At 44.5% G+C, this 72,089-nt stretch overlaps 1 protein-coding gene across 1 annotated transcript; it reads left to right on the top strand.

The window, feature by feature from the left end:
- The first annotated feature begins 31,278 nt into the window (after positions 1-31,278).
- On the top strand, positions 31,279-70,312 carry LOC148474843 (cdc42 effector protein 2-like). Its single transcript, XM_088458106.1, has 2 exons — positions 31,279-31,362; positions 67,950-70,312. Exon 2 carries the CDS (start codon positions 68,119-68,121, stop codon positions 68,821-68,823), a length of 705 nt encoding a protein of 234 aa, XP_088314232.1. The 5' UTR covers positions 31,279-31,362; positions 67,950-68,118; the 3' UTR covers positions 68,824-70,312.
- The last annotated feature ends 1,777 nt before the right edge of the window (positions 70,313-72,089 follow it).

Below are 72,089 nucleotides of genomic sequence, written 5' to 3'. Positions count from 1 at the left end.
ACAAATCAGATGGGTCATTTCGTCCCATTATCAACCTCGGGGTTAAATGCTTATCTTCACATGTAAAAATTCAAGATGGATTCAATAAGGTCAGTAATTTATTCAATGGAAGTAGAGGATTTTCTGGCTTCCATAGATATCAAGAATGCCTAACCCCAGATTCCTATATGGATGGGTCATCAGCATCTTCTGCAGTGGGAAATCTGCATTTTCAGTTCCAGGCTCTGCCATTCGGTTGGCCACCGCTCCCAGAGTATTTACAAAGGTTATGGCACACATGATTTCCCTACTCAGGAGTGGAGGGATAAATGTGTTGGCTAATCTGGACGATTTGTTGCAGAGGCTCTCTCAATAGCCCTATTGCAAAAACATCTTCAGATCATCTTAGACATGCTCCAGAGATTCTGCTGGATCATCTACTTTCCCAAATCAAATTTAATTCCATCTCGGAGGATGGTATTTTTGGGTCTTCTCTTTGACACTGTGTTACAGAGTGTTTCTTCCGCAGGTAAAGATTCAGGATCTGCAATCCAGAATAAGGACCATTTTACAGATATCCCATATCTCGGTTCTAAGGGCTGTGCAGATAATGGGAAAAATGGTAGCTTCATTAGAAGCGGTTCCTTTTGCCAGATTTCATGCCTGACCTCTGCAAAACCAATTGCTTCATAGATGGATAAAACCAGATCCTCGATTAAACAGGAGATGTTCAGATTATCACTGCAGACCTGGCAGTCTCTCCGGTGGTGGCTGCAGGATGGAAATCTGAACAAGGGTTGTCAATTGTCAGTAAAAGACTGGGCCATTGTCACCATAGATGCCAGCCTAATAGGCTGGGGGGTGGTGGTTCTAGACAGACACTTACAGGGTCTTTGGTCTAGCCAGGAAGCCGCTCTTCTCATCAATATACTGGAATTAAGGGCAATTCGATATGCATTGATTCTGGCTTAATGTTATCTAAAGAATTTACCAGTATGACTCCAATCAGACAATGCCACAGCAGTTGCTTACATAAACAAGCAGGATGGCACACATAGCTGGCTAGCAATTAGGGAAGTTTCTTACATCCTTCATTGGGTAAAGAACTGGATTCCAACTATTTCAGCAATTTACATTCTGGGGGGCAGACACAAATGGGGGGCGGACTTCTTAAGTTGCCACAGTGTGTACCCAGGGAAATGGGAGTTACACCAGAAGGTGTTTGCAGAAATAGTTGCCAGATGGGGATCTCCAGACATAGATCTAAAGGCTTCTCGTCTCAACAACAAACTTCAAAGGTACGGATCTCTGTCTTGGGATCCTCAGGCATCTCTGGTGGATGCCATGACAGCACCTTGGGTGTTCCAGCTGGGTTACACCTTTCCTCCTCTGGTAATGTTACCAAGGGTAATTCAGCAGATTCGGTAATTTTGGTGTCTCTAAACTGGCCGCGCCGTCATTGGTACGCAATTCTTCGGACCATGTGGCAGACGTTCCATATTGTCTGCCTCTACATCCAGATCTATTGCTTTAGGGTCCATACTGTCACCCCAATTTGCCTTGCTTAGCTTTGATGGCATGGTTCTTGAATCCAATATTTTGAGGGCCAAAGGGTTTTCAGAATCTGTAGTGAAAGCCATGATACAGGCTCGCAAACCAGTTACTTCTAAGGATACTGCCTTTGAACCTCTATATACCCCTGCCTATACCTTCTAATATCCTTCCTATAAACCTCTAAGGATGACGCTAATTTGCGTATGCAGTCATCCAGTAAATAAAGACTCCAGACCTAGAACATGTGGTTCCAAAGCACAAAGTATTATTCAAGTAAACGTACAGCAGTTACACGCTATGATCCTTATATAATCTTAGCGCAAAGAGATTATACAGACCCAAGTACAATTATACATACGCAGCGCTCTCTGGTCCAGATGTTAGGCATCAGCAAGAAACCCCTCGTCAATCAGCATTCAGCACAAAGACTAGGAACCCAGGGTCAGAGCACACATATTTATACCCCCCAGAAATAAACAACACAATAGAGAAGTTTGTTGCTAATACCATTGGTCCTAAAGGAGAGGTTATAAGGCATTTAACAGGTTGATTCAAATAGACACAACCCAGCCTCTAACAACTGGGGGTCTCTAGTTTCCTGCCTCATGCAACATCCTAACAGTTGTTCATTTAATGTACATTTTGTTGTTTGAAGTCTCTGCGGTCCATAAGTTGAGAATGCATGATGCGATCTCCACACCGATGGTACCGGAATACTGTTGAAATAGTACGCATCAGTACAATACCAATCACGGCTTACTTATCATGTATAAAACTTTAGTTACCAAATAATCTTTATTTCACAGAATGAACAAACTTAAATCTTATACTTTAAAGCTTACTAAACCTTTTATGTGAATATGTAATGTGTAAGTATGCGGGGTGTGATGTAAAGACGCTAGTTAACTTGGGGCAGATGCGTGCGCATGAAGCTAATAAACAGTGTTTTCATACAGAATCTTATGCATTCGCTAATATGCGATTAGTTAACAGCACAATTGTGCGTATTAATGTGTGTATGAGAAATGGTGCACTTAAATCTCACTTAAACTAAGTGAACACCTAGCAGTGTGGAATGCTGAGCCTTATAGTTCCACACGCCCCCCTTTCTCAGCAGCCCCCACCCTTCCCAGGCTCAAAAGTACAGTCCTTTGTTCGCCCAGGTTCTTGTGTAAATGCAAATTAGCACAGCTACAAGATCCCAGATAACACTCTTGGCTTTGAAGGTATTTTATTGTAGGAAGCCTGCTAATGTAAGGTGCTACAAACGACCCTCTTGCTGTATTCGAGCAGGGCCACCTGGAGTGAGAGCAGACGTTCTGTCCATGAAGCTTGTCTACACAGGCTAGTTGTCACGTGGCCATTTGCTCTGTTTAGCTAATGCAAACCAATATTGACATACTGTACAGCCATTTCTGAAATATATCCTTTAGGGGAATTATAATAATATACACTTTATCCAGAGCACCCAAACTACGTAAAGTCATGTAATGGGCTTTTGATGAATCGCTGTAACTTATGGCGATGGTCACAGATGCAATCACATGATGCTAATAGTAATATCGCCACATGTACTAAAGTGTGAGTTTATTTAAAATGGTGCTTAGGCGGCCATTCGCAAAATGGCATCTTGCGATCTCATTTCCAAGATGGCGTCTTGCGGCCAGTCGCAAGATGGTGTTGCTGTGATTCAATTTTAAACTGATCTTGTCTCAGCCAATAATCCAGCTTCGACAGTCCACCCTTTGATAGCGAACAACATGCAATCACAATCTGATTTTAAAATATAATTTAGGCTTACATTTATATACTATATGGTGTTATTATGGGATGGCACAAGGTGGTTCTTAATCCATCAATAATGTGTCTCTGAGTGGGGAAATAAAACTACTATTATATGCACACCGCGGATTTTGGAAGATCATGTGAAAGGTGTGGGGATACACCAGTCCCATAAAGGCAGTCTTGAAGGGGAAATTGAGACTTTACATTATCTGAGGTGTTTTTAAAAATAACATTTCAATAATACATTCTATGCATGTCTAAATATAATACATTAAATGATGGTATTTCCTAGTTCAGGGTTGTAATGCAGTTCTGTATTTACCTCGGTATTCATACTGACCACCATCATAATTTCGTTCTTTCGTTTTACTCTATTTTTAAATTTTCCACACTTCAACACAATAAGAACACACCGGACACATATGCCAATTATTATGATGACAATCAGTATAAGGATTAAGAATTTGCCTATACTGGCGATCATTTCCTGGACCCATTCCCCTAGACCTGAGAACCATTTCACTGGGTTCAGCCATGAAACCCATCCTTCTATCTTCTCCCTTACTTCAGCCACTGAAGAGTTATGGTTCTTACGAAACTCCCATTTAAGCTGCAGAATTTCATCCATCTTCCGGTCTATCACCTCCTTGGGGTCGCTGGTATCATTGGTGACATAGGTGCAACATTTTACTCCAAATTGGGTGGCCAACATTACGCAATACCCTCCAGTAACAGCAGTTAAATAATTTAACACTAGCCTGTGTTGCACCAGTTCTTTCTTGTACGCTTGCAATTCTCTCCCTGTATACCTGAATGTGTCATTGTACATCTCGGTGATGTTATCTATCAATTTAGCAAGTTCCTGAATATATCTAAAGTTTAATGTACCCCGAGCGATCCTGGTGGGATCCAATGCGACTAAAACTTGAAAGCCAGTTGTCTCACTAATTAACTGAGTGGCTTTGTGTACATCACCAGGTATCATATTTCGTTTGCCTCTGTGTTCATATTGTGTGTGAAGATATGGTGACGGTGTGTTTTTATGTGTACCAAGCATTTCAACATGTGTGAGGGTCATAACTTCTGGGACTACTCTTCCCAGGTAACACAAACCTTCGGAACTCGGGGAGAGACACTTATACGCTTTTCTTCCACATATAAAATATACATTATCAGGGAGAACATAAGGAATGGTATGCATCATTATCATTAAGCACATTTCCCTTGCAAATAATCCTATTTTTGGGTCTTCCATCTGGTACATGCAAGTTTCTGGCTGTATTATTTTAGCACAAAAATCATCTGGCACCTTACCAATAATTTCTTTGGTGGAACTCAATGTATACCAATACCTAAAATGTTTCCCACTAGATTTAATTGAGCGTAACAGATCATGGTTTATGGACTCATTATCAGCTCTTTGTGAGAAGGTCATCGTCTGATTATTCCCCGTCACTTCCCAACTCCCGATTTTATTGGAGTTGGTTATGTTTAAATACAAAAGTGATCTATCTACTTGGAATTGATGTAGTTTGAAATGATGTGGTTTGGTTGAGAGAAATTTTCCATCCAATGTTTTCCCTTTTTGTAATTCTAAAATTTCCGTGATATTCAGCGGAAATGGCACCAACCCTACATTATGCTGTCCCTGTGGCACATGTGAACACACCCAGCAATCAGTTTGATTTAACACTTTGCCTACCTTGCTATGATAATCCTCTAAAGGATACCCACCCCAGTATGGGTTATATTTAGGTTGGCACCGTTGGATAGAGTTCTCATCAACTAGGGACCCACAAAGCTCACAAATACAGGAATCTTCAGACGATAAACCTCCACACCGTCCCCGAGTATCCGGAATGACAGCTTAACAATAACAGTACTAAGATTGGTCAGACACTCCCCTGATTGGCATTGCACTCCTCCTGACTCCACTCCATCAGCACTGCCATCAGCTCCCATTTCCTCAATCGGTCTCCCATCACAGAAACTGGATATTCCCAAACCGACCAGGATGGTGAACACTCTAAAAGAGAATATGATAATGAACACAGCATGCCTGTCCATTGTCACAACAAGACCTGAAAATTTCTCTTAGTTCAGGTATCTCACTACGACCTTGTCAATCCTCCCGGAACAAGCACGCGAGCTACAGGTTCACGCTATCAGCCTTGTCTCCGACTTGTTTCTCCACCGGTTGATTGACCTTTTTGCAGTGAGTGGAATGGACCCAGGTATCTCTCTCAGCCACCTTCAAAGATGTAGTACTTGTCAGCATCACCTGCTACGGGCCTTCCCACCGATCAGTCAAACAACCTGAACGCAAGAAATTTCTGATCATAACATATTCTCCTGGTTTAACATCATGACAGTTAGTTTCAGGCATATCATGGGACAACAATTTCAGTTTCTGCTGCTGTTGCTTTAACTGCTTACTCATTGATATAAGATACTTTACAGTTACCTCGTTGTTACCCTTCAAGTCTTCCTGTGGACTTATAATCAAATGAGGTTGTCTACTGAACAGTATTTCAAATGGGGACAGATTTAGAGGGGGTCTAGGAGTGGTCCTTATGCTATGTAGGACCAAAGGTAACTCTTCTGGCCATCCTAGTCCAGTCTCTGCCATGATTTTACTTAACTTATTTTTAATAGTACTGTTCATCCTCTCTACCTTGGCACTGGCTTGCGGTCGGTAGGGGGTGAAGTCAGCTTACACATATTTTGAAAAACATCACCTGTGAAATGAGTACCCCTGTCACTCTCAATGATTTTAGGGATACCGTACCTGCATACAAATTCCTGAACTATTTTCTTGGCAGTAAACGCAGCAGTATTAGTGGCCGCTGGGTAGGCCTCAACCCAATTAGAAAATACATCAGTGCACACTAATACATACTTAAGATTCCTGCAGGGTGGTAATTGGATGAAATCAATTTATCACCTGGAAAGGTCCATCAGTCGGTGGAATGTGGGATGGTTCGGTAGGGATCGCTTTCCCTATGTTCTTCCTCAAGCAGGTCAGACATTGCTATCTTTTCTGCTTGTGAAGAAAAACCTGGTGCGCACCAGTATGCTCTCACCAACTTGCACATACCTTGTTTTCCCAGATGAGTCAGACCATGTACAGCCTCAGCCAGGCTGGGGTAATATGCCTTGGGGGCTACTGGTTTACCTTGTCCGTCCCTCCAGAGGCCGGAGGACTCTTGCCCACATCCCTTGGACTTCCAAATGGACTTTTCCTGAATTTAACACAAATTTTGTATCTCAATTAATTTCAGCATATCAATTGTTTGGAAAGACATAATTTTTTCAGTGGAAGAAAACATTTTTAACCCTGCTGCCCATTTTGCAGCTTCATCGGCTCTGTTGTTGCCCAGTGACACCGGATCATCCTCACATGTATGGGCTTTACATTTAATTACTGCCACCGCTTTGGGCAGTTGGATTGCTTCTAAAAGATGTTTTATGTGTCGGGAATGTGCAACTGGTGTGCCTGCTGCTGTCATAAAATTTCTCAGACGCCATAGAGCCCCAAAATCGTGCACCACCCCGAACGCGTACCTCGAGTCAGTGTAAATGTTAGCAGATTTGCCTGCTGCCAGTTCACACGCTCTAGTTAGTGCTACTAACTCTGCCACCTGGGCTGAGTGAGGAGGACCAAGAGGTTTAGTTTCTATGATGTCTGTGTCATTTACAACAGCATAACCTGTACATAATTCACCTGTGTCTGTTTGTCTATGACAACTCCCATCCATATAAAAAGTCACATCCACATTCTCTAAAGGTGTGTCGTGTATGTCAGGTCTAGCAGTAAAGGTCTGATTCAGATATTCCATACAATCGTGCGTATCATTGTCCGCTGAACTCACCTCCCGCCAACAACTCGCCTCCTTCCACCCTTTGTACATCATGTTGTACATATGGTAAATACGTTGCTGGATTCAGCGTGCTGCAACGTTTAACAGTGATGTTTGCGGGTGCGATTAGAGCTAGTTCCCAGTTGGTAAACCTAGCCGAAGAGACGTGTCTGGTTTGAGCTGAGTTCAACAGAGCAGATACAGCATGGGGAGTGTAGACAATCATATCATGACCCAATACTACGTCCTCACTTTTACTCACCAATAAAGCGGTGCTGCTACACTTCTCAAACAAGTGGGAAGTGATCTTGCCACAGTGTCCAATTGGGCACTGTAGTATGCTACGGGCCTACTGGCATCACCATGTTTTTGTGTAAGGACACCTGCAACACAACCATCGGCTTCCGTACAATACAAATCAAAAGGTTTTTCATAATCAGGTATTCCCAATGCAGGAGCTTTTGTCAGACTATCCTTAAGATTAAGAAATGCCAGCTCTGTTTCCTCTGTGTGTATAACACGATTGGGCTTTGAGGAAGAGACTAATTCCTGTAAAGGCAAGGCCAAAATAGAAAACCCTGGGATCCACATTCTACAGTATCCACACATTCCCAAGAAGGTACGAATTTGCTGTTGATTCTGCGGCAGTGTCATGTTCTGTATGGCCTGGATTCTATCATTTATAAGATGTTGTAACCCCTGGGTTAGGCAGTGTCTCAAATATTTTACTCTGGATTGGCACGGCTGTAGTTTGTCCTTAGCCACCTTGTGTCCTGTATGCGAGAGATGAAGCAACAAAAGTTTAGTATCATTCAAACATGACATAAACGAGTCCAGAACATAGCAATAAATCGTCCACATATTGAATTAGAACAGATCCATTGGCAGGTTGAAAAGATTGTAAACAGTTGTGCAATGCCTGCCCCAGGTTTCATAGACAGCCCCAGAAAATACTGGGGCTGTCTATGAAACCTTGGGGTAACAGTGTCCATGTGTATTGTACACCTCTGTATGTAAATGCGAATAGATAGTGACAGTCAGGGGGAAGAGGCCCAGAGAAGAAAGCAGAACAGAGGTCAATGACAGTGAAATGGGTTGCATTTGGTGGGATCTGCATCAGGATGACAGCTGGATTTGGCCCTACAGGGAATTGGCTCTCTACTACCTTATTAACACCTCTAAGGTCTTGGACCAGCCTATAACCCCTCCCACCACTCTTCTTCACCGGGAAGATGGGACTGTTGGCTACACTAGCTGTACGAACTAAAATTCCCTGTTGCAATAATCGCTCAGTTATTGGAAAACCCCTAATTCTACCTCCTGTTTTAGTGGGTACTGGGGAATTTTTGGAGCTTGCCTACCGCTTTTTAAAATTACCATTACATGGCTTACGTTTGCCATTAATCCAGTGTCCTGTCCATCCTTAGTCCAAAGGGAATCTGGAATTTGGGACAACATTTCATCTACCTGAGATGGATTTTCATTTAAACTTGTAGAGTGATACATTATCCTTTGGGGAGTGTCCAACATATCCCGCACCTCGTGTGCAACTCTCTCTGGGATATCTAAAAATACACCATCAGGGGTGTAATATATAACACATCCCATTTTACATAACAAGTCTCTACCCAGCAGGTTAGTAGGAGTCGCAGCAGCCAGAAGGAAAGAATGCCTGGTATGCAACAGCCCAATAGTAACCTCTGTGGACTTTGTTAAAGGATAATGTTCTACTTTACCTGTTACACCCATTGTTGGTACTGTCTCGTTGGTCACCTGTAAATTAACGGGAGATTTTAACACTGACCTGGTCGCCCCTGTGTCTACAAGAAAAGGATATTCAGTACCAGCTACATCAACCATCATGACCGGTTCTTCCCTAGTACTTCCCGTTAACCTGACTATCTGTAGACTACAGGTATGACCTGACCCCTAGTGTTGGCTACCATTCTCCAATAAAGCATTTACGGCCACAATTGGAGCTGGTGCCTGCTGGACATTTGCTGGTCTCTGTGCATATCCCTGATGGGAATGTCCAGGTCTTCCCTGATTTGGGACTCCTACTCTTTTTACTGTACAGTTTCTACTTAAGTGTCCTGTTTGTTTACAATTAAAACATGTTCGTGGATCGGGCGAAGACACGTGTTGTTGTGAGGTTTGAGCAGATGGTAAAGGTGATGGATATGGGTAAGGATAGGGAGGGTAAGGGTATTGTGGGGGATATGAGGTTTGTGAGTAGTATGGGACCTGTGATTGTATAGGGTTTGTGGAATAGAGCTGTTTTTGTTGTTGCGTGGGGTTAGTGAGGGCATATAACTGTTCATATGTAAGTGTGTGTGCAGATGCGAGTGTGTCTGTTGGCTGTGATGTTACCGTCGTTCCCTCCAGAGCTTGTATACTGACAGCCATTCGTTTTTTGCTCTGGGTCTCTCTCTTCTTTGAGATGTTTTTATCATGTTCTATGGCAGATTCTATGAGGGTATCTCTTGTGACTCCTCTCCAGCCAGGTTGTGAGGTCTGAACCCGAGTCTTTAAATTCTCTTTTAGACCGTCCATGAGTACCGTGACTATCATTCCCCTGTGGTGAGTGCTATCTTTAATATCTTCTAACCCAGTGTACTGGGTGATAGCCTGCAGAGCCCGGTCGCAACAATCTTCTGCAGTTTCACTCTCCTTTTGCTTAATGGTGAAAATTTTGTTCCAGTTAACTACTACCGGAAAATATATACCCAATTGAGTTACAATGCGGGAAATGTTACCTTGGTTTACTTGGTCTGTTAAGGGAACGTCACCATCCAATACACAATCCGTGATAAATTTTGTCACATCGGTATTGCGTGGTAGACAGGCCCTTAACACCACACGCCAATCTTTATTATTTGGCTCATGAGAACTACCCAAATTTCTCAAAAATCTTTGACATTTGGCTAGTTCCTTTTTGTGATCGGGGAAATCATTTATGATGGAATTTAGTTCTGCTCTTCTCCAGGGACAATGCATTACTACTTCCCTCGTGGGCACTACACCGTTCGCATCTGCATTTCCATTCGGAACGGTTATTGTTCGAATGGGATGCAGACCGGCAGCGCTGCTACCTTTGACCTTGTTACCTGGCTGGGGGTTTAATCTGTTGCTGCTACGTATGGTATTAACAACTTCCTCTACGGGTGCAGAGGGTGTTAACACTTCCCTTGCTGTTACCGATGGAGATGGCGGCACCACGCGTGATTGTTGTGATGCAGCATCTATCATCTGTACAGCATGGGAAATGGCAGACATTACAATAGGCTCATCATCCACATCATAAACATTTTCTGTATAGTTGCTTAAGAGAGGGTACAAATTGCTTGTTACATTTTTATGGGTATTTTTGGTAACTGTACTTGCACCTCCATCCACATAAGGTGGGGGTGGTGAGTGTGAACTGCTGGCAATACTCTCCACAACGCTACCTTACCGCACATGCGCGCCATTTTGCGGCTCGCCCGTATTGCAATTCAGCGTCACGGATTGTATTCTCTGGCAATGCGCTCGCAACGCTAGTTTGCGTTGCTTGCGAATTTTTAAGCCACACATCCCCTTCATGCTGCCACAACTTTAAACATTCATAATATTTGACCTTTTTTCTCTCGGGAGCGCATCAGACTGATGTGATCCCGGACATTATTTAGTACATTTTTATCAAAACTACCAATTCTGGGAAACGGTCTAACACTCTTCATCGTCATTTTAAACCATACATCACAATACCTTATCGCATAAGTACCGTACTTAGTATGCATAATACGACGGGCCGATCCAAACGGCGCTTCCATTAGCAGCACATCATTGTCTAACATCTCTATTGTTTGCATGGCCCCCATTCTGAGACAACTCCTATGCTTTTCAATAAAGATTTAAACTGGTGAAAGACAATCAAGATACTTTCACTTACCTGTGGACGATTTAAACGGCAGCACCCACACACCTGGATAAGATTTGAAAAAGGCAACTTCCACACCCGGATAAGATTTAGTAAGGCAACTTCCACACCTACGGTCGGCTACTTCCATGCACCTCTCTACAACAAAGACAACATGTACACCTGCTACTGTGTATAGAACGGTAAGCTGCTTACCGAGCGACTAGCACTTAGCCCTTAAAGGTCATACGGTATCTCTAACTGTAGGAAACAAGTTACCCTTACCAACAAATACTCACTGTTACACACTTTTTCCTGCGCAGAAAAATACACGTTAACCCAGATATTGATAACAATTGAAAAATGTAAATCTCAACGGCTTTATTTAAACACGTGGCAGCACAACCGGAAGTACGTATACGCTATTGTGCGACCAGTCACATACACAATAATGCGACTACCACACAACCGTATGACAAGGTTTTAGCTGCGTACGCAAAAGTGCATCTTTACTGTGCGCAAAACTGTGACTCAGCCGCGTGCTCACTACTGCGGCACCCCTTTAAACGTTAGGTTCTATCAACAAAGGAAAACAAACTTTTTCTCTTGTCCCTGGATTCTAGTCAGCTTCCTTGGCTCACATGAAAATGGATAGCAATCTTTCAGCACAAAGCGGTTGCAGGTAAACCCTGCATGTGGCCACTCCACCCTTTGCTGAGATATCGATAACCGTATGTGCCGTGTGAGTAGGTAAGTGACTTCACTATGATCCCCCAACTAAGGATACTGCCTTTGAACCTCTATATACCCTGCCTATACCTTCTAATATCCTTCCTATAAACCTCTAAGGATGACGCTAATTTACGTATGCAGTCATCCAGTAAATAAAGACTCCAGACTTAGAACATGTGGTTCCAAAGCACAAAGTATTATTCAAGTAAAAGTACAGCAGTTACATGCTATGATCCTCATAGAATCTTAGCGCAAAGAGATTATACAGACTCAAGTACAATTATACATACGCAGCGCTCTCTGGTCCAGATGTTAGGCATCAGCAAGAAACCCCTCGTCAATCAGCATTCAGCACAAAGACTAGGAACCCAGGGTCAGAGCACACATATTTATACCCCCCAGAAATAAACAACACAATAGAGAAGTTTGTTGCTAATACCATTGGTCCTAAAGGAGAGGGCATATGTTACAAGGCATTTAACAGGTTGATTCAAATAGACACAACCCAGCCTCTAACAACTGGGGGTCTCTGGTTTCCTGCCTCATGCAATATCCTAACAGTTGTTCATTTAATGTACATTTTGTTGCTTGAAGTCTCTGCGGTCCATAAGTTGAGAATGCATGATGCGATCTCCACACCGATGGTACCGGAATACTGTTGAAAGAGTGCACATCAGTACAATACCAATCACGGCTTACTTATCATGTATAAGACCTTAGTTACCAAATAATCTTTATTTCACAGAATGAACAAACTTAAATCTTATACTTTAAAGCTTATTAAACCTTTTATGTGAATATGTAATGTGTAAGTATGCGGGGTGTGATGTAAAGATGCTAGTTAACTTAGGGCAGATGCATGCGCATGAAGCTAATAAACAGTGTTTTCATACAGGATCTTATGCATTCGCTAATATGCAATTAGTTAACAGCACAATTGTGCATATTAATGTGTGTATGAGAAATGGTGCACTTAAATCTCACTTAAACTAAGTGAACACCTAGCAGTGTGGAATGCTGAGCCTTATAGTTCCACACGCCCCCCTCTCTCAGCAGCCCCCACCCTTCCCAGGCTCAAAAGTACAGTCCTTTGGTCTCCCAGGTTCTTGTGTAAATGCAAATTACTACAGCTACAAGACCCCAAACCTCAGATAACACTCTTGGCTTTGAAGGTATTTTATTGTAGGAAGCCTGCTAATGTAAGGTGCTACAAACGACCCTCTTGCTGTATTCAAGCAGGGCCACCTGGAGTGAGAGCAGACGTTATGTCCATGAAGCTTGTCTACACAGGCTAGTTGTCACGTGGCCATTTGCTCTGTTTAGCTAATGCAATCCAATTTTGACATACTATACAGCCATTTCTGAAATATATCCTTTAGGGGAATTATAATAATATACACTTTATCCAGAGCACCCAAACTACGTAAAGTCATGAAATGGGCTTTTGATGAATCACCGTAACTTATGGCGATGGTCACAGATGCAATCGCATGATGCTAATAGTAATATCGCCACATGTACTAAAGTGTGAGTTTATCTAAAATGGTGCTTAGGCGGCCATTCGCAAAATGGCGTCTTGCGATCTCATTTCCAAGATGGCGTCTTGCGGGCAGTCGCAAGATGGTGTCGCTGCGATTCAATTTTAAACTGATCTTGTCTCAGCCAATTATCCAGCTTCGACACTTCCCAGATTTATCATCGGATATGGGAGATATATATTTCCTGGTATGAACAACACAAGTTCAAACCTGAAAGGTTCTGAAGGTCTCACCTCTTGTCTTTTCTGCAAGAGGGGTTGGTTTAGGGTCTGAGATTGTCCTCTCTTATGGGACAAATTTCAGCCTCATCGATCCTCTTTCGAAGAAAATTGGACACCATTCCAGAAGTTCAGACCTTCTTCCCTCTTCGCATACAGCCTCCTTATGTCTCACCGTTTCCTCCTTGGAACTTGAATTTAGTTTTGGAGGCACTCCAAAAGGCACCATTTGAGCCTTTGGAATCTGTAGAATTGTGATATCTCACACTGAAGGTTGTTTTCCTTATTACCATTGCCACGGCCAGAAAGGTATCTGAATAAGCAGCTCTTTCTTGTAAAGCTCTGCTTCTTATTTTTCATGAGGATAGGGTAGTGTTGCGCACTAAACCTTCCTTTCTCCCGAAAGTGGTATCTATCGGCTTTCCACATTAACCAAGACACTGTCCTTCTGGCTTTTCGACAGAATTCAGTGACTAGTGAAGCTTCTTCCTTAGCACTGTTGGATGTGGTACGCGTGTTTAGCATTCACCTGGACCGTACTGCATCTTTGAAGCGTACGCATTCCCTGTTGGTGTTGATTAATGCACCAAAAAGAGGCTGGCCTGCCTCAAAAGGGTCCATTGCTAGATGGGTCACTTCTGCTATTAGGCAGGCATATTTGTCCTCGAATGTGACGGTTCTGGACTCATTTCGTGCTCACTAGACTCGTGCTATCGGAGCCTCTTGGGCTGTACAGCATGGTGCCTCGGTTGAACAGCTGTGCAAAGCAGCTCCCTGGTCATCCATACACACTTTCACAAAATGTTACTGCTTCCATACATTTAGAGCAAGGGATGCCAGTGTTGGGTGGAAAATACTTAGAGTGGCCGTTTCTGATGACCCCCCCCCTTAATTGGTTTGCTTTGGTATATCCCAGATGTAAGGCATCCCCCAGATGGATGAAAAAGGAAATATACAATTTTTACTCACTGTAAAATCTCTTCCTTCGAGTCCATCTGGGGGATGCCAAGGACCTTCCCTTGTTTGGTTTTTATACTAGATACCCGTGGTCTCTGGTTTTCTCAGTTCTTTCTGTGGGTCTCTTCCGGCTTTGATAAACATTAGACTGAGCTGACGGTGGAAGGGAAGGGGTTATATAGGGTGGAAGCCAGTTTTCAACTAGTTAGTGTCCGACTCCACCCTTCACTATGCATAACCCAGATGGACTCCAAGGAAGATGGACTCCAAGGCATCCCCCAGATGGACTCCAAGGAAGAGATATTACGGTGATTAAAAATCATATATATATATTTTTTTCTGCTTTGCAAATCGTCACACATCACAAGTGATTTTCAACATCAAACCATAGGACTAAGTGCTGTAAACCACAGGCTTAATTAATCCCATGGTTTCTATATTTGGCATTACATAAAATATGGTTTTATGTGCCGTCTGGCCTTTACAAAATCTGACTCTTTCCAAACTGCATAAAAAATCGCCAGGAAATGCGGAGTTATGCAAAACTACACGTGTATTGGTGGTCATCTGTCAGCGAGTTTATGCAAATGGCTTACAAACTCCTCCTTCCCTGTGTACATCCCTGCGGCCGATTGTGCAAGGACTGAGACACCCACATGTTGCAATACCGATTGGTGTTTGGACCATCGGTCACCATTGAAAATTGCATCAGCTCTATGGCAATTGCAGAGTCTCTGTCTGACCACGACTTCCTACGCCTGCGGCTGTGAATGCAGTCACTTGCATTGACACGCCTGTGACACTCCCATAATACATCCACTAAATGAACCATTTTAGTGTGCACTTCTAGCCCCCAACCATTCACCATCCGCCACACTTCTGACACCGTCTGAATACATAAACAGCACCTTTGTGTGTACGCTCAGTGTAACGCATGGACAATAGGAGATTTCATAATTTGCGCGGTTACAAACGATTGATCGACTACGTATTGGCACAGTGTACAGATTGCGTGCCGCTTTGAATCAGGCCAATGGTGTGTTCAAATTGATGACAGGTTCACTTTAAACAGTGTTATAAAAGGCATACCATAATTTACAGCTATAGGACCTTCTAATCATGATATTTGAGTTCTAGGCGTTCCTTTCTTTTCACACATATTTCTGTATAACGTGATCACATGCATTCCTCTATGTTTATTTCTGTGAATATCATACTCTCGGCAGGCAATAGATTCATAAAAGCCTGTCTTATCTGGAACCAGATACAATAACATCACTGTCTTATCTCTTATTGGGTGTGCTGAGAATTTGTTAGGAGAAAACATCATTTAACTGCAGTTGAGATTTCCAAAAAAGGTTAGAAAGAGCAGGGTTTGGTCGCGGGGGCCTTATAGTAAATGAGAAACAGAGAGAAAGGGATCAGGGGAAGATGATTAAATATGGACATGGATAGAGGGAGGTGATGGAAATTAGGACCACAGACAAAGAGAAAAAAAATCACCTTGTCTTTCTTTTTCACTGAAACATCAGTAATTTCCGCAGAACAAAATGTTCCTCTCATGGAAAAGAGTTTAATTTTGGCTGTCGACCTCTGACTTTTGGGATTATCCGCCTCTGCTTCATGTATTAACTTTTGAAGTTCAAGATTTTATATTTGCAGATTTTAGAGATGGATACAGTTTTAATGTTTATGTTTTACAATTTATGAGGTGATTCACAGGTGGACACAGGGACAGCATCAGGCGCAAGTGGCCTCTGTGCATGGCAGCGCCATAACTTTGAGTTACGGCACTTGGTACCGGCCACGCCAGCCTCAGCGAATGATATCATGCCATGGGGGTGGAGCCACAAGCGACCGGAAAAATCACGCTCCCCGGAGCATCTTCAGGTTGCTCCAGGGGGCTGTTTGACATTTGGAGTGTCCGGAGGAGGCTCCGGACGGCACTGCATTTGCGATTCTGGCTGCAGGTTGCCATTCCAGATACCCTGCTAATTAGATAAAAGGACCATGGGTGTTTGGCGGTGCCACCCACAAAGCGCTGCGCTCTGTGCGGCGGCACCAGTCACCTATAGCTAGTTACAGCCCTGGTGCATGTGTCTGAGACACACTGTGCATACGGCCTGATAGTTACCGCACACAGATGCAGACCGAAATTGAAAGGATATCCATGCAAATTCAATGGGGGCTTCTGGGTGGAAACTTGGAGATTGGCTAACAGACACGGGCGTTTTGCGGGTGTTTCTGTGTCCGCAACTGCGTCTAAACACACAGTTCCACTGACACTGGCAGCTATGGTCAGTTGGACATTCGGTGCCTTCCACAGGCAGGTGCAATGTCCAGTAGTGTGGCCGATGGGGTACGTACATCTGCGGAATCGTGCCACAGCCGGTGGGCGTCTCAATAGGACGCCCATCGGCCACGGCATTACCATAAAGATGCAGTAGCGTCCAAAGATGCAGCCGCTACTGCAACTGTGTCCACCTCTGAATCACCCCCTATCTTTTCATTCTGAATGTCAACATTACCCCCTAATTCCAGACATGGTATATGTGTAACCAGCATAACATACTACCTTCAGACTAACTCCATTAGGAGCATATGTTTCTAGTTTATACTGGCCTATCAGTACAGTCAAAAAGAGCCTGGCTTTCAGCCATATACAACTAATTAGACCTAATTGTCTATATCTGCACCATAAGTCATGTCACAGTCAGCCTTACCTTCTAGTGTATATCTTGTCCTTCAGCCAGGTCACATTTAGCCCGACCTCCTGCTCTGCATTACATTGAGCAAATAGATTGCAGATTACCTGAGCTTTTGGTCTTTATTTGGTGCATCAGCCTATTTATAGTCAGCCTGTCTTTTTGATCTACTCAAGGTCTATGGCCCATCAACTATATTATAGTCAGCCTGATTTTCTGGCTCACAGTGGGTCCATAATCCATATTATAATTAGTCTGTTATGTTGCACTGGTCCATCAACCATGTTATAGTCAGCCTTACCTTCTGGGTCACAATGGGTCCTTCAGCCATGTTATAGTTAGCCAGACTTTGCATGCCCCAATGTTTCCATCAGCCATGTTATAGTTAGCCTGACCTTTTAGGTCCCGGTGTATCCACAAGCCATGCTATAGTTAGCCTAACCTCTTGGGTTACCATGTGCCTATGTTATACTTAGTATAACCTTCTAGATCCTAGTAGGTCGATCAGCCATGTCATAGTCAGCCTGACTTTCAGGGTCACAATGGATCCATAACCTATGTTATAGTTAGCCTGACCTTTAAAGTCCTATTTGGTCCACAAACCATGTCATAGTAAGCCTAGCCTTATGGGTCTATAAGCCATGTTATAGTTAACCTTACCTCCTAGGCCCTAGTGGCTATATAAACCATACTATAGTCAGCCTGACCTACTAGGTAGCAGTGGGTCTATCAACCATGTTAAAATAAGTCTGACCTTCTGAATTAAAATTAAAATAAAAACAGGTTACAATTACTTTAGCCATATGTATCATGGATGCTGAAAGAGAAGTGCACTACTACACAGACTCCAGTCTTCCTGTTCTCCAGGGAGATTTCATGCCCTATCCCAAGATGACCATTCAAAACCACTACTGAGCATGTGCAGAGGCCATTTTGTATTTACTGTGTAGAGTGACATAGTGGGAGAGAGAAGTCTTCTAAGCTCCTATGAGAGACCTGATTAATACCTGCATATAAAGCTGTTCCAACATCCTGCACTGCTACCAATTTGCAGCATACACTCAACAGCTGGTGAGCGCACAGAACCCCGCTCCGCTCCATTACACATGTACATGTAAGAGTGAGTATGGCTGTACCTGATCTATCAATAAACCAACACCACTGGTTAAGTAACTGGGTTGTTCATAATTTAAATCATCTGCTGGTGTGTACCTACAGTCAGAGAAGTAGCGTGGGACCATGGTGCCTGGAGAAAGTGCATGTCATAGCGCCCCTCCCTGTACTGAACTGTGCCAGTGGGGCATTACCAGCCTGCAGGGGAATACTGAACTGAAGAGAAAACAGCAAACAATATCATGCTGGGCATTGAAGGAATAGAATGCTTCGGTGATGCACTATCTGACATTAAGGGGTAGCTCCATTGGCACTGCTTGATTTATGTATAGCACCTAGGATCTGACTTTTATCTCCTTTGAATCATTGTTATTAGTCAATTGAGGAGATTGTATTATATATTCTGATCATTTAACTTAAATTGACAGAGTACATGTGCTAGAGTGAAATTCCACAGGGTGCACAGCTTATTACTGCAGTTACTGCCCCAAGCAGCTGTCACTGGAGGGGGCACACTTATGGGAAGCTCCCTTCTCAGCTATGCTCTTACTTCGCAAATATACATTGCACCTATATTAATGTGAGTATACTAATCATGTTCTGTCGACCACCATTATTATTATTATTTCAGATCTCCTAATATTTTTTTAAAGACCTTTCAAATAACACTTTGTGGTCATGCCTGGGAACACCACCATTACTTTAAATAGCAAAGCAGTGACTTTATTCCTAAAGTTTAGGATTTTTCTTCAGATGTGTCACCTTTAAGTCCATTGAAGCACAGAATGAGGAGAGAAATAGGGAGGGGATCAAAGAGGAGAGGGGAGAGAAAAGTGCCAATTAGAGAGGGGAGGTGACAGAGGCCAATAAGAAAAGGATAGGAGATGGGTATTGACACAAGAAAGGAGAGGGGAGGGGCAAAGAGTTGATCAGAGAGGGGTGGTGACAGATGCCAATACGAAAGGAGTGAACAAGGGCAAAGAGCCGATCACATGGTAGATAGGGGAGGAAATTAAAGAGGTGAGAAATTGATGTAATCAATCTGACAGGAAAAGGGAGGTGACAGAAGATGATCACAGAGGAAGGAGGACTGGAGGGGAGGCAATCTGGACAGCTTGAGGGAGCATGAAATGTAGAAACAGATCTCAGATCCATAACGTATTTAGAATATAGAGCAAACAAACCGATATAAAACTAACAGTCGGCTGTCACACTATGTAGTACTCCATGAATTCCGGAACCCTGGATACCGCCCTCTGTTCATTTTGGCGGCCGGAGCTCATGCTCCACTGGAACCACCCTCGCTACTGCCCTGCCTACAGTCAGAGGAGTAGCGTGGAACCATGGCGCCCAGAGAAAGTGCATGTCATATTGCCCCCCCCCTGTACTGAACTGTGCCAGTGGGGTTTGGGCAGCCTTCGGGGGAATACACAAGTGAAGAGAGAAGCAGCAAACAGTGGCAGTATCACGCTGGGGCATGGAGGTACCATTGGGGGTACAAAATGCTTCAGTGATGCACTGTCTGACATTAAAGGGTAGCTGCTTTGGCACTTCTTTATTTATGTATAGCACCTAGGATCTGACTTTTATCTCCTTCGAATCATTGTTATTAGTCAATAGACGAGATTGTATTATATATTCTGATCATTTAACTTAAATTGACGGACTACATGTGTACCAGTGAGATTTTACAGGGTGCACAGCATATTACTGCAATTACTGTCCCGAGCAGCTAATCACTAGAGTGGGAACACCTATGGGAAGCTCCCTTCTCAGCTATGCTCCTACTTAGCAAATATACATTGCACCTAAAATATATTAATGTGAGTACTGCTAACCATGTCATGTTCTGTCTGCCACCATTATTATTATTTCAGGTCTCCTAATATTTATTAAAAGACCTTTCAAATAACATCTGTGGTCATGCCTGGGTACAACCTCATAGCAAAGCATTTAACTTTTTTAATCTCATACCTTATAGTTGAAGTTTAGGACTTTACCTCAGATGTGTCACTATTAAGTCCATTGAAGCACAATGAATGAATGAGGAGAGAAGGATGGAGAGGATCAAAGAGGGCAGGGGAGAGGAAAGTGCCGATCAGAGCAGGAAGGTGACAGAAGCCAATAAGAAAGGAGAAGGGAGGGGCAATGCCAATCAGAGTGGGGCAGAGACAGAAGCCAATAGGAGAGGGGAGGGGGAAAGAGCCAATTGGAGAGCGGTGGTGACAGAAGCCAATAAGAAAAGGAGAGGAGAGAGGTAGTGACAGAAGCCAATAAGAAAGGTTAGAGGAGGGGCAAAGAGCCGATCAGAGAGGGGTGGTGACAGGAGCCAATAAGAAAAGGAAAGGAGAAAGGCAGTGCAGAAGCCAATAAGAAAGGAGAGAGGAGGGGCAAAGAGCCGATCAGAGAGGGGTGGTGATAGAAGCTAATAAAAAAGGAGAGGAGAGAGGTAGTCACAGAAGCCACTAAGAAAGGAGAGAGGAGGGTCAAAGAGTCGATCAGAGAGGGGTGGTGACAGAAGCCAATAAGAAAGGAGTGGACAGGGGCAAGGAGCCGATCACAGGGTAGAGGTGAGAAGTGAATGTAATCAATCTGACAGGAAAGGGGAGGTGACAGAAGATGATCACAGAGGAGGGAGGGCCGGAGGGGAAGCAATCTGGGCAGCTTGAGGGAGCATGAAATGTAGAAACGGATCTCAGATTCATAACTTATTTATGATATAGAGCAAACAAACCAAGATAAACTAACAGGTGGCCGTCATACTTTGCAGCGCCCCATGAATTCCGGAACTCTGGATGGCACCCTCTGTCCATTTTGGCACCCTTGCTACACCCCTGCATACAGTATATAACTCTGCAGTATCAACACCTGCACACACATCATTTCCAGCAATGGATATATAGATTTTATTAGAATATCCCTTCCTATCCTGTCAGAATTTAGGATAAATACTGGATAACAGACATTTCTCACATTTAAAAGAAAACAACTGTGCCTTTAAGAAATGCCTGGGAAATGGTTTGATTAGTGTGATTGCATGGCTGGAAAATAATCCCACACAAGTCACTTATCCTCTTAGTCTTTAAATAGGAGTGTAAATCACAGGATTACTATGACAGAGAACTCACGCTCTTTTCTCACTGATGGGAACAAAACATTGTCACTACCTGCGACCATTGTCACTATATGTTATACGCTCACATGAACGGGAAACGTGAATTTGTATGTAGAGAAATAAGACAGACTTGCAGAAACCGGTTCTATAAAAGAGCTTTCCTTATACACTTTTACCATCCAGAGTATGACACAGTGGTTCTGCTCTTGCTGAGTATGTTGTACCATAATACCAGATGTAGCTCAAAACCTATTTCAACTTGACCCTTTTCCTATTAACTTAGGGACATCCAGGCCTACATTGCTGCTGTGACTCCCATAAGCATCTTCCAGTCAGTAATATGTGCCAGCCAAGTCTTACCATCATTATCTAAAAGCTCTAGGCAGATGCAAGAGAGAGAGGTAGGTACTATGTTGTACCTTATGAATACCTAATAATCTTTATACCCAAATGTCGCTGTTTAGCATTGCAAGTCGCACAATAAATAATTGCTTTCCAGACTTTGAGTGTGGTTCCAAAGCACAAAAAGTTATTATTCACATAAAAGAATATAGTTACACGCCTTGATCTAAAATACAATTAGCACAAAAGATTATACATTCACAAGGTACAGTCGATACATATACGCAAGCGCTCTGGATCCAGATTTCCCGACATCAAAGGTGAAGCCTCCGTCAAAAGAAAGAATATAATGACTGACTACTGGACATAGAGCGTTTGAATATATACCGTACAGAGAGTGGGCAATACAATAGAAACGAGTTGGCATAATCCCATTGATTCTTCCTCTTGGTTCTTCAGTAAAGATGCGGTTCATAGGTCAGTTTGTACAGTAGGGGTTCAGCCCTCCAACGGCTCTTTGTGTGTGGTTTTCCCGCCGAAGAACAAGTCTAAACTGGCTAATAAACATTACATTACAGTGTACATTTCAATACCTAACTCTCTCTGATTCATAACTTGCAGACGCATGTTGTGATCTCCTTGCCGATGGAACCGGAGATCTGCAATTAGACAGTGGTTTAGAATGGCACCAAACACGGTCTGCTTATTATGTACTAAACCTTAGATCTCAAATACATTAATTTCACAACATGATTGATAGCGAATAAAACCTTGGATATTAACCTTAAAGCTGGGGAACCTTTCAGTGTAAGTGTGCAACGTGTAAGTGTGGGGATATTTAAGTAAAGACGCTAGTATGCATTTTGCGTCTACATGTTTTTGGAGTACACCATGGTACGTGCTTTGTGGGGTTGTTCATATTATATGTATTAATAAATGTACATATTGTATTGTGAGGACTTTTAATGTAGGGCAGTGGCAGATGCACGACGCTAATAATCATAACATAGCGCCGTACACGAAGGTATCGTGTAGGCGCCGCAAGATGGCGTGCTGCGGACAACGCAAAATGGCGTAGTGCAGATATTAATTTTACAAGTTAGGTCTCAGCCAACCATCCGGCTTTGACAACCTGTATGTACCGGCAGCCATACATGCGCTTAAGCATTTGAACACTCAGGCTGTGCAGATCCCCCATTGCCGGGTGTAGGTAATGCTATCACAAGATGATGTTACCAAGCATCAAAAAGAGATGCTCTCCGTTTCTAGATCAATTATACAGACTATAGGGAAGCTGCAAACAGCGAAAATACAGGGACCGCATGAGAAATCAGTGCTTTCTCTGCTCCATCTCTTTTACTAGGAGGAAGCAGGGTTAATCCCTTTCTCACTACTTCATAAATAGACCCCTGAAGCAGTATTAGACAACCTGTCATGTATCAAGGGCTGAAGAATATGATAAACCTGCCCCAAAATGATCTCACACCCTCACATCACTTGTCCCAAATCTCCCCGAAAGTTTCAAATTCCATTGTGAGCCTCACAGACCTCCCACTAATGCTGGGTACAGACTATACGATCCGTTGTACCATATATTACTCTGTTGCGATTGGAACGATATAATATACACATTGTATAGTGTGTACACCCGATGGTCTGACAATCCCGACGGTCGTTTATTGCATCACCAGCTTGGTAAATATGCCAGCATCACATCCCCCATACCCATGAGACTGCGGCTACTGTGGGAAATGGAGTGACCACAGCAGATATAGTACATTTAGGGGATACTAAATATTTGAAGGAACCCCTTGGGTGTTTGGGGGGGGATATGTTGCAAATATTTAAATAAATAAATAGGCCCCTATCTCCTTTTTTCCTGTATTGTTTTATTTTGAATCCAGTTCTACCTCTAATTTTATTTCTTTATTTATTATTTGTTTTTGGTTTCTTTTGTATTTATTTTTTTACTTTAACTGTGTTCTCAAGTTCAATGAAGAAAAAAGTTATTGAAAAAAATGAGAGTTTATATTTTGAGCAGTCGATAATTTTTATATACATGTTGGCATTATGACTGGTTGACATATTATTCCACGCCGATGGGGATATGGTAACTCCTGCATCAGTCTATTAGGCGTACAAAGTGACCGGTTCTAGAGGAAGGTAGCAGGAGGGAGTGAAGTTGTCGGAATGGGGTGTTATAGATCATTTTGTATAAGCACGACCTGCGCACAGATGTAATTGAGGTTATTTTAGTGGAGATTGTTTAAATTAAAATTCAACTTTCTGCTTCATATCAGAGATGTATCTTCTCACAGAGCCTGTTCCTGTGTCACTGCCGGATTACCAAATAGGCAGAGTTGGCACCGGCCTATGGCCCCTGTGCCTTTTAGGGGCCCATCGACAACGTATCAAAATAATATTGATTTCATCTTGAAATAAATTTACAATCGGGCTTTCTTAAAATGTTTCCAAAAGATACAACAAAATTAATCAACTCAAAGAAATGAGAACTTTACATTAAAGACTCTATAGAGAAAATACTGTAATAATGTAATGTACGGTAGTACATAATCCATAGACATTCACATTACAGTTTGCCTCTTAAAAGCTCATCTTCTATCAGCTGTCAGTTTGTAAAAAAATTCTGGTGCAACCTACGTACGGTTTATTAAACTTTTTGGTTGGTAAAATGAAAAACATATTAGAAGATAATTTGCAAGGGGGGTCCCGAGATTTTGACTGTCTAGGGGCCTCCACAGGGTTTAATCCAGCACTGGTCTGTGTATCTTATCACCAAACTACAGGTGATCTGCTAATCACAACTTTTTATGACTACAGCCATGACCAAAAGTTTTTTGAGAATGACACAAGTATTGGTTTTCACAAAGTTTGCTGCTTCATTGTATGTAGACCTTTTTGTCAGATATTACTATGATATACTGAAGTAAAATTACAAGCATTTCATAAGTGTTAAAGGCTTTTATTGACAATTATATAAAGTTTATTCAAATAGTCAATATTTGCAGTGTTGACCCTTCTTTTTCAAGACCTCTGCAATTCGCCCTGGCATGCTGTCAACATCTAGGCCACATACTGACTGATGGCCGCCCATTGTTGCCTAATCAATGCTTGGACATTGTCAGAATTTGTGGGGGTTTTTTTGTTCACCCGCCTCTTGAGGATTGACGACAAGTTCTCAATGGGATTAAGGTCTAGGGAGTATCCTGGTCATGGACCCAAAATGTCAATGTTTTGTTCCACTTAGTTATCACTTTTGCCTTATGGCAAGGTGCTCCATCATGCTGGAAAAGGCATTGTTTGTCACCAAACTGTTCTTGGATGGTTGGGAGAAGTTACTCTTGGAGAATGTTTTGGTACCATTCTTTATTCATGGCTCTGTTCTTAGGCAAAATTGTGAGTGTGCCCACTCCTTTGACTGAGAAGCAACCCCACACATGAATGGTCTCAGGATGCTTTACAATGGTACCAAAACATCCTCCAAGAGCAACTTTTCCCAACCATCCAAGAACAGTTTGGTGATGAACAATGCCTTTTCCAGCATGATGGAGCACCTTGCCATAAGGCAAACCTGATAACTAAGGTGCTCGGGGAACAAAACATTTAAATTTTGGGTCCACGGCCAGGAAACTCCCCAGACCTTAATCCCATTGAGAACTTGTGGTCAATCCTCAAGAGGAAGGTGAACAAACAAAAACCCACAAATTGTGACAAACGCCAAGCATTGATTAGGGAAGAATGGACGGCCATCAGTCAGTATGTGGCCCAGAAGTTGATTGACAACATGCCAGGGCGAATTGCAGAGGTCTTGAAAAAGAAGGGTCAACACTGCAAATATTGACTCTGCATAAACGTAATGTAATTGTCAATAAAAGCCTTTGACACTTATGAAATACTTGTAATTTTACGTCAGTATACCATAGTAACATCTGACAAAAAAGTGTAAAAACACTGAAGCAGTAAACTTTGTGAAAACCAATATTTGTGTCATTCCCAAAACCTTTGGCCATGGCTGTATATTACAGTCGCTCAGGATCTCAGCGGTTAGAACCCCAACGCCTCTATCCAACAGGGTTAGGATACCTACACATGCAGGTAAGTATCCTAACCCTCCCCCTAAACCTAACCCTTCCTCCCTGCAGCCTAAACATAACCCTCTCCCCCCACAGCCTAAACCTAACCTCCCACCCTCACAGCCTAACCCTTACCTTCCCATGATGCTGAACCCCTAGCCCCAATACTTATCGTAGGGATGCTGGTGTCCCGGGATTCTGACTGGTGTCAGAATCCCAGCACCGGAACTCCTGACAGCCGGAATATAAACTACAGTACATCCCATTTTAAGAACATAAATGTGAAAGTGAAAAGAGTTCTAGAAATCAGTGCCAGGAAGTGCTTAGTGTTACACATCACAGTGGGTGACATCAGTTGTAGGATGATAAATGTACATAATCCTCTAACTATCACGGAGAGATGTTACTGTTATCCAGACCGGACTGTGAGGCAATATCGTTACATGCATGGGTTTTCCCAGTCCGGAGATCTCTGTGTATTAGATATTGAAACCCAGCACATCTGCATCCTGATGGAATTCCCCTAAACTTTTGATATGTCTTAGGCCACAAGGGCAGATATTGCTCAATTGCGAAAATAAGACTCGCCTCCCCCAATTTCCAGTTATTTTTACAGTTCATAATAATTTTAACCTCTTTGCTGCTGAGGGTTTTCTCACCCGTGCGCTGAGACTATATTTCAACGTTACCGCTTGTCACCTTCCAACATCAATGTCACTGATATTTCTTTATGATCAACCCACACAAATTATACCTTGTTATTTTAGAAGACTTTGGACAGGATGTATTAAGAGGGAAAATGTGGTAGAACCATGAAAATTCAGTTTATGGGGGTCTCACTGCATTTCCCATATGTACAGAGCACCGGAATGCATCGCTTCGTTCTGGTGGGTAACACTACCTTCAGGTGGCATCAGGGGCAGAACTATGGGAGACCATGGAGGCGCCTGCCCCCGGGCTCCAGCACTGAAGATGCACCTCTTTCATCGCCAACAATATATTCACCCCACTTAGGGCTGTAACTGTGTACTCGGAGTGTACCATCACGGCTGCCCAATACATGGCACCTCTTCCCAACACCTGAGAAGCCACCATACACTAGTGGAGAGGTCCGTGTCAGACCATCAGCTGCTGCCTTCATCTATCTATGGCCTGTCCCTACTCATTGGTGTTGCTGCTCCACAGCAGCTCCCCTGGCAGACTTTGCGCACGCCGAAGACAGGTGCACCCAACAAAGGAAAGGGGTGAGGTCTCATGGGAAAAGCCGTAATCACGAGCCCCGCCCCGTCATTTCCGTCATGCTGTGTGCATGCCCAGTGCTCTTGGAGCTGCTGGACATGTTCCCAGTCCCTTTCTCCAATCAATAGATGCCACATGCAATGCGCATGGCATCTATTCACCATTTGTTCTGCTGAGCAGAGCAGCAGGTGAGAGGGGCTTCCCCCCATCTGGTACACTGGTCGCTCGTAGCCGGCCAATTTTTGCATTGTGCGTATGCATCGCAGTGCGCGTGAGCGAACCAGTGCTAAAGATCGGGAAGCAATCGTTCGCTGCGCATAGACAGCCCAGCAGAGTGAGTGACAGGAGAGACTGTTTGTGGGTGGTGACAGGGGCTGGCCATTAAAAACAGGGGAGTGGAGGTGCAAACGCAGGCGTGCCTGAGCGTCTAAACGCTGTTTTAGAGGCGTGCATAATTAATAGGCAGCGTCATAGTACCCATCTCCTGGTTGAATTTTACACTGAAGTGCTCGCAGTGCTTGCTGTAGGGTATAGTCAACTTCAAGCTCTACGAATGCATCTGATGGTTGCATACACTTCCTGGAGATGACGTGCGCAAGTGGGCGTCTTAAGATAGGCTGGTGGGTGTCTACATACACAAAGCAATCGCACGCCAAAACATAGTGGGCATGTTATGCCTTGCCGTACGATCACCTGCCTTGCCGTCACTTAGCTGAATTTGCATTCGCATCGAGCAAGCGGGTTTGAATCAAGCCCTTAGTACCCAACACTGGCTAGTCAGACCACCCTTCACCACACTAGCACCCTCCCCTAGCAAGCCTAGCACACATCATTTGCAAACCAGAACACAACCTTGCCACCCTAGCACCCGCTTCCATTACACATTATATTACTCCATAATAAGATGTTAGCAGCAAATTTCTCATTATAAAATTGAAGCCTGATATTAATTATGTCATCACACACTTAATGGCAGCTGTAGCTGATGACTTATCCCCCCCCCTCCACTGCAGAATACTGCAGTCCGTGGTTGTGACTGCCATCCGAAAAGGGGGACTGTGCCACTAAAATCAGGATGGTTGGGAGGGAGGTGTAATAGATAGATAATATATATGTATATATACAGTCACAAACACACACACTCTTATATACAGTGTATATAGAGAGGTAATGTAGTGTGTATGGGCCCCTCTCCTACACCTGGGCAATACATACTGCAAGATATCAAAGATATTATCAATACAGTATAAATAGCTAATAGATTGCTGTAAAATTTATTACAACACACAAATTTAACAAGTCCTAATGCAGAAATTTTTTTTTATTTTTGTAAATACATTACAGCTCCCAATGTATAAACTATATGCTAGTTTCCATTTATTGAAGTGATTGCCAATAATTTTTATAGTAAATATGATTATTAATTTAATCTGTTATTTATTTGTGTCTTACAATTACTCTGCAGCAGTGTCAGTTATGTAACATTACACGCCCCCCCCCTCTTTCAACCCTGTTACTTACTCCTTGGTTGGTCCGGGTGTGCAGAGTGTGGGGGCATCCCTGATAGGTCCTGTTTGGGCGTCAGGCCAAGCAGAGTGCATCCTGGGAGGGTCCTGGTCGGACGGCAGGCAGAGTGGAGGGTCAGCACTGTGGGTCCGGTCGGGTGACAGGTAGGGTGGATGAACAGCCCATGGCTTCTGCTCGTGCAGGGGGCAGCGAAGAGCGGCATCCCTGGGGTCTTCTCTCTACTGTCTTTGGCCGCGCCGGGGACTGAAATGTGATCTAGTGGCTATTACAGCGCCCTCTATTGGCTGGCGCTCTACGCGCCCGTGTAGTTGGCGTAACGGGCAGGCCGGCCCTGGTGACACGTCCAGTCCCCCCCTCGCCCACAACTCCCAGTCTCACTCCTCCCTGGCGGCAGCCCTAGCCTCAGACGCGTGCACCAGTTTTGGCGCACCCACTCACCCACAACTCCCCGTCCAACTCCTCCCTGATGGCAGCCCTAGCCGCGCACCCATGCAACAATCATGGTGCCCCCTCCTCACCCACAACTCCCCGTCCCACTCCTCCCTGGCGGCAGCTCTAACCGCAGAGCCGTGCAGCAGAGTCCGGAGTGTCTAGGCCGAGCATAAGTGCGGCCTCACATCTTCTTCCAGGAGCTGAATGTCAACAAGGATGCACCCGGATAGAGCTACAGGTAAGAGGGCATGGAAGATGGGGGCCTGGGGCACCAGCGACTGAGTCTGGGGGACAGATCTTTGGTGGAGCAACTTACCAGCATGTGATGCAATCGGCAGTAGACTGGGCATTTCGAGATTTGTAGTCCCACCACAGTGGCAGACTTACAGTATCTTGACTTAAACTCAGTCCTCAAAGCCACCGAATCAGGTGGTTTACCCCTCCATCAGGGGTATCAGGATGGCTTCTCATCCCACATCAGGTGACTTTCACAAGGAGGACTCTGAGCCTCATGCTAATTGCACCATACAGGTCACTATCTTATCTGTCAGTAATGCATACAGATGTGTCACCATACATCTGTCCTCCGTGCGCATAAGGTGTGAGCGCAGAGTGACTCGGTAGCACCGAGCATCTTTTTGTGCAGATATTTCCCTTCAAATACATCTTATTCGCACAGCGATGAGAATACCACACACATGCAGCTTCTGCTGATTAACATGTGGCATGCCTATATTATGTGTGTGACTGCGGGTGTGTCTGCATGTGAAATGCTACATTACAATGTCAGCTGCTGTGACAGGGGGGCACCAAATTATAACTTGCCTCTGGGTGTCTGGGATGAATTTAGGACACTGGGCGGTGTTACCCAATAGAAGCCTATGGGCTTCTTAACAGGACGCTACCCCTTGGGAGGGATCCGATCGGATGAGGGCACAGTTACTGTACTGCCCTTCGCCCCATATACAGAATGCATATGTTTTCCATGGGTTGGGTATGAAGTACTGGCAGTCGGGATGTCAGCTGCCAAAATACAGACAGCGGCGTCCCGATGTTCGGTATCCCGACAGGTGGAAGGTAAGTATCCTAACCCTCTCCCTTTAACCCTCTAACAATCCTTTTCTGCACCCTACCCTCTCTACCCCGTACCATAACCACCCTAACCCTCCCCCTTGGTGCCTGAACCTAACTCTCCCCCGGTAGTTCCTTACCCTAATTATCCCGGGGAAAATATCGGCGGCCATTTTCGCGCATGCACAGTATTGCTGTCAGCATACACAGTAGATTCTGGCACTAAGCCATACTTACCGACTTTCAGCTCCCTCCTCCCGGGAGGCAGCTGTCAAGCTTCCACAGCGGGGGGGGGGGGTACGTGCCGCGGCAGAAAGGGGTTATTATGTGGTGATGATGCAGCATTGGGGGCGGAGCATGGGCCTGACCGTGCAATTGCGTCATTGTGGCCCCGCCCCTTCTTCACAGTGGCGAGATTAACGGCATTGCGAAGCAGGGGGCGGGGCCATGATGACGTTATTCACAGTCTGATCCTGTTCTGATAATAATTACCTATCAGGAGATCTTTTTATAATATATACAGAGACCCAGAACTGTCTGATCCTGTCCTGATAATAATGACCAGTCAGAAGATCTCTCTATATTAGATACAGAGACCCAGCACTGTCTGATCCTGCCCTGATAATAATGACCAGTCAGAAGATCTGTCTATATTAGATACATAGACCCAGCGCTGTCTGATCCTGTCCTGATAATAATGACCAGTCAGGAGATCTCTCTATATTAGATACAGAGACCCAGCACTGTCTGATCCTGTCCTGATAATAATGATCAGTCAGGAGATCTCTCTATATTAGATACAGAGACCCAGCACTGTCTGATCCCGTCCTGATAATAATGACCAGTCAGGGGATCTCAACTCTCTATATTAGATACAGAGACCCAGTGCTATGTGATCCTGTCCTGATAATAATGACCAGTGAGCAGATGTCCAGCATATTATATACATTTCTAGTTAAGGGCACTGTATGTCCAGCCATTGAGGGGTTACACTAGTATGAGGCAGAGTCAGGGTCTGTAGGGATTGCACAGTCAGGGTAGGGGAAGGTGAATGTGTTCTGGCTCCGCCTTTGCTCTGTGCTCAGTACTGAATGACTCACATATCTGAGACTGCTCTGTGCCTGACAAGGAGGAGAGGATTATACAGGTCTATGTCATACTCCACTACCTGATGTGTCTGCCTGTCTGAGGAACATCACACAGGTAATATCACCCTGGACCCCCTCACTTGTCTCCCACTACCCCCAATGTAGGCCAGTGCTAACCCCAATGCTCTCACATTGTGCTTTATAGAGAGAGGCTACATACTGTACATATATACAGTATATAGAGAGATATATATTTATAGCAGGATTTACAGAAAGGAGCATCACATTATACACTGGTGTTGATAGAAAAGGACTATATATTTCTTCATGTTCTATAGCCTATAAGGTATCATGTTTCTAGAAAGAGTCTATAGAATGTTTCTAAAAATGGCTAAGTTACCATTGTTCAGTAGAAATGGGCTGTATCAATTATTCCTTGTTTCTAGATAGGGGTTATATAATCGTACATTGTTTCAGAATAGGATAACTACACAAGGTTTTCAGATATAGGTGATATTACCTGTACACAGCAATCTTGAAAAAGGCTCAATTATTATACAAGAATTCTAGAAAAGGTGATAATAATTAATATTGAAATTATAAATATTGAAACTAAATGTGTGGATTTTTAAAAATAAAAAAGGATACATTATACTATTACGTAAGCTTGTGTATACATTCTTTGCAGCATACAATGTTTTTGGAAATGTATGTACAGTTGATGTGTGTAGAAGGAGGGTAGTTAGTGTTTCTGAACTTGTCCTTGTCTCTGTAATAAATCAAGGATTGTGATGAGATGACTGTAACATCAAACGGAGTATGATTAATTGCAAGCTCTTTGGTCATTGTCAGTCACTCTCTTTGAATGTGCCATACACACAACTCATGAATGCAATCTGAGATAGTTACATGAATGTTACTATGCGGGATGTGAGCTTTTTGCTCTGTCCTGACGTGAGGGCTGGGGCATATGAAATCTCACTTATGTCCAGGAGGCTAGGGAGAGTTGTCATGCGGTTACACATGTGGTCTCCATATAGGAGAAGTCCTCTGTCCAGCTGAGGGAGTGGGTTAGCTGTAGTGATAGAAAATAATATTATCCTGAAAGAGTAGCAGCTGCTTGGATCAAACTCCCAGCAGAATGTGATCACAAAACTAATATGTATGGGAAACTAATACACAGGTCTCCCCTAAACCATTAATAAGTGAGATTGGCAGACTAGATGGGATTGATATATCTGCCTCAATTTAACTTTATGGTATGTTTCTGCATTACGCTGCATTCTGAATAGTTTGTTTCATTTGTTCAACTTTTGTTATTGGTAGTTACACCAATATTCAGTTATACTGTACGTTCTATAATAATGCATTAAACTCAGCGACTAGCTATTGTATATTACTGCCAGTAATTCCGTGTGGTTGCTCTTACATAATGTGCCATCTAGTATCGTCTTATTGTACCAGGTAAAATTGACCTGGTCACATAATGCATTCCGTATATCACAGCATACAGATATTTCCTGGGATTGTAATTAGGTTCAGGTTTGTGGAAAGGCTGTGGCATGGCAGGGTAAAAGGGGCATCGGTCTGCTAACTTGGCACTTCATCCTTTAATTCTTCTCTATTAATAATAGTTTTTATGCACATATTGTAAATATAGGGCAAACATTTAGTCACTGGCTCAAATAGGGATGAAACAGTTTCATGTCTCTATGTGTCTCAGTAGTAGGATCAGTTTCAGGACGGCACCCAGGATATTGTTTATTTGAATTGGTGGATGCCAGAATTTTAGAAGAACTAGTAGATAGATAGACCTTGAGATTAAGTTGCTCCACATTTCGTTATACTTAATCTGTGACTTTATACACAATTATTACCAATTCCTTTGCAATAAAAGTAGTACATTGCGTTCCTTGTAGGCTGTACCGCACCGTATGGCGCAATAAAAATTGATGTATGAGGACAAATCTGTATATACTGTATGTGTACTATATACACTGATCATCCATAACATCCATAAGCACTTGCCTAATATATAGTTGATGACTTTCTGGCTGACAGGTCGGCACAGCGAGGGGGGGGGGGAGCCACAGGGGAAGTGGTGCAGCATAGGGGGCAGTGTGGGGGGCATGGTTGCGCGAACGCATCATCGCGGCCACTTCCCCACTATACAATGCAGTGATAACTGGAATTGTACAGCGGTGGGTGGTTCTATGATGAAGCTGTTCAGCCCGAATCACGTCATCTGCCGTCCCAGACGCCTACTTCACGTGGTAAGCAGGTGGCGGCCGGATCCAAGAGACTTGCCCACTTTTCCGGGAGGGCCGCCTGATTTTCTGCCATAATATTGTATAGGTCCCCACCCACGTCGCCAAAACAGCTCTGACCCATCAAGGCATGGATTCCACAAGACCTCTGAAGGTGTCCTGTGGTATCTGGCACCAAGACCTTAGCAGCAGATCCTTTAAGTCCTGTAAGTAGCGAGATGGGGCCTCCATAGCTTGGACTATTTTTCCAGCACATCCCACAGATGCTCGATCGGATTGAGATCTGGGGAATTTGGAGGCCAAGTTTCTTTGTTCCTCAAACCATTCCTGAAAATTTTTTGCAGTGTGGTAGGGTACATTATCCTGCTGAAGGAAGCCAATGTCACTGCCATCAGGGTATACCGCTGCCATGAAGGGGTATGCTTGGTCTGCAACAATGTTTAGGTAGGTGGTACATGTCAAAGCAGCATCCACATGAATGCCAGGACCCAAGGTTTTCCAACATTGCCCAGAGCATCACATTGCCTCCGCCAGCTTGCCTTCTTCCCATAGTGCATATTGGAGCCATCTTTCCCCAGGGAAACGAAGCACATGCACCCGGCAGTCCACATAATGTAAAAGAAAACGTGATTAATTAGACTAGGCCACCTTCTTCCATTGCTCCATGGTGCAGTTCTGATGCTCACTTGCCCATTGTATACATTTTCGGTGGTGAACAGGGGTCCGCTTGGTCTCCACTCTCTCACTGTCCTATGTGCTTCTGCGACTGTGCTGCTATAAGACAGTGGGAGCGGTCACTGACCCGGCTAAGTAGTACCCGCTTCCCCACACCATCCTCTGCGCCACTGATTTTCAAAGTTGCTCAGATCCTTACGCTTGCCTATTTTTCCTGCTTCCAGCACATCAATTTCAAGAACTGGCTGCTCACTTGGAGGCAGATGTATTATACCGGCACTTAACGTGCCGTTTTAATGTTTCCTGCTTCGCGTCTTTACTGAGGCGAAGCCGGAAGCACTAACGATGAGATGTATTAACATCTCATCGGCTGGAGCGGGGGAGTGATAACTGCCCCCTCCAACGATCCCTGCCTGAGTACACATCACAGCTTTAGGCTGATGCGCGGTGTCTCAGTCCCGGCTGGCTCCACTGAGCATGCACAAGATCTTGCAAGCATTGCGAGATCCCACGTGCAGCCCTGGAGCTGGCCGCCCCCCGCAGCAGGGTCAGCGCTGGCCCTGCTGTGGGGATAGGGCACCGTCAGACTGCAGCTGTCTATAGTGACAGCTGCAGTAAGCAGAACGGTCATGCGAACTGACCGTTCATACATAACCCTGCCTTGTAGATACAGCGCCGATAATGACAGGGGCACATAGCGCCCCTGTCATTAACCGCCCAGCCCCCCAATCATACATGGGGGAGAAGTGGTATCAGCGAACATAACGTGCGCTGATGCCGCTTCGGCGGTTAATACATCTCCCCATTGTTGCCTAATTTATCCCAACCCTTTGACAGATGCCATTGTAACAAAATAATGAATTTTATGGCTGATCGGTGTGTAAAAAAAATAATATATATACACACACACACATACATACATATATACAGAAATACAGACATGCTCACATACTGTATATATGACTCATTTATAACCTGCAGTGATGGGGCAGCTGCACACTATGAGCTGTTAGTGATGTCATGTCTGAGATGTGTCTGCACCACCTGGATGGATCCCAATACTCGGGGCCAGTACGTTTTTCCCACATTCACAATACTTTCATTGGCTGTAACATGCACTCCTGTGGCTTTACATTACACTGCCTCATCTTTGTATCTTGCTTTTGTGCTTTTCTTTCATGTGATTATTGTGTGTGATCAGACAGAGCTGTTTCGTTTTGCTGTCCCGGGTTACAAAACAAAGCTGTTCTCTGGATACAACTCCTTCCAAGATGTACACAGGCTGCCGGAATCCAAGGCCATGCAAGACACGACAACAATCCTGGTTACATGTGCTCGGGGCTGCAAAGGGTACAAGGAGATCTTAAGATAAGATAATGTATTGGGTAAAAGTCATTTGATCGTGGACATAAGCACTTAGGGTCAGAGTTGGATATGTGAAAATATGCAAATGAGGCCGGGATATGTATTGAGACGCCCAATTGTGACTTTTCAAACCCAAGTATCCCTGTACGAAGATGCACCATCTATCGCAGACCATTCCATTATTGCAGTTCTTCTGAGTAACTCTATGGTCTCGCAGAATGGCTGTGGGAGCTGAGACTCTGGAGACATTTTCTTGGAAACGGAATCGCAGACGCAGGATGTGACACGCACCCAAAACGGTTGCGACACGCCTGTATCTTTGCTGCCGCTCCCCGTTACCTCCTCCAAACACTCCCTGACTGTGAATCACACTGCGAGTAGTCGTTGCGAGCGAGTACAGTAATGTACCTTGAGTATGTGCTGATAGCTGATAATTATTCCACTGCGAAAACATTGTCATAGCAAATCGCTCTGACTCAGGCCCAAAGGGATGTACACGCAAGTTGCAGCTTTTCTTTTGGCTTCACATTGTTTTGTGCGGCTATTTTTCTATGGTTAGACTTGCGGCGCTGTACGACTAGTAGTTGGAGTGGACTTGTGGGCATGGCAAGGAGACATTTACACATGGAAGAGTATAAGAGTAGCCATACCGGGAAGTGACGTGAGTGAGGACGCAAGTAGATGTTTCTGCCCACACTTTCCAGGAAAATAAGAAAGTTGGCCCCTTGCGGGCTCGCTTTGTGCGCCACGCTCCGGGCTATGTGGCTCGCTTCGCTCTCCACAAGAATATATTACCCCTCTATAACCACTTGGATGGTAGGGATGATGTTGGACACTGGTTGATGACGTCATCATAAAGAAACGGAAGGGGTTCTATCTCATTGGCCAGAGTATAGTATTGGCAGGGTCAGTGCTAGGGTGTATAAAGTTTTTATAAAGGGGCAGTGTGCACCTTCGGTGGTCACTGCAAAAGGGGCGTGGTCTCACAATAGTCCCTCAATTCAAATGACACAGCAAAGTAGCACAATCTTAAGATTACACAGCACATAATGCCCCTCATCCACATTTCACTACATAGTAGTGCCCCTTATTCACGTTACAACACACAGTAGTGCCCCTTATTCACGTTAAGCCACACAGTAGTGACCCTTATACACATTGCCCACAGTAGTGCCCCTTATACACAATGCCCACAGTAGTGCCCCTTATACACAATGCCCACAGTAGTGCCCCTTATACACAATGCCCACAGTAGTAGTGCTCTGTACACACAATGCCCACAGTAGTAGTGCTCTTTACACACAATGCCCACAGTAGTAGTGCCCTTTACATGCAATGCCCACAGTACTAGCGCTCCTTACACATTATGCCCACAGTAGTAGTGCCCCTTATTCAATGCCCACAGTAGTAGTGCCCCTTATACAATGCCCACAGTAGTAGTGTCCGTTATACAATGCCCGCAGTAGTAGGGCCCCTTATGCAATGCCCACAGTAGTAGTGCCCCTTGTGCAATGCCCATAGTAGTAGTGTGCCTTATGTAATGCCCACAGTAGTAGTGCCCTTTATTCAATGCCCACAGTAGTAGTGCCCTTTATACATAATGATACACAGTCAAACAACATTGTACTTACCAGAAGTCCTGCTCCTGCACCCGCCGCTGTAAGACAGCTCCTTGCGCTTGGCACTATGGGACAGACAATGCTTTGCACACTGCGGGAGCCGGAAGGCGGAGCTCAGGAGTGAGCTCCAGCCTCCAGGTGCAGGGAAGGAGCTGCCGGGCACCCGCTGGTAACAAAATCTCAACAGGTGCACGACAAATGGAGAAGGCACTGACCCCGGTGCCTCTCCAGTCCAGCGTCTCCCTGCTGCACAGGGCCGGCTAAGGGTGTGGGTATGTTGCTATAAAGTGCGACCAAAATGGCAGCCTAAAAGATGTGATTGTGTCTGCCTGCAGATTGCTCCAAACCACTTATTTGGTAACCCAGTTGTGCTTTAATATTATGTGTATACATTGTGTACTTTTAGCATTGCACATTTAACACAGGTACGTGCAAGTGGAGGGAGTCGTGGTTGCTGACTTGCATATGTTCTGCGACTACGTTTGTGTCCAACTCTGAATAAGGCGTAGAGAGGATGTAATCAGCACATCTGCACCAGGATCCACGTACTCCTCTCGCACATATACTGCTCTGTGATACTATGTACCCCATTATCATTCTGATAGCGCTGCTCCCTGATGCTCTCCACTTATAGGACACTCGTTAGTCACTTACGGTGACATGGATTCATTCACAAACCAAAATTCAGTAACAGTTACTTTATTTAAAAAAACACAGTTGATGCTTTTATAAAGTTAAATTAGTGGAGAACTTGAATTAACTTGTTAAACTGAAGAACAGTTACATTGTATGTAGAGTAGGATTCATCCGAAAGCTATCACCTTACATAGATGAAATGTTAGAACTTAGATTTCCAGTGAAAGTTCATTTAAAGCCAAACCTCTTGAGGGAAGAAAGTCTTTAAGAGACCACTCAAATGGGAAAGTATATTTACTTACTTTTTGTATAACATTCTTCTCACAAACCCCTTACCCCAGAGTGCCCAGGAAACAGCTGGCTGTTATGTATGATGCCCACCCCTTTACATTCAGAGGGTACAGGCAGTAGAATTCCTCTCATGGCGTTCAGCAGTGTTGTAATAACAGTTGCAGGGTCCGGCTGTGTGCTGGTCTGTGCATACCTACATTGTAACCACAGCCTCACCCTACAAAGTATTTCCACAGGGGTCCCTTGGGAGAAGCTTTGGGTGCTTTGTGACCTAGCCTAGGTAATTTAATTTAAGTGTGTGTGATTTGTGATCTTAAAATTAAGAGTAATTAACAGTATATTATTATATATAATATTCTTTATTCTTCTGTGTGTTTGAGGTAATCCTCTGCTGATATTCTGTGTGTATGGAGTCTATGGACAATTGCACATTACTACTTCTCTTGTTCTGAATGCTGCATTTAAATGTTAGTTTCCAATTGTATTCTGTATATTTATACTGAAAATTACTATTGCTCTAGTTCCATGCGATGTACATGCAGCATCTCAGTGTCTGCGCTAAGTATGGAGACATTTAGTATCAGTTCTCTTGTTCTGTTTTCTGGATGAAATCCACGGTATCTTTTATGAGCCTTTTCTATATCATAGTGATAGGTTACTTGTTGCTTACTGCTATATATTGTGAAGATTGTCCCACATCTATAGCATTTTTTTATCCTCTGGTAAAAGCTTGGAAAGGGGATGCAGGCGATCACTCTGGGCAGAACTGTAACTAGACTTTTTGGTGCCCTGTGCCAGAGAGAGCATTGGTGCCCCCCCATTTTTTAAATAGGGACATAAGATAATGCACCTGAAAATGGGCCATGGCCTCATGGGGAAGGGCCAGGGAAGAGATAGGGGAGGCCAGAAGATACTGGGGATAAAAGGAGAGAAAGCTACAAGTGAGAATGATTAAAAACAGTATAACTGACAGGCCCAAACAGCGCCCCCTGCCCTGCGGTGCCCTGTGCCATGGCACTGGTCACACTACCCTAGTTACGGCGCTGACTCGGGGGGGGGGGGGGGGCTGTGATCTACACGTAGTTAGACTACACCCCCGTTGCAGCTTAATGTCACAAATTGAGGGTCTGTAGGTAGGAGCAATTATAAAATGACGCAATTCTCATATAGTGCCTCATATTTCTTGTGTATTTTTGGGGGGATTGTCCTGTCCATAGATATTCATAAAGAATTTTTAATGGAGTGTTGAAACATGTTTCTTTTGTGTGGGTTTGCTTCTACTTTAGTTTCTATGGGGTCTATTTACTAAGCCGTGTATGGAGATAAAGTCGACGGAAATAAAGTACCAGCCAATCAGCTCCTAACTATCATGTCACATGCTGTGTTTGTAAAATGACAGTTAGGAGCTGATTGGCTGGTACCTTATCTCCGTCTAATTTATCTCCATCCAAGGCTTAGTAAATAGACCCCTATGTATGGGTGGTGGAATATAATAATTTCATCTTTTCTATGCTATTTTCTATTTTTATTTTTTTTTTATTCTGTTATGTCAACATTTTTGGAACTGTGAAAACTTTAAATACAATAGATCAGGCGCGCATGCAGGGGGTGTCCGAGTACCTAGAAACCCCCCCTGCCCACTGATTGATTTTTGTATTTTTTTTAATGGAGGAGCTCAGGGACTTTCCTCTGCCTGAATGTAGGGGGAGCTACAGCGTTAGCGCGCAGCTCCTCTGAGGATTTTCTCCCGGGTTTTGAGACAGAGCAGCTGGCTGGGCGAGCGGCCAGTGACACTGTCTCCACACTGATTCTGCAGTGGCGCACTGTTGCACCGTCGGTGTCTCGAGCGCCCGGTGCCGGGGGACTGCATTCATTTTTAGGTGAGGCTCAGAGCTATGTGTGTTTGTGTCAGTGTGTGTGTCTGCGTCAGTGTGTATGTATGTGTCTGTAGAGGATGGGAGGATTGTATGTGGTAGCACACCTTTAAGTGCGTCTTTTATGCCAGTACATGTTTCCCTGTGCACAGCACTACCGTACTTCAATCACTAATATACTATAAAATGCATTTTCTTAAGCATTCCTGATTGACAGTATCAGGTAAACAAGGAACCCCATTCAGTCAATTGGGGGGGGTGTTGGTGGTTTCAGTCTAAAAGGCTTTATTATGCTAAGGAGGTGTGGATGCGTTCTGACTAGGAATCCAGTATAGAATTTAGCTCTAGTGAAGTCACAGAGCAGAGATAGAGTGACTGGGTAACAATGGGAATACACGTTTATTTCGTATTATTATTAAAAATCGGGTACTTATTCTGATTAGAAAAAGCTGATCAATGGCATAAGTCAAGTTTTATGCCCAGATGCCTTGTTATTTATATTATTTCTTGTTATTTATATTATTTCTTGTTATTTATATTATTTCTTGTTATTTATATTAAAACACTTGAAGTACAGTACACAGTAAAGTGTATGTTGCAGGCTTATTCTGGTTAGACTTCTTTGTTATTGGTTCTGTAACCAATTATTTGGAAACCCCCCTTTCGAAATCCTGCGTTTGCCACTGATAGATTATAGGCACACAGGTTTAGCAGTTATTTGTGGGTGTATATTTAATCATCAGAACCCTTAGCAAAGTTCGGAATATGCTTGGCAATGCAGTTCACCCCCTCACGTACAGTTTACCTGCCAGCATTCCCAATAGCACATATCAGAATATTACGGTGGGACGGAAAAGTAGACTCTTTGTTAGGGGCACTCTTACATGTGAAATTAAATAATGTTTTTAAATATGACATAACCTTTCTAATTTATATAGAAACAATGGATTCCTGTAAGTAGAGATTGTAGAAATAAAAGTAAAGTTAGTTCATAGCCATTAGTCTTAAGTCTATTGTTACAAGAGTCAAGTCAATAATATCTTGATATTAGACACAAAATTAAGGGGCTGTGCATAGTATAGAAGTTTTTTTTTTAAATCACGTAATATTTATTTAGACTTTTGTTTTAAAGAGAAAAGGTAAACAAAACAATAAAACAAAAGGAAATAATAACACAAATGGTAAATACCGCCAGTACAAAAAATAACCCTTCAAAATATATAAGACCACCAAGTATATAGGGACAGCTAATGAGACCCAGTATAAATCAGGCCTCAGCAGAGAAATAAAAGCCCATGGACACAAACAGATGAGATAACGGTTCAACATTGATATGGAAAGAATGTGTTGGAGAACAGAAGAACATAATGTGTGTAACATAAAGGCGTAAAAACAAAAGACCCGATGGGGCTCCCTACCAATAATTCCCATATCTTATGATACTGAGCATGTCTATGTGTGTATAAATAATAGCGTTCTTGGTTAGAAACCTCATTAACAAGAACTCTCCACTTAAAAATATCCAAGGGCTCTGGAGCAAACCAGTCCAAACCAGTCCAGTCCAACTCCAAGGCCAAATAAGCAGATCTTAGCATCCAGCGATGGAAGCATCGGAACGGTAATTTTAATATTAGTCCAGAAATCAAGGACAACGGGTTAGCCAATAGAAAATGCCAAAATCCAGCTTCTGAGGTCCCACATTTAGGTAATTTAGAGGAAGACCCATTTTAAATATTGACAGAGGAGAGCGATATACCCTATGTGGAATATAATAATGGACTTGCTGGTAACGGACACACGGACTGGTATCTGTAGGTGATCCAAGAACCTGTGACTGATTTACTTCAATATGAAGGGAGGAGAACATCAGGTGACTGAGTATCGGGGGAATTGAGGTCGGTGGACAAAAAGGAGACCTGCTTCTTAGGGCCTAAACGAAGAAGCACAGTCTTTAAAGGGGAATTGCAAAGGGATCTATATCACTCCCGAACTGGGCACTCACATCATGTTGAAGCAGAAGATACCAGTAAAAGGCTGTATGTGAGAGATCATAGACCCCCTGCAAATGTGCAAAGGAGTGAAAGACCCAGTCTGAATAAAGTTGCCCCAATAGTACAGAAGTTTTAATAAACAATATTCAAGCAACAATGTCCTATCTCCAAAGTTATTAAGGCAAATAAATCTATTGTTTGTTGTATATGTATAATACCATAATGGCATAATTTAATTAAATGCGGTGTTGAATAGCACCGGGAATGAGTGGCCAGAGCTATTCAATTGTCTGCATCGCGTCAGGTAATTAAGTCGGGAGATGCAGTTTATGGTGCCTAATGCCAGGGGTTTAAATGCTGTAAACGGCATTCTCTGACTTAAGTGTCGGTAACGATGCTGATAGCGCGTGGGGTAATCCCACAACTAGTATTGCTTTCACCTCAGGAGGGCACCATCCTCTAATCGCGGCTTTACAGTGCGGCCAATTGAATAGCTCCAGGCACTCAATCCCAGCGCTATTCAACATTGTATTTAATTGATTTCCCCCTATAGTAGTGTTACATTCCTGTATTTAAAGCTCCAATCCACTACCAAAGTGAAAGCAATTATATTGATGAATACAAATAAGATAAACATTACAACACACAAAGGGAGAGAAATCGAGGGATTCTTTTTGTAAACGTAACTGTAATGCATAAATGTCAAGAGAGTACTTGACATCATCAGCTCAAAATTTTATCTCCTTAGATATTGGTTGTTACAATGCTTTCCTTTACTTAGTAGTAAATCCATTAATAGACGATATTGAGTAAAGCAAAATCCTGCCACATGTTATCAGCACATTGCAATCATCCTTCAGTGTACTCTAAGCCATACCCGATCCACCTAAGCCATGCCCCTGGTTCTCCCAAACCAAACCTGTTTCTGTAGGGAGAACCCCACTTTCCTGGTTAATTGTGTTCCTTTGGTCTACAGAAATTGGGACTGTCCACAGAAATCAGGTCTGTTGGCAAGTATGAAACGCTTAACTATACACTGCAACGATGGATCGACCATCTGACAGACTGGCCGACCTGATCCGATGATTTGGTAATGGTTATGCACAAATGATATGTGCAATTGTGCATACCCACTTGCCAATCGGCTGTAAGATGTCTGGCAGAAGATCCAGTTATTGTCACTGGTTCCTGTGGCCAGCATATAGGTTGACACACAGTGTACACACAGGCAGATGCCAATGATATATCTGTCATATCTGTGAAAGATGTTGTTGTAGCATGTACACACTGCCAGGTGGTCGGGACAATATATTGTTCGTCGGCTGTACGCACGATATATCGCCCAGTGTGTAACCAGCATTTCTTTCTGTGCGCTGGGAGATCCAGTGAGTGGGAGGTCCAGGTGGGAGGGGCAGCAGTACGGCATTGCGAAATTCATCATCACCACCCCAACCTCATGATGCAATGTCACGATTCGCAGAATTACATTGTGAAAAGGGTAGGACTGAGAACACTTAGGGGCCCATTTATTAATGATCGCATTTTGCAATGCGATCAGGGCATGCAGTACCGCCCCTGATCGCATTGCAAAATGCGATCCTATCTGCCGGATGTATTATCCGGGACATGCAGGGAGACGGGCTCCGAAATGAGCCTTCGGAAATCTGGTTTTGGCTATTGCAAATCTGTAACTCAGAAGATGATTCTATCAGACAAGAATAAAATCCTTTACTACAAAGAGGGCTTGGGGCGGATGAGCAAACTTATGAGTGTTCTCTGTTTCACAATCATGGGGAGGTCTCACAGAACTAGCAAGAAAGGACTCTTTTACAGTACAAGGCGCCCTAATATAAAGGCATGTAAAACAAACACTTCCTGCTTCCTAGGAGACAAGAACTACAGGAATTTAACAGCATATCAGGAAGGAGCTGGGAGGAACTGGTACCACCGCTCTCCTGGGGAACCTGACAATCCTCACATAAGGCTCTGGCTGTTGTGTCTCCCTTCTGGGGAGCTTCTAGTGGCAAGGGTTAATGGGAACACTGGATCCAGGGAATTTAGACTGTGAGAAATGGGTGAACTCTCACCTCGGACCCCCTCGGAGCTCCCCCCCAAGGCCCCTTACAGAGGATGCAGCAGATGGAGGAGTGCAGGAACTATAACCCTTTCACTGCCACCTCACTCATCACATTCTCATTACTTGATGCAGATAACCCACCAGACTGTGCTATGTGCTAGATTCATTGACATATTGCAATAAACATAATACCAGTAATATGTAGTAATAGAACAATATTAAATCTGAGTGGTCAGTGTGGCACTATATGGTCAGAGACTCAAGTTGTATGTCTAGTCTACACTGATATAGTAAGATCCTAGATCATGTAAAATGTCTCATTGTCTATGGAAGATACCAACATTTTTATTGAGATCCTGGAGGGGGCGTACTGGTGTGAGGGGCTGCAAATCGCGTCATCATAGCCCCACCCCCACGCTGCTCATTGCCGCTATTCCTGCCATTTGGCGTCAGTGTTGGGGCCATGATCACACGACTCACTGCCAATCGTATCATCGTGCCCCAGGGCCACCCAATCACTGGGGAAACAGGCAGGATTCTGAAAGCTGATCTCTCGGAGACATCCTGCGAGCGTAAAAGCCGCATACACACTAGACGATCTTTATGAACGATATGCACGATAATGATATAGTTCAACGATATATTGTTCAGTGTGTTTACAGTGAACGACTAATGTTGCGCGCTCCCGCAGGTTGGTAACGATGTCTTTGGCCGTCCGTACATGCAGGCCAATCTGACGATATCATCAAGAATTGCCTGTTCAGAGTAGGGATGTGCAGGCTCGGATAGGTTCGAGTTTGCACGTGGAGTTCGGATTTTTCCCTCCAAAAAAACGGAACTCAGAACGAGGCAAAACGTCATCTTACATGGACGAACATCATCATTCCTCGACAAAAGACCAGGAATGATGATGTTCGTCCATGTAAGATGACGTTTTGCCTCGTTCTGAGTTCCGTTTTTTTGGAGGGAAAAATCCGAACTCCACGTGCAAACTCGAACCTATCCGAGCCTGCACATCCCTAGTTCAGAGATGTGGCAGGATGACTTCACTGACAGATAGCTATCAGTGTGTATACTCAATATCGTTTGTCCTGCACTACAGAAAGTTCAAGGGAAATCTTTCACCAATATCGTTCATACAGCACATCGTCTAGTGCACAGGTTCTCAAACTCGGTCCTCAGGACCCCAAACAGTGCATGTTTTCCAGGTCTCCTGACATAATCACGATTGAAATAATGAGTTTCACCTGTGGATCTTTTAAAATGTGTCAATGAGTAATGAGTACACCTGTGCACCTGCTGGGTGACCTGCAAGAACGAACTGTGTGGGGTCCTGAGGACCGAGTTTGAGAACAACTGGTCTAGTGTGTATGAGCCTTTAGGGTTATATTTACTAAAGTGTAGATTTTTAAAAGTGGAGATGTTTCTCATAACAACCAATCCGATTCTAATTATCATTTATCTGGCATCATCTAGAACAGGGGTGGCCAAACTCAGGACCTCATTCAGAGTCGGTCGAAGCGCACCAATGCGCGTGCGCAAACTAGCCGCTACGATCAGAAATTTTATGGGCGTGCATACGGATTATGGGAGTGCATAATTGACAAAGTAGCGTCATGGCACATGTGACATGGGAGGTTTTTACACTGACATGATCGTAGAGCTTAAGAGAGGGTATGGTCAACCTTAAGCTCTACGACCAGTGCCGATGGTTCCCGATGGTCTCGATTAATCCTTATATGCCCGGAGATGACGTGCAAAGCGTACGAGAAGGGGGCGTATTTTTTTGTCTTCCGACCGCTTCCTCCCCTTGGTCGGCCAACTACCGATCCGAACTTAGGGACGCAACTTGCGTGGGAATCATTTGAATATCCGGCCTCTTTTTCCGTACGAACGTGTGGCCGCTTCGACCGACTCTGAATGAGGTCCTCAGTCCTCGAGAGCTACCAACAGGTCACGTTTTCCAGGTCTCACAGAATTACAAGTGAAATAATTAGCTCCACCTGTGGATCTTTCAAAATGTGTCAGTGAGTAATGAATACACCTGTGCACCTGCTGGGTGACCTGGAAAATGTGAACTGTTGGTAGATCTCGAGGACCGAGTTTGGCCACCCTTGACGTGAAAATGACGTTCGCTAGTGGTCGGCTAAAGACAGGCTGGTGGGCGTCTGCGTACACAAAGTGATCGCACGCCAAGACATATTTTGGGGGGCGTGCTTATGCCTTGCCGTGCAATCGCCTGCCTTGACGTCACTTAGCTGAATTGGCATACACTGGGAGCGAGCATCAGCATCTAGCGACCGGGTCTGAATCAGGCCCATAGTGCCCCTGATTCACATTACGCCAGATGGTAGTGTCCCTTATTCATGTTATGATACACAGCAGTGCCCCTTTTACACAATGCCCACATTTGTGCCCCTTATACACAATGCCCACAGTAGTAGTGCCCCTAATACACATAATGCCCACAGTAGTAGTGCCCCTTATACAATGCCCACAGTAGTAGTGCCCCTTACACATAATGCCCGCAGCAGTAGTGCCCTTTATGCAATGCCTATTGTAGTGGTGCCCCAGTAGTGGTGCCCCTTATGCAGTGCCCCCAGTAGTGGTAGTGCCCCTTATGCAGTGCCCACAGTGATAGTGCCCCTTATGCAGTGTCCACAATGGTAGTGCCCCTAATGCACTGTCCCTTATGCAGTGCCCACAGTGGTAGTGCTCCTTATGCACTGCCCCTTATGCAGTGCCCCCAGTAGTAGTGTCCCTTATGCAGTGCCCCCAGTAGTGCCCCCTATGCAGTGCCCACAGTGGTAGTTCTCCTTATGCAGCGCCTCCAGTAGTGGTAGTGCCCCTTATACAGTGCCCACAGTGGTAGTGCCGCTTATGCAGAGCCCCCAGTAGTAGTGCCCCATATGCAGTGCCCCCAGGAGTGGTGCCCCTTATGCAGTGCCCCCTATGCATTGCCCCCATTAGTAATGCCCCCAGTAGTAATGCCACCAGTAGTAGTGCCCGCAGTAGTAGTGTCCCATGTGGTAATGGCCCCAGTGGTAATGCACCCAATAGTAATGTCCCCTGTAGCAGTGCTCCCTGTAGTAGTGCCCCCAGTAGTAATGCCCCCAATAGTAATGACGCTGTAGTAGTGCCCCCAATAGTAATGCCCCCTGTCGTAGTGCTCCCTAAGTAGTGCCCCCTGTAGTAGTGCCCCCAATAGTAATGCCCCCTGTGGTAATACCCCCAATGCCCCATGTACAGGTGCTGCTTACACAAAAAAAAACACAATACTTACCTTAAGCCCTGATCCAGCCGTCCTTTCCGCTTGGCTGCTTCTCTGAATTATGGGAGAGACGTCATGATGTTTATCCCATAGTGCACACTGCACTTAACTCAGGAGTGAACTCGAGCCTCCGGCTACTGCTGCCAGGGAGGAGCCGACTTCACTTTCCATCCTTGATAAGTAACATCCAGATTGGGTCACCTTATCTGCACAGGAAGACACAGTGTACACCATACCTCACAACTTTTAGGTCCCCCGAAGAGGGACAGTTCGTGTGCTGCAGGCGTGTGTGGCCAAAAAGGGGTGGGGCTTTGAGAAAAGGGGAGGAGCCTTGAGAAAACAGGGCAGAACCTAACGGCTTCCCCCGTTTACATCAATATGGGGGCGTGCCCAGCACTCTCCCAGCACGGATAATGCATAATCAGTGCCCCACCAAGGCTCCACCAAGGCATGATTCTGTGGGCTGAGCCTGATAATGCCAATTGCGCCATCAGGGTCTGGCTTCTCACTGTGCAATGACATCAATTGCCTCATTCACCCCTTCACCATTAGGCCGGTGTACACATAATAGTGCCGTTTTCTTAACTATAAATTTACTATAAACATGCAGAACTATAAACATGCAGAATAAGAATGTGACCAAGGGATCTATTTACTAAGCAGTGTTAGGAGACAGAGTGAAAAGTGATAAGGTGCCAGCCAATCAGCTCTCAACTGTCATTTTTCAAACACAGCCTGTGAGATGGCAGTTAGGAGCTGATTGGCTGGTACCTTATCACTTTTCACTCTGTCTACTAACACTGCTTGTTAAATAGACCCCTAAATCTGTAGAATCTGGTACTATCTATATAAATTATGGACAATTGGCAACACTGTAGGTTCAGCTCCTATATGTTACATAATGCAGGCTCATGGGGCCCATCTGAGACTTGTGAATAATATCTGGAGAACCACAGGTTGCATAATGGGGCCCATAAATTAACAATCAATCTGCCTGATACTGCGTTTTGCTGATGCTTTTGTAAACATAAATCGGCAAAATTCAACATGTTGGAAATCCTAATTCACCAATTCCAATAAGTTATTGGTCGGAATCCGCGATCGGTGGACCCCATACATTGCCAATTGTTTTACAAAATCGTCGGTAAAACGCAGAATCAGGCAAATTGATTGTTGGTGTTTGGAGCGGGTTCGGTTTTGCTCGGATTTACTTGGATCTTTAAACGGCATTTTATTGGCTGTCGCCTATCATGTGTTTTGGATAGCCAATATAATAAATCGGAATTTGCGGTAAAGTGGCGATAAGAACCGAGTAAATCCGAGTAAAACCGAGCCTGCACATCCCTAGTTTGGGCCCCAATAGGCAACCTGTAGTTCTCCGAATATTATTGAGTTAAGTCTCATGGCCCCATTTATTAATGAAGCATAACCCATTTAGCATTCACTAACGGCTTATGTCGTCCTTTCTGTATTTAACAAACAGCGGTAATCTAAGATTAAGGCTGTCTGTCACAGCATCATTCTCGCCATGGCGAGAGGGATGCGGCCCCCATTGATGGCAAAAATGGGGACCCGCTGGGTGAATGTGTCATGCACATGCGTAGGCGGACTGTCGCGCATGCGCATTACATGGGAGCCCATCGCTGGCAGCGTTAGGCTGCCAGCGGGTGAGCGGAGGACCTCGCCGACAAGGAGGACTTCACTGGACCACGTCTGAGGGGTAAGTATTGATAAATACCAGTGGAATTTTTGTTTGTATCACAGTGATACTAAACAAAAAATGCAGCTGGTGTTTACCTCCGTTAATAAATAGGGCCCTCAGATGACTGGCAGATCCAAGGTGATTGAGAGCCACAGGTTTGTTGCCATTAATGTAGGGGTAAAATTTAAGGCAGTGAGTTTAGATATCATCAACAATAACATTACGGAGGTGTAACAATATGTAGCATGCGTGCATATTGATTTAACAACATTAACTTAGGTTTACCAGGAGAGGTAGAGGATCCCAAATATTTGTTCCCTATCCTGCACCCCTGACCTTACTGCAGTCAGTAAGAGTGTACCAGGAGGGGTGCACTGACAGATGGAGGGCCACACCCCCACACTGACACATTTTTGGCAGCGAGATCTGGGTAGGAGACAGGAGATTGATACTGTAATGCTACCGTCTTCCTGCTAGGAAATGCTGACACACTCTGGGCCGTGATTAGAGAAACACTATGGTCACTTACTTCTCTATGCCCTATTAAGCCTGGCCAGGACCAGATCAGGGAGCAGGAGGTGACATCTGTCTTTGACCATTTATTATGCAAAAAAATTACAAGTAAAAAAAAAATCATGCAAAAAAAAATGACATAGTTGAATGGCATTGCACGCAAGTTGTGACTCAGCACAACAATATGCACATTGCATTACAAGGCACCCCCCATTCATGTGTATTGATGTGACTTGCTGCATGCAACAGATGCGACATGGCAGAATGTACGGTATGCTGCAATGCTGAGTTTGTCATACAGTAATCTGACAGATAGTGGAAAGTGTAATTGGAGTCCAATAGGGATCAGATAGTGTGTCTGATTCAAATATTATGCTAAAGGCACAGCCCTGTCTTTGTGCAAAATATGCAAGCGCCGCACTGATACGTGCCCCCGGTTTTTGGAACGTTCCCCTTCGCCGCCCCACAAATGCCATTAGCATGGCAATCATGCTGTGGCTTTCAGGGCACTGCGACTGACATCGCAGGACCAGAGTCACACTGCGCAGATAAAAAAATACTGGAGATTTGCGTGAACGTCGAAGTTCCATAAATCTTTAAATCAAGCTCTGTGTGTGCCGTCCCGATGAACGCTACGGACCAACAGAGCGATTATCGGATCAGTGTGCACCCATAAGCCATACACACTGAGCAATTTCTACCTCAGGTCCTGATTCAGCAAGGATTGCAGTTGCCAGGGGCAAATGCAGGATTTCTAGAGGGGTGTTTCCAAATGTTTGATTTTAGAGCGAGTGTGGCCAGTCTATGAAGAGGGCATAAATAGCACATAATAACCAGCTATAATATGTGTCATACAAATTGTATCATTATTACAGCATACACAGGCAGTAGCGTCCCTCCCCGCTATTGCACCCAGTGTGGGGAGGGCTTTAATGCGCGCGGCTCAGCCGGGCACCGGGAGAAAGGGTGTGTGGCCTCACGGCCCAAATCCCGTAACAACCGGTGGAACTCTGGTGGAGGGGGGGGGGTCCCTGAGTTGCGCACTGCACCCGGGGCCTTCTCTGCGGGCAGTGCCGGCTCCCTCACTTTGTCAGGAGCCGAGTGCTGCACGTAATGTTACAGTGCAGCACCCGGCTCCTTTCACTGAGGATGCAACACCCGGGTGCGACCCGCACCCCTCTTCTGACGCAACTGTATACAGGACCAGTGATAACGGTAATCCATAAAATGCAGCAAAAGGACCATCCTAATCCTGCCTGAGCTGAATATTTTTATTTCAGATGTGAGCATTGGAACAAGTCTGGGAGTCTGGGGGAACAGCAGAAGAACCTAGCACTGCCCTGGGCATAATGTACATACTGGTCTCGCTATGCACTGGATAGTGTATTATTTTATGGTATTAGTAATTAACCTTATTGATGGTCTATAGCAGTGCACCCCTAACAGTGCATGTTTCTCCTAGTTGGTGCACAGGTGTATTTATTAATGGCTGACACATGTTGAAAGATCCACAGGTGGTGCTAATTATTTCATTTGTGATACTGAGAAGAACAGGTAGCAGTAAAATTCTATTATATTATTATTTCTATTGTGGTTATGTGGGCAAGGGAGGGGGGGTTTCCAGGCAACCAGAATCCCCCCCCTGCGTTTGCCTATGGTTGCTAATACGCATGCAGTTGGACCATTTTTGCGTTCTGCGCATGCATCGCAGTGCACATGCGCGAACCAGTCATTGCGATCGGGACTGCAATCGCAGTGATTATGCAGACCCAACGCACAGTGATTGACAGGAAGTGCCATTTGTGAGTGGTGACGGGAGGGTGGTCGGCTAAACGCAGGCGTGTCAGTGCATTTCAACGCCGTTGCATGGGCGTGCTTAAGTAGTGGTGCAGCGGCATTGCGATCTCTATGGATTAGCATATATTCGTAGTAAAACTGCGTGCATACGCTATATTGCGAATCGTAGTGAATCAGGCCTCAAGTTTTCTTCAGATCTCCTTAATGGGATCGAGAGGACAAGAATTTGCATGTGCAGCACACCAGACCCCGACCTCGCGATCTGAACATCGCAGGAGCATTTGAAGACGTTTATCGGCTAACACTCCTACATACACACTATACAATTATCGGGCCGAGCCGCCCATTATTGGCTAATCATCCTGACAATTGGAGAGTGTGTACTGATACATTTCATGATTTGTTGTAGGACAAGGTTCCCTAGATGTAGCCCGAACCCTAAATCATATATCTCTTAAAAATGACATTACACGCTATCTAGAGACCTATAGCCTGATTCAGGGATTTACGCTAATGGAATCGCAGCTGCCATCTCTCAAGGGCCGCAATTCTGAAAAAATGCTAATGCCTTCCAAAGGATAGCGGAACTGCTGACTTCTCATATGCTTCGATTACATGCACCAGTGTGACCATCGGGATGGAACGTCGACGCAGATCTGGCAGCCATACAGCTTCTGAGAGAAGTCTGACATGTCCCAAACATTGTTGTTCCTGCGAAGGAGATCGCAACAATTTATGCATGACCATGAGACGCTGGTTAAACGGTCAGACATGTCTGCATGTCCTTAGCCACTCCCACGTTACCTCCCACAAACGCTGACTACCTGTCACTCACTCTGAGAGTAAATCCTCTGTGCCAGCCTAATCGCTAGTGCAGCTTTCATGTATGTGCAATAGCTAAATCTCTATAAATTAGTTTCATCACATGAGAATGCTTCTGTATATTAGAATGTTGCATTTAAATTAAAGTTACGAATGTTACATTTATTCTTTGTTCTGGATTGCATTTTTTTTTTCTTCTCTAAATACAATCTTGGTGTGATAGGAAAAGCCACAATTTCTCATTTTTAAATGATGTTAATTCTTTTAAAAATCTATATATATGAATTCCTGAATTTATATTTCTTGCCCCTCTAGGTCATTTCTGTGCTGTCACCCACCCATCCCCCCACCAACACCACCTGTGAAGTATTGCCATTACCAACCCATACTTGCCGACAATCAGTTCCCTCCTTCCGGGAGGGAGCTGATTGTCGGCTAACGGGGGGGGGGGGGGGGGGGGTGTGCCCGGTCATGACATCACATTCGGGGGCGGAGCTGCATGATTGCGTCATTGTGGCCCCGCCCCCTCTTCACAATGCCGTTATTTTCCACATTGTAAAGCAGGCAGCGGGGCCACGATGACGCGATTCAGCACGGATCGCGTCACGGTGGGTTGATATTAACTCTGCGGGGGGTAGGGAGGGATGCCGGCTTCCGGGAGGCTTGCCTGCCTGTCCGGGGGGCTGGGAGCGCCACCGAAAAATTGGGAGGCTCCCGGCCAAATCGGGAGGGTAGGCAAGCCTGTACCAACCTCCTGTTTAATTCAGCCATTGTTGGTACATAGTGTAATGCTGGTATACAGTAGGTCGACCCACCGACCTATCTGACATTTGGTATGTGCATATACGTTCACCAATCCTCCGCCCGATGTGTTGGGCCTGACGTCACAATAGGGCAGGCATTTAAATTTGCTCGCCCAGTTGAGCTGTCACTCACCCCCGGGTCCCTGCAGCATGTGTACAGGCGATCGGCAGGCTGCCCGTATACACACCAGCAGATGCACCGATATGTTTGCAGATATATATCGACCATCTGCTGTGCTGTACAGCCGATGCGATACGTCTGTGAACGGCGTTGTTCACAGACAAATCAAGGGTACTAACCCGCCGATGCGTTCGCAATATATCTGGCGTTCGATTGAACGGCCGATATATCGCCCAGTGTGTACCCAGTTTAAGTAGTGACTGGTGGATAGTGCAAATAAAAGACCCTGCTCTGTGCTGTAAACTGAGATGCCGGCATCTAATTTTACAGTCACAGAGCAGGAGCCTGGTGATCAGCTGACTGGAGTCACAGAGGAGCTCACCTGATTGTCGCTCAGGTAAGCAGGGGAGAGGGAGGGTTGCAGGGAGGGGGTGGATCATGTGTGCAGAGTGGGGCTGGTCTATGAGGCAGCGCGTACGCTATCACAATATCAGCGAATATTATGCAAAACTTATCATGAGAAGAGAGATTCTCAGGGACAGAGCTTTATAGCAAGCTCTGGGCCTGATTCAGAGCCGCTCGTAAGCGGCCGCTTGTTCGCTCTGAGCGATGTTCGCACAACTGCGCATGCGTATGGGTCGTAATGCGCATGCGCAAACCAATCATTGCGGTCGGAAATCATGCACTCGCAAAACAGCGAGGGGCTGCTAATTTGAGTGACAGGATGAGGCATTTGTGGGTGGTAACAGGGGAAGGTGCTTGAAAACGGGGACTGGAGATCCGAACGCAGGCGTGCCAAACTGTCAAAAGGGCGTTTAATGGGAGTGCATAATTAGTAAAGGAGCGTCATCGACCACGTCACTTGGTTGTCTTTTAGCCTGAACTGCTCGCAGTATTAGGGGAAAGAAAAACTTACCACAACAACTGCGAACAGTTCAGATGCCTTTCGATGTACCCGATTAATCTAATAAATACCGGAGATGACGTGTGATGCGAACGGCAAAGGGGCGTCTTTACAAAATAGCGAGCGCATTTTTCGTTTGCTTGCTCAGACATAGAGACGTCAACAAACCGCAAAGAGCGAGCACTCAATTTAAATAGCCGGACCCTTTTTTGGAACGACCGTCCGCAAATAGCGTCCGGCTCTGAATCAGGCCCATAGAGGCGTCAACAAACCGCAAAGAGCGAGCACTCAATTTAAATAGCCGGCCCCTTTTTTGGAACGACTGTCCGCAAATAGCGTCCGGCTCTGAATCAGGCCCTCTGTCCCTACATGCAATATTTCATGATGCATCCTTGCAATGTTTTCAAATATCGCATTGCGATTTTGGGTGAATTTGTCATACCCCATCAGCATGTGAGATGCGGATTGTGATCATTTATTGCCAATAGACCCTTAAATATGGTTGATATGTGAAAATCAGACACCAGTCATGATAGCTACTCGCTAGTGTAAAAAGCAGAGTCCAATATTTCTGGCGAATGTAGAAGTCAGAACATAGGGCCAGATTCAGACCCGCTCGTGAGCGCATAGCGCTCGCAAGCGTGTCGATGGTGGGGTACTGCGCACGCGCACCGCACGCCGCCCACATGTGCAGGCCCTGAAGCAAGAGAGAAATTATCTCGCTCAGGGACTCACTACAAAAGGGGTGGCTGTCGATGTTGATCGACAGCTCACCCCATTTTGTAGGCGGGGAGGGGGGGTGGCTACACATACGGAGGCATTCCCAAAGGAACGCCTACCGTTTGTGGGAGGCACCACTGACATCACCAGTGATGACTGTTGAATCGTCAGTATTAACCTTTAGTATATTCCTGCCTATAAACCTTGAGTTTGCATGATGCAATCTCTCCACCGATAACACCGGGATGCTGTAAAAAGCGTATGCATCAGAACGAAACCAAACACACCTTGCTTATCATGTATAATACCTTAGTTATCAAAAACCTCTATTTCTTAGCATTTAAACTAACTTAACCAACTTGAATCATACAATTTGATGCTAATGGAACCTTGTGTGCGAATATGTAGTGTGTGGGTATTCGGGGTTTGGTATAAGGACGCTAGTTATTAATGGGTGAGATTTAAGTGCATAATCTCTCATACACGAAGTGAACATCCAGCAGTGTGGATGGCTGAGGGTTGTAGTTCTACATGCCCTCTGTCAGCAGGCCCCCACCTGTTGTGTGTTCAAAGGAAAACAAAACCTCTTTTGTTCTCACAGACTCTTGTGTGAAATGCAAATGTATTACCACCTCAAGCTGTGGAGTTTGGGGCCATCCTGTCTAGGATTCAGACAAATCCAATTGTGTAGATCAATGCCTGGATTATATTACAATTGCCACAACTATACTTTATCTACATCCAGGGATTCCCAATTTGTATGTAAAAATACCCATTGTCTATTCTTATTTACTTTTACTCAGAAAGCTTGTTTTTCCAGTTTCCCTTGGTAGATTAACAAAAACATTGCCATCTGTTCTTAGCTCCTGAGTTATAACTTGAATTGACGCTGGCCACAAAATGGTGTCTTGCGATCTCATTTCCAAAATGGAGTCTTGCGGCCATTCGCAAGATGGCGTCACCGCGATTAAATTTTAAACTGAACTTGTCTCAGCCAATTATTCAGCTTCGACATGTCAGTGGAGAGCTTCCTACTCTGTTAGAGCTGGAAGCTCTCTGGGGCTTGCGACGGACGAGACCCTACCACAAGGGTCTCGTCGCAAGCCCCGATGATCGCGACCATCACCTGGCCGCTCGCAAAAGCTGTGGGCTTAGCGAGCGGCCAGGGGGCCGCAATAAATAAAAACAAAACGCCCTGATTCAGAGCGAGCGCTCTTAAAAAGCGTCCGGCTCTGAATCTGGCCCATAATCTTTGGGGGATAGAGAGAAAAGCAGACGCCTTACAAGTATCTAGTGCACAGAACTGACCCCAGTTCAGATGCATCACTTATACCCATTTTCCACCAAAAACCTGGCTGCAACCTGGGACACTGAGCATGGAGTGAGCACAGGTCGGATACACGTTTTATTCCTTTTACACCGGCGGCTGTATCCGGGTTATTTCCCGGGTACAGACATTCACACCAGACCCAGTGGACGCTTGGAGATTATTTAATCTCCAAGCACTACTGATGCCAGCCAATCCACTGGTTTGAGGCATGACCCCATACTTGCCTACTTTTGAAAAAGCATTTCAGGGAGATTGTAAAAGTAACACCTATGAGCGCGCTTTAAAGTGGGCGTATACTGCTACATCTGTGAGGCGTGTCATAAATTTGACTTACATCCAAATGTAAATGAGCCCCAAAGCAGTTAGCAAGATCTACTTGTTGATGAAAACACACTGATACTTTTCAGAAAATGCATGTAGCCATAGGGGTCATTGGCCCTCATTCAGACCCACTCGCGAGCGGCTGTTCGCTCGCAAGTGGGTCGATGGTCCCCACTGCGCATGCGCACGACTTTCCTTCGCTCGGAGTGTCTCATCAAAGGGGGCGTGCTGTCGATGGTGACTGACAGCACGCCCCCTTTGGTGGGCGTGCCGGGGGCGTGCCTGCCAGACGTAGGCGTTCCCAAGGGAACGCCTACCGTCTGAAGCCGGCCCCACTGACATCACTAGTGATGTCAGTGGGAGTGATTTTGGCTCAGCAGCCACGAGCAGTCTCCAACTGCAGCTCAGCACACGCTGTGTGCTGGGCTGCTGTGAGGGGGGAGCGGCGCCGGACCGGGGCCCCCGCCGGGCCCCTCAGGAAGCCCGGGCCCGGGTAATCTGTACCCGCACCCCCACCCTCTCGGCGCCCTTGCTGTTACCCGCGTTCTTCCCTGGTTCAACCCTGGTCACGATCCGAGTTATTTTTTTCAGGGATTCTTTTCCACTGGGCCACGACCCAGGTAGACCTGGTAATAACTCGGGTTATTGCAGCAGTGGAAAAGGGGTATTGGCTGGGAGACCCCTTTGTTACTTCTGCAGTGAACTATTATTGGCTGCTACAGTTCACTATGGGAGGAGCCAGGTCTGGATTAAGGACCAGATGTGCCTTGGTCGGAAAATGTTCAAGGTCCTATACTGAGAAGGGGAGGAGATGTGACCAGTGCTGTGTGGGTGTGGCCAGTGCCGTGTGGGTGTGTACACCCCTACACTGTCTCCCTAAATACAGAAAAATTGATGAATTTTGTGAGAGAACTAGAAAGACAATATTACTACTCATGATTCATGGGCAACTCTATGGCCAGCTAGACGACTGGTCATCATCTTGTTACCATGATGATGGGCCTATTTTTAAGTGGAGGCCTGGAGCTGAAGCTCTATCTGCCCTATTGTTAATCTGGCCCTGAGAGGAGCACTATCATCCTGGTGACAGCTCACAGTGACTTTTCAGAGAGGATGCGGTCAATATCCTGACCGCGGGGATCCCAAACGCTGGCATCCCGTTCCCATCCCGTTCAGAGAACAGTCCCCCTCTAATATTAGTAACAGGGTTGAATTAATTATGGTCGGTAACTGTAAGTAAATAGAAATAAACTCACCTAGGTACCTGCAATGTAAGATGTGTCTTGTGAATCATTAACAACATATTCCCCTATAGTCCTGATTTTTATTGTACAGTCTCGATTTCCTTTGGCCAAGAAGTGTCAATAAAATGGGGACAGAGGGTGTGGTCTCACATAAAAGGGATTGGTCTGGGTGGACAGGAAACGGCTAATTGATCCTGATTATCCATTCAGGAATAGAATCTATAAAGCTGTACTTTCACCATACTTGCCGACATTCAGCTCCCTCCTTCCGGGAGGGGGCTGAATGCCTTCAAACAGAGGGGGGCGTGGCCGGGCAATGGGCCCATGTTGAGGGTCGCATGAACGCGTCATCGTGGCCTCGCCCCCTCCTTACAATGCCGAAAATAAAGGCATTGTGAAGCAGGGGGAGGAGTCATGATGACGCGATTCAGTGCGAATTGCGTCATCGGGCCCCCCGCTGCAGGGGTTTCTAGTAGCTAGTCAGGGGGGCAGGCAGCAGACGGGAGGCTTGCCTGCCTTTCTGGGGGGTTCCCGACCAAATCGGGAGGGTAGCCAAGCCTGACTTTCACCTGTGTACAGGGGCTGGTCTTTCCAGTCATAGTCTATACCGGTATGTTCTTCAGGGTGATACATTATAATTTTGTAGCTATTTGTGTCTTTCGGAATATGATATAATCAAAAATATTTTCTGAGTTACTGTACAAAGGTGGCAGGAAATAATGACATCATGGATAATCCCCGTAACAGTAGGAAGTATGTGTGTAAAATGATCGCAGGCACATGAAGTAGTGAACACATTAAATAACGGCCATCTTATCAGTGTCTGACATATCTCTGGCATGCCATGTCAGTATGGTGGGTAACCTGATGATGCGGCCATGTGGGGTTTGGAACATAATACACACTGATGTATTTGTCTCTGCTGATGCTGCAGACTGAATAATCTCATCTATATATACATACAGAGCTGTGTGCATTAATAGCATTCGGTGCTTGTGTGACTCTAATCAGGGCAAATCCATGGTGTAGCCAGATAGCCGGACAGGAGGTGTGTGTGTGTGTGTGTGTGAGTGTGTGTGTGTGTGTGTGTGTGTCATAATTCCCATATTGACATGTGAAGCCAAATATTGTTTAACTCCTAAATCAAAGTCGCTTTAAGAGAGGAGGGGGGCCGTGTGTAGGATCAGATCAGACCCCCTCCTCTGTGGCAGCGCAGTAGACTCTGGCTTTTCCCCAGTGATTTCTGCAGTGTTGCAGCCAGCACCAGAGAGGTGAGTATATTTAATTGGGTGTGCGGTGTGTGGGTTCCCCTGGACCTAGGGGCCCGTGTGCACGGCACACCTTGCACCCATTATAAATACGCCCCTGTCCTAAATACATATTATACTAACAGAAGAACCTAAATCTATGGCAGGTGTTCTACTGACCCAACTAAATAGATTAACTGAATTGTGGATGATTGAAGAAATCCCCAAAACAGAACCTGTTGGGAAGAACTCAGATATAAACCCCTGATCTATGGTTTTTGTAAGTGAATACTGCAAAAGCAAATTGCACTCCTTACACCACCACCCCTCCTCCCCTCCCTCCTTTGTCTAACATTTCTATTCGCTGAGGTTGCAGAGTAAAGACTGTGGTACAGCCGGGTCACAATCAGGAAGTATAGTGATAGTTATCACTATAAACTCTTTGCTGGGACCAGTTCTTATCGGAGCTGCTGTCCCAGAAGTTGTTCCCTGATAAATTGTATCATCTCATACAGTTGTGGATCGCTACAATAAGAGATGACACTTGCTCTGCTGCATAAATAGGGGCCATACATCTGAGGCGCATCAGAGGTCTTAGATGGATGGGGGTGGGCCGCAGCAGGGCAGTGTGCATTTATTATGAATGACATAGGAACTGGGGAGTGACAGCAGATGGGGACATGTTTTACTATCAGAGACCACAGGGATATAATACATTTCAAATTCTCCATCCTCTTCCCACTAAAGAGAAAAGACAGAAATCTATCCTGAAATGAATCCTGTATTTCTCATTAATGCCGGGGACCAGCTGGGATGTCAGTGGTATCTGATTTAATCTATGAGATCAGCTCTACGGCCATCTGTCTGCCAGGACAAACTGCTTCTTACAGGGAATGTACTGAAATAAGGGCAATAAGGGCAGCATAACTTCTGCCTATTTATTACTAGTTGTTAATGTGACTGCACTGAGGTGCTGAGGTGTCTGTGTATAGCGTATATAAAACGTGCTATAGATTTTGTTTTGTTTCATATATTTATCATTCTCTCCTCTCCTTGGGCCTGGATCAGAGGTGCATGCAGTGCCGATGGTTGCTGAGTTGAGCGATTTTTCTTATACCGCGCATGCTTATCAGTTGCACTGCGCATGCGCCAAGTTAGATTACCAGCGGCGGCTACAGTGAAGACCTGGACACAGTGTAATTGACAGTCATGTAGCGCATGTGGGGGATTACAGCTGGCGTCAAGGCAAACTCAGGCATGTCGATGCAGTTTTGGGGTTGTGCCTACAAATGCAAATGCGTATACAGTGGTAAAGGTTTCCACGGCTTACTTGCCACGGATATTCTGAGTGACCATAAGGTTGCTAAGATCATCGATGGTCTATGTACGCAAGCAGCTTGATTTGAGACGATCACTACAAATTCCTGCAGCTGCGACATTTGCATACTTTCACAGAACCGCAGAGTACAGAATCGCAGTTTCCATGCACCTCTGAATCAAGCCCATTGTAACATGAAGAGAAACTGTTTGCTCAGAAGATTTTCATTTTATGAACTAATACAGTACTTGTTGGAGAATATATCCTCTTTGTTATACAATTCAGGCATTAGGAACCGGAGCCTGCTGAAGGTGTGACCTCCGACCTGGTGCATGTACGGCCTGATGCGCACTACAGACGCACAGTACTTAGGGGGTCATTCAGACCCACTCGCAAGCGGCAGTACGCTCGCAAGTGGGTCGATGTTCCCCACTGCACATGTGCACGACGGAGGGAGCACCGTCGTGCACATGCGCAAGACCCGGACTGCGACAGCCAAGCTGTCGCTCCAGGTCTCGCACCAAAGGGGGCGTGTTGTCGATGGTGACTGACAGCACGCCCCCTTTGGTGGGCGTGCCGGCCAGACGGAGGCGTTCCCATGGGAACGCCTACCGTCTGAAGCCTGCCCCACTGACCTCACTAGTGATGTCAGTGGAGGGATTTTGGCTCTGATAGAGCCAAAATCACTCCAGGGCTTGTGGCTGGGAGACCCTACCGCAGGGTCTCCGTCGCAAGTCTGATGGTCGCGATGGTCAAGACCATCGCGACCATCTTTTTGGACGCTCGTATATGCTGTGGGTGGTGACCCACAGCTATACGAGCGTCCAGGAGGACGCTCCATTTTAATGGAGGAGGGCCCTGATTCAGAGCGAACGCTCTGGTCAGAGCGTCCGGCTCTGAATCAGGCCCTTAGCTCCTTGCAGGTGTTACCCTGTGTGTTCACCGCAGGGCTGGCTCGCCACCGAAAATGGGTGTGGCCTAATTACCATAGGCCATGCCCTCTAAATTATGTTATTTGGGGGCGTGCTTGCGCAGCGCGCCTCCCGTGTAACGTCAGGCTGGGGGCGAGCCCAGCACTTCGTCACTAGCTGGGCTTCCCCCAGCCCTCTCCTGGCACTGAATGGATGCCGCGCACATGCGTGCAACATCCTTTCATCTACTCCGGGGTCCAGCACCACCGCACAGATGGGGGTGCCCAACCTCCCGACCAGACCACCTGCGGAACACTTTGGCCCACGGGTGGAACAGCGGGACAGTGCTGAATTTTTGATGTTGAGACTGGTGCGCCTCCTCTATTGGGTGGCACCCCTGTTCGACCACACTGGTCGAACATGCCTCAAACCGGCCCTGGTTCACCGCTGTTACTCTGAGTATTACTGCTACCGTAGACATCACTGTGTTATTGCTGTTACAATTATTAACTCCTGCATTACCGCTGTATACTGCTGTTACCAATAAACCTGCAAACCTGCTTAGGGACATCTGTGCAGCCCTACTATTCACTTTCATATTCCACTTAACACCTACCATGATCACCCAGGTCCCACTCAATAGGATATGTTAATAGGTTATGGGCTCATGCACCCAAGTGTGAAATAAACAGAAAGCTCCTGTGTTTTGGAAAAGCACACAGAAAATGCACAGTGCAGTTTCAGGTATAGCCTTCACCAAACTAAGAGGTTCAGAGGACTTAACCATGTGAAAGTTTGCTATGGAGATGCTGCTGAAGCGGGAAAAGTTGTGGAAGATCACAAATAATCCAGGTAACAATCCAAATCCTTACGAAGTAGATAGAGCCATGGGAACTATGGACCTGATTCAGACCCGTTCACTAGCAAGCGGACACTCATTGCAGATGTTCGCTAATGGGCGCATGCGTATAGTTCGCAGTGTGCATGCGCAAACTAGTACGAGCAATCGGAATGTGCTCGCTCGCCCTGCAAAGACAGCCCAGTGGAATGAGTGACAGGAGAGGCCGTTAGAGGGTGGTAACAGTGCAGGGAGTGGAGTTGCAGACACAGGCATGCCAGAGTGTTTCAACGCCGTTTCAAAGGCGTACATAATTAACAGGCAGCATCATAGTACACGTCACCTGGGTGATTTTTACACAGAACTGCTCGCAGTGCTTGCGGTAGGGTACAGTCAACCGCAAGCAGTGCTGTCTGATCCGATGGTTCCTGATGTACCGATGGTCGTATATACTTCCTGGAGATGACGTACGCAAGTGGGCAGCTAAAGACAGGCTGGTGGGCATCTATAAACACAAAGTGATTGCTCGCCAAGACATAGTGGGCGTGCTTACGTTTTGCTGTGCGAGCGGATGCCTTGACATCACTTAGCTGAATTTCCATACGCTGGGATTGGGCGGCCCCATCTAGCGAACGGGTCTGAATCAGGTCCTATATGGCTAGCTGTGGAATAGAATGTGTATTCTATAAATCACAGGAAAGAGTCAGCACATGACATGTGGATAGCCCTGCAAGCAGCGTATGAAGGCAAGGGTCTCACGAGAATATACCTGAGGCATACACTTTACAGTACCAAACTGAGTGCATACAGAGACAAGAATGATTGCAATTACAAGATGTTATCCATATCTCAGTCACTGACATCTGTAGAAGTCCAGGTGGACAGCGAGGAGTTTGCAAGACAATGCTGCAGAATATAATGCCTGAATTTGATTTCTTGTTGGAAGTTTGATGTATGCAAGTATTGGAACTCAACCAGACATTAAACATGCCGTAAGCAAAGTGAGCCAGTTTACCATTGAAACTTCTAGCTTCAAGGAAGTTGAACCCTTTATATTTTATTAAAGTACAGGGATTCTAAACTTAAGTCTTATTGTGATGATGACAGGGGATCAGATGAGGATAACCGTCATTTTTACACGGATATCTGTTTGTATTGGAACGTGCTGCTGTCAGCTGGGCAAACAGAAAGCAACCCACTGTTGCCCTATCCACCACTGAGGCGGAGTACATGACGCTTATGCTGCCAAGGACAACTTATATAAAAGCGTTACTTTTGTAGCGAATGAGAATAATGTCACTGATATGATGACAAAGGTAAAAGGAAATCGTGCACTCTTACTATATGTATAAGCAGCTATCTATTTTTAGTAAGATCAGAGTGAACTGATAACCAATAATGAAGGACCACAATATAGAAGCGCTTGTAATAAAGATTAAGCGTGTTGTGAGGAGTCCTAAATGGATAAACTTTGATACAATATGGCCTGGCAATCTCTGAAATTATAAACTAAGTCAATAAAATAAAATGTAACAAAATTATAACAAAATTAAAAACGCCTGTTAAGTTAGACCAGCAATGTCTGACACACAGTGCGCTACATATAAAAACATGAATAGTGAGATGTTTATAACTCTTTTAATGGAATATATGTCAGTTGGGAGTCCCGTATAATGGAAAAGGATCCGGAGCACCGGTGGACTTGCCCTAACTTTCCCTGACGGCAGCAAGGGCGACAGTGAGCGGCTAGCAGAATAAAGGTGAATACTGCTGCCCGCTAAGCGCCTTCTGGTTGTGCTTGTCCGGGGTGAGCTTTCTCCCTGGCTTCTTGTTGAAGCGCCGATAACGGGAGTGTTTTTGCCTCGTGTGCTCGAGCTTCCTCTGACGAAGTGACGTCAGTCCGGGGTCCCGCTTACACCAACGCGTTTCATCACGATATGGACTTTTTCAAGGTGTCTGTAGTGCTGTGTTAGCCCTGTTATATTCTACAGGAAATGTTCTGATTGGTTCTTTTCTTGCTTCTGAGATTGGAAGCTGAATCCATGTATACGGTTGGTAAAATGATTGGTGTTTAAAAGGTATAATCTTTATTGGTATCTTTGAAGTAAAAAATATATAAAATATGTGGCACAATGTTTCTTGATAAAATTTATGAACGAACATTATAAAAGAAGCTATAATGACATTTCTTACATTTCATGCTTTTCAATTAGACGCAACAGTGTGTACAGAGTAATGCCTGGTCTTAAAATGAATAAAAATAATGAATAAAAATAATAATATTAATAAGGTAAAAATGTATATAAATATAAATAAGGATAAATGGATATACGTGGGTGTGCACATATTTAAATCAATATAGGGATGTATCTCAATGATATGATTTATGTGGAATGACTGATATTTTATGATGGTGGTATAATAATGTATATAAATCAGGTTTTAAGAAAGGCTCCCAGATCAAAATCTATGTTCAGTCCTTTAGGGTGGAGGGTATCCATATTATAGATGGTACCATCAGAAAACTCAAAGTAAGAATAGGGGAACACATCAACAACATCAAAAAAGGCTACACATTACACAGTGTGTCCAATCATTTCTTATCACACCATCAGAAGAACCCAAAAGGACTTAAATTCCTAGCAATCGGGAAAATAGAGAGAGATTGAAGAGGAGGAAACTTCACAGAAAAAATCTCTAAACAAGAAACCAAATTGATCTATAATATGGATACCCTCCACCCTAAAGGACTGAACATAGATTTTGATCTGGGAGCCTTTCTTAAAACCTGATTTATATACTTTATTATACCACCATCATAAAATATCAGTCATTCCACATAAATCATATCATTGAGATACATCCCTATATTGATTTAAATATGTGCACACCCACGTATATCCATTTATCCTTATTTATATTTATATACATTTTTACCTTGTTAATATTATTATTTTTATTCATTATTTTTATTCATTTTAAGACCAGGCATTACTCTGTACACACTGTTGCGTCTAATTGAAAAGCATGAAATGTAAGAAATGTCATTATAGCTTCTTTTATAATGTTCGTTCATAAATTTTATCAAGAAACATTGTGCCACATATTTTATATATTTTTTACTTCAAAGATACCAATAAGGCTTCAACAAGAAGCCAGGGAGAAAGCTCACCCCGGACAAGCACAACCAGAAGGCGCTTAGCGGGCAGCAGTATTCACCTTTATTCTGCTAGCCACTCACTGTCGCCCTTGCTGCCGTCAGGGAAAGTTAGGGCAAGTCCACCGGTGCTCCGGATCCTTTTCCATTATACGGGACTCCCAACTGACATATATTCCATTAAAAGAGTTATAAACATCTCACTATTCATGTTTTTATATGTAGCGCACTGTGTGTCAGACATTGCTGGTCTAACTTAACAGGCGTTTTTAATTTTGTTATAATTTTGTTACATTTTATTTTATTGACTTAGTTTATAATTTCAGAGATTGCCAGGCCATATTGTATCAAAGTTTATCCATTTAGGACTCCTCACAACACGCTTAATCTTTATTACAAGCGCTTCTATATTGTGGTCCTATGATGACAAAGGGACTGATGTCACAACTCCTGAATGTGTGGACTGGAACATACTTGATATGTTATTGTTTTATTGCATATCCCTAAAATGTTTTCTGGTTACTTCATGTCCAATCCAATGCACAAGCATTGGAGTCTGCACTGCAGGCTACAGAATGATGTGTTCTAGAGATCAGGTGCCCAGAAACCAAATTATATGGTCACTAGATACATTGATAGAATGAGGTGACCAGCCCAAATCCTTTTTACAATGTGTTCTCCATAGTTTCTATGTGTCTCCAGCAGTCGGCAAGTTCCCTAACTGTAAAATATATGATAATCTAGCAACAGCGCAATTTAGTGTTCTCTGCAATCTGCTGCTTTAGGCTATGTAAGTCTCTAGCATTATGATTTCATTAGGTTTCATTAGGTTAATTATCTCAAGTATACACATTTGTGAAATATCCTAAAATCTAGCAGCTGGCTCAGTTCTCCTCCTCATAGGCACATCTCTGAGACACTGGAATGGAGAAGCAGGTACAGTGGTGTACCCAAGCTGGTAGTGCATGTTTTCTGATCAATGGAAGGCCATCCCCTAAGTGTCTGTTGGATTATTAATATTAACCCTACAGTAACACAAAACTGTCTTACTAAAGTCGGCCCATGACACCGGTACAGACACATGCTTATAGTAAAGGTTATATGATAAATCTGGAAGTCAGGTAACCATGTGCCAGTTTTATGTGTAAACAGCATATTGTGCAATTATGGGGGATGATAAAGAGATAGAACATACTCGACGATGGACGGATATGACAATTTACTGTAGCTGGTATTTCAGATGTAGTTTCAGATTGAGTGACCGTTTACCACTAGTGTACGCAGACATTTTTGCATGTGTCGCATGTACTGATCCTGCACAGGGGAACATGCCACTTTGATAGAAGTCTCTATTAGTGCTCTCACTGGCTTTCCATTTCTGTTCAATCAGAGGTCTTGTCTCACTGATTGAGCGGGATGAAAGTTACCGTGACAGGCAATTATTCTGTGATTCACTCTGGAAGGGCGTCCATCCTGTTTGTTTAAGGGGAAGGAAGCTTATCCCACAGGCCCTGGTTTACCCCGGATATCTATTTATACAAATTCCATGAAATAAGCATGGAGAATAGTTAATTTTATCGTTATGCCAACACTCCCTGTTTCAACCACATTAACTGACTAGATAAGTAGATAGATAGATAGATAGATAGATAGATAGATAGATAGATAGATAGATAATACTTGACTACTTTTGTAAAAGCATTTCAGGGAGATTGTGAAAGTAACACCTATGAGCGCGGCGGTAAAGTGGGCGTGTACTGCTACATCTGAGAGGCGTGTCATAAAATTGACTTACATCCAAATGTAAAAGAGCCCCAAAGCAGCTAGTAAGATCTATAGGTTGATGAAAACACACTGATACTTTTCAGGAAATGCCTGTAACCATAGGGATCATTGTGCCCTATAACCAGTGCAGGGAAATGATACTAATGATCCAATTTGAATATATATAACTCTGGGCCTGATTCAGAGCCGGACGCAATTAGCGCTCGCTCGTCCTGAAAATAGGGGTGGCTATTCAAATGAACCGTTCGCTGTTTGTGGTCTGTTCACGCCTCTAGGTCTGAACGAGCGAACAAAACTTGCGGTCGTTTTTTGGGAAACTACGCCCCCTGGCCGCTCGCATCCTACGTCATGTCCGCTATTTATTAGATTAATCGAGTATATCGACCAGGGTATGAACTGCTCGCTATTCTTGTGGTTGGTTTTTGCTACCACAATTTTGCGAGCAGTTCTGGCTTAAAAAAAAACCAGTGACATGGTCAATGACGCTGCTGTATTAATTATGCACACCCATAAAACGCCCATTTTGACCTTTAAGCACGCCTGCGTTCTGATCTCCACTCCCCGTTTTCAAGCACCTTCCCCTGTTACCACCCACATACGCCTCATCCTGTCACTCAAATTAGCAGGCATTCGCTATTTTGCGAGCACATGAATTTCGGCAGCACTGACTGGTTCGCGCATGCGTATAACGATCCGTACGCATGCGCAGTTGGGCAAACATCGCTCGGAGCGAACGAGCTGCCGCTTACGAGTGGCTCTGAATCAGGCCCTCTGTTTCTTATGTATAACAGCTACATAATGGGGATAAGGTGCAAACAGGGAGATTTCCAGATTCTTCAGGTAGCCTGGGAGATTGCTACTATTTCAGGGAGTCTCCCTGACAATCAGGGAGAGTTGGAAGTATGAGATAGATAGATAGATAGATAGATAGATAGATAGATAGATAGATAGATAGATAGATAAATATTGACTTCTGATTAGCTATTCTGTCTTATACAGTATAATGCTCTCAGCTGAATATATTTGTAATGCAATATAATTTGATTGATGGAAAATTACTTTCAAAGTCCTTCCAAGCTTAATTTATAACATTTATCTTTCAGGTCTGCAAGAAGACAACAAAAACAAGGTGTTTGTCCAAGTGTGAAGACATTACTTGAATTGTGGAGACAATGTCCTCCAAGCACCTGTGAGGGCCCCCTGTGGTACTTGTTCTCGTCATTGAAAGGGTCTTCGCAGAGTTACATTTGTGCCAATTTCTGTAAATCCAAGATGCCGGCAAAAACTCCAATTTATTTGAAAACCTCAACTCCTAAGAGAGGTAAAAAGCCAAAACTGCGAGATGTTTTATCCAGGGAAATGATCAGCCCCCCTCTGGGAGATTTCAGACACAGTGCTCACATAGGACTAGAAGGAGAAGAGGACATGTTTGGGGAGCTATCCTTCTTGCAGGGGAAGTACGACGTACTTCCAAACCAGGGGCGTAAGTTGACCATCCAGAGCACAGACAACAGTGTGGACCAAGAGTTTCACTCTCACGACAGTGATGGAGGCTTCCGTCCCTTCCTAAAAAATGCTGTCTCCCTCCCTGTCTTCGGTGGTACACAGAGTAAGGAGAGAGCTCCTCCAAAGCCCCCCAGACTCCACTTGGAAGAAGTCCCAAGCCAGCGCTCTATGTCTATCAGCTATGGGGAGGGATGCTTCCGCAGTGATGAAGAGATGTCCTTTTCCTCTTTCTCAAAAGAAGAAAGCAGCAGGTTTTTGACAGCTTCAACCAGCTCATCTGATGGTTCCATGACTGAGAGCAGCATGTTCCATCCAGAACATGGAACAGATGTATCACAGGACAGAACAGACAACTCCGTCACCCACAACCAGGACATACCTCCTTCTGAGTCTCTCTTTGGACTGGAGCTGGATCTCGGGCCGTCAATCCTGGACGATATCTTGCGGATAATGGATGGTTACAAAACTTAGTGCTTAAATGAACACACCAAAACCATGTATATAGACATTTATGGACACTATTTATTATTGTACAGGAATGGCCCAGAGAGCAACAGTAGTAACAAAGTACTATCATCAGGACGATATCTCTGTGATCAGTGATTCCTGCCATAGAAACAGTATTTTATAGTAGCACAATGGGTATTATGGAATATCATATAGATAACCTTGCTGGTATGCATCCTATAGGAAACAATAATATTTATAACAACATTTTTTAACTGATTTATTATTTAAAGGAGGACTTAACATTACTGTTCATTACTGGTCTATCGACAACTAACGTGATTTGCTTGTCATATTTCTCATTTATTTTAGGAGTTTGCAACATTTACTCATTGGTGACATGTCCGGGCTGCTGTTCATTCATTGCAGGGCAAATGCCACTTAACTAATCTGTAGTCAGTTATATTGGTGTAGAAACTAGGGGGTCTATGTACTAAGCCTTGGAGGGAGATAAAGTACCAGCCAATCAGCTCCTAACTGCCATGTTACAGGCTGTGTTTGAAAAGTGACAGGAGCTAGTTGGTTGGTACTTTATCTCCATTCACTTTATCTCCGTCCAAGGCTTAGTAAAGAGACCCCTATGTTGCAGGCAGTTACACAAGTGTAAGTCTCTGCTAGACGTGGCAGTTTTTCTATTTGCTTTCTTTTAAATTGCACCTGTAAACACTGGCGGAGGCAGCCATTATGTGTGCTTGACAGATAGTTGTTCAAAATCCTGTGTTGTTCTGACTAAGTACCAGTGTCATCACGACTGATTTAGGGGAACAAGTGACATCACTGGTTCCTAGTGAATGAACAGGCGATATTGTCAGCACACAAGATGACTGCAAGCACTTTGCTTAGCCGATATGCCCAATTACATATATGTGTATGGTTTCATAAGAGTTCATGGGGTCTATTTACTAAGCAGTGTTAGGAGACAGAGTGAAAAGTGATAAGTCTGTGATAAGTGCCAGCCAATCAGCTCCCAACTGTCATTTTTCAAACACAGCCTGTGAGATGACAATTGGGAGCTGATTGGCTGGCACCTTATCACTTTTCACTCTGTCTCTGCTTAGTAAATAGACCCCCATATCAGTAAAGTTGATTACCATCCTTAGGAATTCGCACCTCATCCCTTATGTGACTCTATCTCTCCTCCATCTGTTATGGACCCGGAACATTTTCTGTTATCCTGAGACTCAAATTCTGCAAATGACAGAAATGGATTCAAAGTACATATCCTAGCAAGGAGTCCAAATGTAGACTGTTTTATTAATGGGACACTAACCCTATAGTTTTTCATTTTCCTTTGTATTTGTCTAATGTAAACAAGTATGAATGTATAAATATATCCGTATGTTAGGACTTCACCTGGGATTTATTATGCCCTATAAGTCTGTGTGTTACATCTCATCATATAGTACAGTTACCATGACTGAATCTCTTTTTCCCATAAACCTTTTATCTCCACCAGAGCTCTCCTGTCAGTCTTATGCTGCCCATCCACTAGGCGATTAAACCTAGCGATTGAGCGATAATGACACCGTTATTATCGCTCAATCGCTTGGTAATCGCCCGCAAATCGTGCAGTTTAATGTCTAATATGACCAGTGATGCGTGTGCACGCTGGTCGTATTGGACATCTATCATCGGGCAAACATGCTGGTCAACCTGTCGATAACGTCAGGTTCAGCATGTTACCAGATGATTGATGAGTCTGCACTGAATGACTGCTCGTTCAGTGTAAGCACATCACAGCCATAGAAACGACAGCACGATTACAATGTCGTAATCGTGCTACCGTTTCTATGTCGTGTAGTGGATGGGCAGCATTACTGAGCGGTGATTATTATCTCACAATAAAATCGCTGTGGGCCAATAGGGCTCTCCCTAGTGGAGAGGAATGTGTACTACATCACTGTGGGCCAGGCCAGATAGGAAAAGACCAGAAAGTACTGTGAAACTTTTAAAAAGTCAGTCAGTAATGAGCACATCTCTGCTTCATCATGGTGTATGGAAAACATGCTCTGTTAGGGCTTCCTGAGGATTGGAGTGGGAAACACTGGCCTAAGGTAGCATATAAGGATAACATATACATTACCCTGTGCTAAGCATAATTAAGAAAGTATTCTTAATTAAAGAACCAGATATTTTCCCATCCAAAGGGCTGTAGTGCTGCAGGAGCAGAATTCATTTCTAAAGCACAATTTTTCTTAATGTTATTATTTCAATGAAGGTTAATCAGACACAGTCATTTTGATATAATCAAGATTAAGGGGCACATTTATTATATCGCTGCATATCCCAGCAATAAGGACTATTTTAAATTTTTTTTATAAATAATCTAAATCTCGGATAAGAGTCCAACCTGGCGATTAGTAAGAAGGAAAGTGATCACATATGCAACCACTTTAATCCAGGTTGGGATTCGGGCCAGACTACTGCGCATCTGCTGCTGGAAGACGATGCACTAGGATCACCTCCAGCCCACCGGAGAGGGAACGCAAGATCTCTCTCCGGTAGGACTGGTCCAGTGAAGGTAGAGGCCTAATGCCATCTAAAGATAGAATTAGCCCACGCATGCAAGGTGCAGAAAGCTATGCTTTGCAGATTATGTTATATACCATCCCCATTGAAGTGTATGGGGACGACTCCTGTGAGGTCTGGCAGCTGGGAAGCAGGAGATACAGTGTGTCCTGTATCTCCTGCTTTCTATCTTATTGCATTGTAAGGATACTTAATTCTGCCTTTAAACAACAGTTTCCCCATAAGGGCAGCATTGCTTAATAAATAGGCCCCTAAAAGATAAATGATTGCTCTAAGACATTTATAACACAAAGCACAGGAATTCAAATCGGGTTTTACTGCATTGGGTGACTGCCAATCACACATCACTGTCTCTAGTAAATTCGGAGCCCAGAAGGGACTGGCCCATAAAGAAGTTGATAACTGTGATACATGTGAACAGAATGTTTTGCAAAAACAAAAGAGATTGTATAGCTCAGAGACACCTTATTGTGTAGGGATCTATGTCTTACACTCATATAACAGGGGAAGTCTTCAGGATGTCCCTGGTGTTACACAGAGGAGGGAAAACGATACAGAGTCCTCAAACAAAAGTAATATATAAAATATTTATATCCCCTAGGGCAGAGGTTCCCAAAATCCGCCATTACAGTCCAGGTTTTAAGGATATCCATCAAATTGACTGAAATACTAATTAAGTCACCTGTGCTCAAGAATGGAAA

The sequence above is a fragment of the Taudactylus pleione genome, unplaced genomic scaffold (assembly GCF_031769625.1).
Source record: "Taudactylus pleione unplaced genomic scaffold, aTauple2 ptg000809l, whole genome shotgun sequence".
In the NCBI taxonomy this organism is placed as follows: Eukaryota; Metazoa; Chordata; class Amphibia; order Anura; family Myobatrachidae; genus Taudactylus; species Taudactylus pleione.
The sequence above is the reverse complement of the archived record's forward strand: the minus strand, read 5'-3'. Positions and strand labels throughout refer to the sequence as shown.

Coding starts and splice junctions, on each gene's coding strand:
- LOC148474843 (XM_088458106.1), top strand. CDS start 68,119: ATGCCGGCAAAAACTCCAATTTATTTGAAAACCTCAACTCCTAAGAGA.